The following is a 71,134-nucleotide window of genomic DNA, read 5'->3' as shown; positions in this document are numbered from 1 at the left end:
TTTTGGTCTCTTTACAAAACTACCTACAGTGAAAGGGCAAGTGACAAATTTCCTAATTCCTGTATGTCTTAGTGTCATGATTTCTGGACCCAGGCACAGTCACCGCTCTGTGGTGTAAGTCTTGCAAGTCCTTGGGACACAATCTTACAGCCACAGGGAAAGGGACCCTCCCCTCAAACAGCCATACCAGCAATTTTTGTGGTGCAGGTGGCCCTCTCATCTTTGTCCCCATTGCTTCAGAGCATTCACTAATTTTGCAGAAATGGCACACCTTGCTTTGTCCCACTCCGTTATTCTTTGTTCCTTAGGCTGGAAACCTTGGGCTAAGTAAGGGAATCCCCAGGCAGTTCTGCTGCCTTATGCAAACCAGGGCCTAAGCAGGGGACCCAGCTCTTTCCGAGGGGATCTAGGAGAGGGCGTCTTCCATTCCGCGAGCACAGAGCTCTCGCAGGCAGGCCTGCCTGGGCTCAGGCTTTCCTGGGGGTGAGGATACACAGCGAGGGAGGAATAAAGGGAACTGAAACTCCATTCGCAACCTGGTGCGAGAAGCCTGCCCCAGCGCTGCCCTTCCTTCCTCCCTTCCCTCCTTCTCCTCCGCCCCCCGGCACGCTTCCCTACTCTCCTGACGCGCTGGGGAGGGGGCGGGGGTGATGTCGGGATGAGCCTTAGCCGATGAGTGGAGAATTTTTGCAGCGTTTTTCAGCTTCCTCTGCCTCCGATGCTGACCTACCGCCGCTAGGGAGGGAGGGGATCCCCGCCAGGGGGCGGCGCGCGGGGCGGGGGATGTCCATGTTTGGGAGGCGGGCGCGTCACTCCCCTTATTTGGGCAGTGTCGTCACGGCCCGGCCTCCCATTCATATAAATGCCCGGCGGCGCCGGCCGGGATTCCCTGCCCGGGCTCGGTACGGCCCCGCGGTGCCTCTGTTCGTCCCGTCCCGTCCCGTCCCGTCCCATCGCCGCCGGCTCCGCGCTAGCGCCGGGCACCCTCCTGCCGCTTTCTCCGCTCCTGCCCCGGCTGCGGCGGGGCGCGACCCTCGGCCGGCATGAAAGTCACGTCCCTCGACTGCCGGCAGCTGCGGAAGCTGCTGCGGAAGGAGCCCTCCCGCTGCCTGGTGCTGGACTGCCGGCCCTACCTGTCCTACTCGGCCTCCTGCCTCCGCGGCTCGCTCAACGTCAACCTGAACTCGGTGGTGATGCGGCGGGCCCGCGGCGGGGCCGTGCCGCTGCACTTCGTGGTGCCCGACGCGGCCGCCCGAGCGCGGCTGCTGCTGGGGGGCGAGGGGGCGGCGGGGACCGCCCGCCTGGCGGCCGTGGTGGTGCTGGACCAGGACACGGGCCACTGGCAGAAGCTGAAGAAGGACAGCACAGCCCAGATCGTCCTCAATGCCCTGCTCTCCAGCCTGCCGGAGGCCGGGGCCAGGGTCTGCTTCCTGAAAGGTGAGAGGGATCGCGGGGACCCGAGGGGCAGGGGCTGGGGGAGAGCGGCGCGATCGACCCTCAAAGCCGCCTTGGTTGGCGGCGGCCCCGAGGTGCTCCCTTTCCTTCGCCCTGCAGTGAACCTGATTATTGGTGGAGGGCAGGGAGGTAACACCGGGATTTTGTTTCTTTTCCACCTACTGAAAATAAATCCCGGATAGACTCTGCGGGCTGAGCCGAAATGCCTTTCCGCTCACCCCCGCCACACGTTTAAGAGGCTGAGGGGAAAGCTGAGTAAAGAACAGCAAAAGTTGCAGATTAATAAAGGGGGAGAGATATCGGCGCTGCGTGGGAAACAAAATGAGCCCTGCGGATATGAGGAGAGACGAGGCCGCCGCTGCTCGCTCTCCGCCCGGTGACACGGGGACACCCGTGTTGGGCGCCCGAAACTCTAAGACCGATGCCCGCCCCTCCACCGAGCGCGGAGAGGTTTCTCTCCGTCGGGCACATCGACCCGGCAGGGGAAACCTCGAGCCGAAACTCCAGGGCTCGTCAGGGGACAGAAATACCTCCTCCCCTCACGTGTATTACAGCCCTTCGCTTGCGGTTCTTTGTTTTCCTTCCGTGCAACCGGGGCTAATAAAACGATAAATAGCATAGCGAGCATAGCAGCCCGCCCTTTGCCTGTCCTCTCGCCTCTGCCTCCCCCCCCACTCCTGGCAGCGCCTTTGTCCTTCTGCCCTCTCGGTGTTCTCGGCTCAGCCCCATCCGCTCTCGGAGCGAGGCCGTGCCCGGGCGGGGCCGCTCCGCCCGAAGCTCCGCACTCGCGGCGGCCGCGGGGCTCCCGCAGCGGCACCACGCCGAGACGGGAGTTTCCAAAAACCCCCTTGCCATACCATGAGGCCATAAAAGGGAGGGGAAAACAAGGCGTTGTTTCTTGAATAAAGCCTGCCTCTGTGTTCTAATGGGCCGGAGTTAATTCGCTTTTAATAAGCCTTTTGTCACTAGTTTTTATCCTGATGTACCCGGTTTCTGCCTTTTGTAACGACCTCCCGCTGGGGTAGAGGCATCTTCAGCCTGTGTATTGCCTGGTACCGAGGTTGGGGGATGCTCCCCGACTGTTTTCCACCACCCTGGTTCTGTCCAGTCACTGTCAGCCTTTGCTGGATCTAGCAGTCACCACAAACGCACAAATTCTGCTGCCGGAGGGTAGAAATACTGGCACTGTGTCATTCAGATCCTTAGGGACCACACTAAACTAGAAGTGAAGAAATATCTTCAGGGTCATGGTGGAAAGTCTGTGGTAAACTAGGGGCCGAATTAAGCTCTGCTGACCCTCCAACTGCTTGTTTGGCCACACGATCATCTTTTGATCATCCTTTCCTCCTCGTGTACCAGCCCCACACTTTGGCGTGGTGACTGTGGCTGTGGGCAGTTTATCGGGGATGAGGGGTTAATGTAGGCTCTGCTTTCTACAACTTGTCAGTTGTGAAGTGTCTCATCTTGAAAGCCTGTCGATTGGAGGCTAAAGACATTTCCTCTCAGTGTATGAGAAAGTTTCCTGCTTTTCCTGCTGCAGTTTCCTTTGGCTTTGCTGGAAGTGCTCGGGGCTGTATGTTCAGGCCCATGACTCAGTGGGCAGCACTAATGATTCACTGGGGCCACAGACCCCCAGGAAGCTGTTGTGGCCTGGGGGAAGTTCCTTGGCACATTGGGGATATAAATCACCCTGGAACACTGAGTTCTGAGCAGGAGAAAGGGTCCTTTGGAGGACTCTGCTACCACCTTTGCAAATAATAGGCTGTAAAAACACCAGGAAAAATCCTCCTTGATGTTTCCCCTGGTATTTCTGCTCTCCCTAGGCATGGAGAGCTGGGGCGAGGTGTTGGCTACTTAAATGCTTAGGGGGTCTCGTGGCAGTAAGATATAAGGAAGTCATCAAGAGCATCAGGTCATCGAGATCCTGAGGATCTGGTCCCTGAGAGAGCATCTGGAACTGAGTCACTGCATGCCAGGCCCTGTTCCCTCTGTTGCTTTATGGCTTGCAGGGTCGCATCTTTCATCTGTGTAGGTGCAGTTTCACTCTGGGTGAGCTCAGCCCCAGCACGGTGAGAGTGGTTGTGTGTCAGGGGAAAAGGAAGATAAAATAACGGATCCTCCCCCGGCGCTGATAACGATTCTATTACTTATTGATTAAACGGAAGTGCAGCTCAGCTCTCCATGATGAGCAACTGAGTATTTGCAGAAATGACCTCAGGGAAGGTAGGTTGAGTGAGGAGGGGGAAGAGAGGAGATTGCTGGAGGATGGGATGAGCAGATGACTCACTGTAAGAATGGCCTGCAAATATCCTGATCCCCAAGGCTTGTAATTAACCATTCAGCAGCTGCATGTGTTAGCTGCCCCAAGAGACTAGAGACATGCATGCCTGTTTGGCTCGAGCAGATTTCTGTGTTCATTCAAGAGTAAAAACAACAACAAAGGGCATAAATTGAGATCATGGCTATTTATATAAACTGAACATATTTTTCTTATGCGATGGCAGTGGCTGGGGGGTTGGGGGAATATCAGGTCAGCTATGCAAAACAAGAGGATTTAAAAGTTCACCCCATGAAGGGCAGTTGGAGATCAGGGAACTCTGTAGAGCTTCACGTGTTTGTTATTTCACACTGTGAGTTGCTAGGGATATCATTTTTTCAACCCAGTTGTTGCAGATATCATTTTATCAAACACCTCCCACCACCACCATGGTCTCCACGGTCACTCGACTGCTTTGACCACTGCCTCATGCTGTGAGCTCTGCGATGAGCTGGCAGAATGTGGCTGGGGTAGGAGGAAAGGTGCAGGTGCTGGTTGCCCATTTACTGCAAAGTCGCTCTCCAGCCCTCTGTCATGGAAAACAGACTTACATCACAATCAGCGGGCTTTGGATCACGCTGGCCGCTTGCAACACGAGGACCCCATGGCAGGAATGAGTAGGCGACAGTAGCATGTCATGAATCTGAGCACACATCTGCTCAAACATTGCAAACAGATGAGACACCGGCATTGTGGGGCTGCAGTGTCAGAGGTGGCTGTACCACCCAGCCTGGCAGTGAGGGTCCTGCCACTGCTCTGATCTTCAGCGCTTCCCTTGTTTCAAAATCCGTCCTTGCACCCTGGCACCCACACTGACAGAGCTTATCAGGCTGAAACAGTCGCAGGTGAATGAATCACAACCGGAGCCTTTGCCTTCCAAGCCTTGTTTACTTGAGGGCCACACTGAAGGATTATTGAATGTAGCTGCTCATGAGCCATTCATTTCTGCTCTGAAAAAGCACAGGTGGCAGACATGTGGCACGCCACTGACGTTTCCAGGCTGCTTCTGCTACCTGACTTATCCAGGTTCATTTTGGAGATGATGTGCTTCCAGGCAGAATATTCCCAGCCTAGAAACAGGCAGCCATTTAGCTGACGACAAACTTTGAGTAACAATGTAGTAATAGGATTAATTCCCTTTCATTAGCAGCACACTGAATGAAATGAACGCAGTACTTAACCATGCAGAATAGCTCATATGGGGCTATTCAGTTGTCAAATGCTGTCACAGGATTTCATTAAGTTTTATAGCTGTTATTTAATAGATTGGTTTCAGTGGGACCATCTTCATTACTTCACTGTCTCGTGCATTGTGGTGATTAATGAGACAGATGCAAGCATCCCCCTCTTGTGTTTATGTCCATTTAAAAATGCAAATAAAATATATTGTGTGCTGTCACAGTGTATATATTAATGACAAGTTTAGAAAAGATTACTCCTGAATACAGAAATCTCTGCCTCAAATGCTGGTATTAGCACTCATGTATAAAACCTGGAGGGGGGGAGGAATTTAGTCCCCACTGTACAGGAGTTAATGGTTGCTAGACTTACAGAATTACGTTTGCTAACAGCTTTAGTCTGAATTCACTGGGTTTTAGCAAGTTAATAATTATCAGTGGTATTGGTTTTTCCTTGGGTGCCCAAAGTCTTTTAAGCAAATCTGTTTTCCCAGAGGAGCACTATCCTTCGTGACCCTCCCCTGGAGCTCATTGCTGGACACTGCTACCTCACTGCACTGCAAGTGCTGGAGCTTCATTTGCCCTTCAGTTGAATTAAGCCTTGGGAGGGTAAATATTCATATCCTTCTTTTTGTTGTTTCCCCAGGGGGATACGAAACCTTTAACTCTCAATATCCTGAGTGCTGCGTGAATGGAAAACTCATTTCCCCAGAGAGGATGGAGGCAGAGAGAAACCTCGCCAGCCACTGTGAGAAGCAGAGTGCCAACCACAAACCTGCTTACGACCAGGTGTGTGTCACAGCTGTGGTGGGTGACTCTCCCCTCGGGACTTCTCCCTGCTCCCACCAGGCTCTGTGGGAGGCTGGCAGGGTGTCAGTGGCCCTGGTGCTGCTGTGGGCTGTCAGTAAGTTGTCACAGTCCAGGCTGACAGCCTGTGTGCTGAATTAGTGGCCCTTGTGTGCTTCTGGTCAGCATCACCTCTGCCTGGCTTCAAAATTACATGACAGAAGGTGGTGAAACATCTATCCCCAAAACTGTATTTATGAACTCTCTTATCACACACCAGACAGCATGAGCCATCAGCTGCTCTCACCTCCACAGGAGACTGAGAATGGGCAGGGGAGAGGCAGCCAGGAGTGTCACTTTCCCAGCAGACAAAGGAGCACTTTTTGCCCATGACTCCTGTGAGATCCCAGGAGGAATTTGAGGCTGGCAAAGGGCCAGTGCCTCTGAGAAGCCAGACCCACCATTGGACTGGGGAAGTGGGGTTTCCACAGAGGAAGTCATGGTGTGCCCACCCAGCCCGGGGATTGTGTGCTCTCCGAGATGTCACCCTGCGGTCAGGACGCTTCCGCCAGGGCGTGCATTTCCTGCTGCTCAGGGGAGTCCCCCTGTGATGCCTCTCTGCTCTCCTGAGAGAACCTCCCACACCAGGCATCCTCCTGCCACCCTGGCTGGCTGCCAGCTGTCCCCCATGCATGGGAACCCACCGTGTGGGCTGTTCAGGGGGAGTGGAAAGGCAGTTTCTTGCAGCTGGGGGATGGCAGCAGCTCCTGTGCATCATGGAAAGTTACCTGCCAGCTCAGAAAGCGGTGTCAGACAGTGTTTTTTCTTTCACCCTCTCATCATCCAGCCTCTGCTTGTGCTGAGGAAGGAGGAACTGAGATGATGTCTTGGGGTGGGTGACACAGCAGGGGCTGTGCTCCAGAGTGGTGTGGGGTGAAGGGCAATGGGGAGCCTATGTCCATTTTTTTCTTTGTTTCACTTCTGGAGATGTGATCAGAGGGGCTGAGCCCTGGCTGAGCCAAAGCAGCCTCTTCCTCTGCCCTAATCTTCCTCCCTGCCTTGCCCGTATTTCAGTAAAGCCTCAGTGCGAATGGGCACCCCAGATGAAAGCACTTGGCATGCACTGCGAGGGGCAGCACTTTAAAGAAAGCCACAAACATCCTGCACACCAGTGGGTTGGATCTGACTTTTCACCTTGCAGATGTGGACAAGAAAATTAAAACATTTTTCATGTGTGGGCTTTGCCATGGGACTGATTCATTGGCCAGCAGCACTGGGGTCCAAAAAAGCCAGAGAGGGAGGGAGCAGACACCCTCATGGGCTCCCTTGGTCACTCCTGGGTCTGACCACTTTTGAAAAAAGAATTACATGTTTCTGCTCCTTCTCTTCCAGGGTGGTCCAGTCGAAATCCTGCCTTTTCTCTACCTTGGTAGTGCCTATCATGCTTCCAAGTGCGAGTTTCTCGCCAACCTGCACATCACAGCCCTGCTAAATGTCTCCAGGAAAAGCTCAGAGTCCTTCAAAGACCAGTATTGCTACAAGTGGATCCCAGTGGAGGACAGTCACACAGCAGACATCAGCTCTCACTTCCAGGAAGCCATAGACTTCATTGGTAGGTACAACTGAACAAATTTTCAGATCTTGTAAAATCAATTAAAAATTAATTTAATTAATTTTAAAATAAAATACACATTGAAGTCTACTGAATTTTGTGAAGGAAAAAATCCCAGTTCAACCAGGTGAAGCAGAGTCATCTTATTGCCTTACTGTGCTGAGATATCCCAAAGGTGGGGTCTTAAAAATCCATTGTCCCTCTTATCACAGAGCTCTTTCTATTCCTCCTTTTGATCACACTGGTATCTCACTCTTTAATCAAATACCCCAATGCAAACAAATGAGGAGGCTTTAGAAAAGTTTGTGCTATTTAGTTTCAAATGTTCCTGCATCCGGCTGAGTGGGTGAGCGAACATGAGCTGTGCCAGGGACCACAGGAGGGAGGATTCTCCCTGAGAAGCACAGGATGGTTTGGTGGGGTGGAGAAGCCTGAGCCTGGGTGGAGATCATGTTGAAATGTGCTGCTGCTCTCCAGGAATAGTCAAGAGAGAAAGAGAATAAAACACAGTTACAGACTTGCTGGGCTCGTTGCTCAGCTGAGTTTGAGTCCTTCAAGGGTGCAGGCAGAGTTACAAAAACCTGACCTGAGGGTGCTCTCTGAGTCCTTCCCCTTCCCAGCAAGGGATATCTCACACCTTTGAGGGAAATAATAATTTATGGCACCTTTCTGTCGTATTCTCAACCCCTTCTGATAGATGTTGAGTTGCTTGGAAATTTCCCAGATTTTGAGGACGACTTTAATTTTCACTTTCTTTTAAAATTGCGTGTGTGGTGTAGATGCTGGGGGTGACTCAAATCCATGTCTTCCTTATTTTGTGCAGTAGCTAAATATAACTGGTCGTGGTGGCAGTCCCCTGGCAGACAATTGGAGTCAGGCAAATGATAACTTCCTCAGCTCTGTGTGCTTCCCTGAGCACTACACTCACAGTTATCCATAAATTGGAGCTTGAACACGTTGCTCAAGGCAATAGAGCAGAGAAAAGTCTATTTTTTGAACAGTGTTTTTGTGTGGAAAGGGCTTATTTTAAGCACATTCTCTTTAATCTAATAACAATCATTGTGTTGTGTGAGTAACCACAGTGGCTCCTGTTGTGTAAAAAGGGTGCTTTGCATAAGCCATTTATATCCTGACTTAAGTCCAAGCATCCTTTAACCAGGCTGTAATTAGCAACTGCCTACCAGTGCCTGTGTGCTTTGTGGTGAGGCCCCAGGGATTGAGCTCAGCCTCTCCACCCAAGGGAACCTCCTGGTACTGCTGTTTGCTGCCAACTGGCCAAGCAGGCACTTAGGTTTTTGAAGAAAAATACTGTTGTTTTAGCAAAGATGATGAGAGCCCCTGCAGTTTTTGAGTGACCAGGTAGTGGAAGCCTGGCCAGGCTGAGCTTTGCACAACATTTGAGCTGCAGGCAGAGAAATGCAGGTACAGCACTGCCTGCATCACCATGTTCTTCAATGTCAGTTGTTCCAAAAGAATAGTAGGCACAAGGAAGGAGACAGGGATGGACTTTCCTAAAAAATGCAAAAAGAACCAAATTGAGATCCACAGATTCTGAAACCCAGCTCAGGTCTGCCACAAGCTAGGTTTTGTCCTACTTGTCTTTTGATCTCCATGTCACCCTTAGTGCCTGTCCTTGCTGGCAGACTGGCTGTGCCCCCCCAGCACTGGGTGTGTCACAGCATCCTCTCCATCCCCAACAACAGCTGATGTCTGCAATGGTTTTCCCCCCAGACTACGTCAGGCGAGCAGGCGGCAAGATCCTGGTGCACTGCGAGGCGGGGATCTCGCGCTCCCCCACCATCTGCATGGCCTATCTCATGAAGACAAAGAAGCTGCGCCTGGACGAAGCCTTCGATTACATCAAGCAGCGCCGGAGCCTGATCTCACCAAACTTTGGTTTCATGGGCCAGTTGCTACAATACGAGTCAGAGATCTTGTCTTCCACCCCCAGCCCCCCCGTCACCTCATGCAAAAGAGAAGCTGCGTCTTTCTTTGCGGAGGAACTGACTTTAGGTAAAAACTTTGAGGGCTCATGCTTTGCCTTTCCTACCTCAGTGTTGAGTTCTGTGCCCATCCACTCTCCTGTCCACCAGCTGAAGCTCAGCCCAATGACGGCATCTTCGTCCTGCTGAACACCGTGGGGAGCTGGAGCTGGAGTGGTCCTGATCCAAACTGTGATCCCCAACAAGAACATTTCATGAATGTGCAATAGAGAAACTTCATCCACTTACTCTGAGATGGAGTGGTTGTCATGGGTCATACTTCCCATATGCTGTAAGATGCAAGTGGTCTAAGCATGGCAAGTTTTCTGAACTTTTATTGTCCTTTTTTTAAAAAAAATACAAAGTGCTTTTTTAGGTTTTTAACCACACAACGTGCACCCACTACTGTATTTCCAGATTCCTGGGGAAAAATGAGAAATCCGTTTAGTATGTTCTCAGTTCCCATCTCCTTCCAATTTTATTTTTGAAAAGACCCTTATTTAAAGTTTCAAGCAATAAACAGCAGCAGCAGGGAAGCAAGCAAAACAAAAAGCACTCCCTTTGCAACCACAGAGGTGGTGGGAGTGAATATTTGTTCAAATATTTCTCTGGCTTTCCTCCTCCTCTCTCCTGTGTTATGTTTCAGGTAGCAAAAGGCTGGAGTGGGGAGAGGGAGCGCCTTTCCCAGGACACTGTTGCACAACCAGGTCGAAATCCCTTCTCTGCTCCAGCCTCTGAAGTGTCAGGTATTGTCCACAGTGTAACTAGATACCAACCCCAACCACTGGGTCCATTCAGGTGTGGCATTTCCTGTACTTCTATATTTGCCTTTGTACTGGATGTGCTTTTAAGTAGAGCAGGGACTTAACATCTATCAGCTACCCTGCTGAGCTATTATCCTCCCATCTGTTATTTAAGAACAGCCCTAGAATACTTGAATGTCTCCACAATCCTCATCACATCCTCATCCCATCAGATAACACTGTAAAACACTGTAACTGCTGGACTTCACACCAAAAAAACCTGACAAGCTTTCAGCTCCAAGACAACTTTTTCTCCATCCCTTCCCAAGTGTTCCCATTTGTGTACCGTGTGTGGTCAAGTGGTCTTTTTCAGTGTTATGTGACTTGCTTAGAGTGTGTGGTCACTTCTAGTCAGCCTTTGTCCAGAAAAAATTATTTCTGTCTTGCTCTCATTGGCTTTTGTGTCCACAAGGAGTTCAGAATGAGTGTCTATGTCTGTTGACCTTTTTATTATTTTTTAATATGTAATATGTATGGGAAATGGCAATAATTTCCAAGAGATCTCGTGAATGTGAAAGAAAACCTGCAATGGTTTTTATGATGTGTAAAAAATAATAAAGGAAAAAATGCCAGGAAAATAAAGCTGCTTGTTGTACTTGGAGTGATCTGTGAGAGTGCTTTGGGAGAGCTTGGTGGCAGGAAAGGTCACCTAAGAAAAACACTATGGTGTAAAAGTGGTGTGAGAAGGTAGAAGAGATGGGAAAGTATCACTGTGCTGTGTGCTGAAAAGCCACCAAGGTGCATCACTACAGAGGGGAGAAGGTGAGGGGGAGGATTGTTTTAAACAGAATGACATGAGTCACAGTGGCGTCACTTCCCAGCAGCCAGGCAGGCACTTCTGTTTTGATTCATGCATGTTTTATATAAGATTTACCATCTTGCTGAGATGAAAATCTGAACTAGGCACAGCCCCCACTTCCTTCCAACCCATGACAAGAGATGCTACATGCCCTGGTCCTTAGAGTGAAGCTTGTTGTGACACACAGCACCTCTGGGTGCCAGGAGCTAGGGCATGAGGGTAATACTCACATTTTCACTTTTTTATGTACAAAAAAAGATTAAGTTAGATGTCTGATGCATTTCATGCCTCTCTTCATCTTGAATTTTCTAGGCTTTTTCTGGCTCATCACTGCAGCACATTTATTATCTGCAATTCCAAATTATCAAGTTGAAAAATCTATGGCAAATATCTGGGTTACACAGCATGTGTGCACATACGCATCCGTTTGTAACTTCTTATCCCCAGGGAAGCAAATCTGACAGATGCCTTGGATTTCTTCCCCAGTGTCAGAGGGATGTGTCAGCAGCCCTGCCTGGGCTCTGGGAAACCTGAACATGGGAACCAGCAGCCAGGGAGATAAGGCAGATGATACAGTAAGAGCAGAACAATTAATTTTCTGGAAGACCTAATTGGTCCCCTTGGGGAGCTCTGGAAAAGGTTGTCTGCCTCTCAGCCCACACAAACACCCAAGCAGGAAGGCTGTTGAGCTTAGTGAGAGTGCCCATGTCCACAGTATACTGAGACCTACAACCTGGACAGAAACAGAGCAGCCAACAGTTCTCATTAAAACTGCACTAAACCCTTCTGGGTGGACAACCGGATGTTTCTTAAGGATGAGAAGGCTGAAACCCTCTGCAGAGCCAATGATGGAATACTTGCAGTTCATAAGGCAGTGGGCTGAAGGGGTTAACAGAGAGACTGCTGACCTTGACAGGTTTGACCAAGGTAGCTGGAAAAGATCAGAGACCGGGTGGAGGAGCCAGGCAGAGAGGGGAGGGAGCTGCTTTGTGTTTGGAAGGGAGCTCTCATCCTGGGCTTTAAGCACAGTGTGTTGGTGGACAGTGTTAGCAGGGGGAGATGCTCAGCTGTGATTCAGCAAGAATAGAAGGCCACAGCCCTGTGGGAGCCTGAAGAGGAGTTATTGTCATGCCTGGACACAGGAGACCCACATTTATGCTCCTGCTCAGGTCAGAGGTCCCCCTCTTCTTGGCTGGTCTCAATTCATGCTCCTTCTGGCAGAAGGAAGTTCCAGCATCCAAGTCAGAGTAGGATGCAAATGATGCCTCCCAGAGGGTTGTGTCCCCATGCTCATGCTGGTCCCTGCTCTACTACTTCAGTGTTAGTGTGAGACCTCTGCCCCCAGCTCAGAGCCTCTTGGGGCCTGTTCCAGATACTGGGGCACTGAACATGGCTGGTGCCATGTAGCTTTTGGTCCCTTGCTTTTAGGCTTGCAAGGAGCAGTTATGTTGCAAGCACGGGAGCAGTTGCTCAGCCTGTGGCTCTGCTTTGTACATGCTGCCTTTCCTTTCTGTCTCCAAGGGAAAAAAAAGCATTCAAGAAACTGCCACCAAAAAAATTCTTATTTTTACATCATTGCAATTCTGATTGTGAAGAAATCTAGGGTGGAGTTGGATGAGTGGGTGCTGTCCTTAAGTGTCCCTAAGTGTCTATTTAGTCCATACATTTGCTGGTGTGATTTGCAGCCTACTCTGGTTACAAAGCACAGGCTTTCTCCAGCTTTTTCTTTCTGCCTAAAGAGCTTTCCAAGAGGTAGAAATTGCACCCTTACCAGTAAAACACGGTAAAACTGACCTGCTCCATGGTGAGCTGGTCCTGAGGTGCCCATCCCCAGGCCCTGAGCACCACAAGGTAGGCAGCTCTTCTTAGCTTATTGCCTTCTGGTGAGAACTTCTTGTTTTGGGAGACAAAGCATGAATAAAGAAGGTATTCTGCAGGCGTTGTCATTTGTATGCTAAAAACAACACTTGCCTTGCAGGGAAGTCAAAGTCCAAATGTGTCAGTAACATGGAAAAAAAAAAAAACGTGTGAGGCCCCAGGTATGGTGAATTTGACCCTCCATCTTTACTTTTCACAGCTTCATGTTAATTGGAGAGTAGACACACTGCCAGCTCACTCTCTGGGGAGAAAAAGGCAGGAACCAATTTGCAGAGCCACATAAATATGGAAGTAGGATTTTTTTTTACGTGGGAGGTGTTACCAGTACCACACATTACGGTTTCTTGGCTTTATCACATCGTAGGCTTTTACTGAGACATGAGTAAGTTTGCTAAATAAGGAATATGAAAATAGCTTGTGAAATAGGTTGAGTCATCAGAGAAAATCAAACGGAGTTCTGACACCAGGGTCTCAGTTGTAAAGTCCTACTTTATTCTGCTACTGCATTAGAAACTTTGGGGTCATTTCAATCTTTTTATTTCAGCTTCGAAATTCAAGGTACTCTGACATCTAAGTAAAGCTTACCAAATTCATTCATGTTTTCCATCAGCAGTGGTGACGCAGCCCTATGTGTCCTGCCTGTGAACACTTGCAGGGAATGTAAAGGTTACCAAGACAAATGGCTTCTGCAGTAACAGCTGAAATGCTCAGCACTTCTTCCATCATTGAGGAGTATGGCCCCTAGATATCCCATTCAGGTACTAGCCTGATCCATCGAAGCCACTGGCTGTTATTTGTAGCTTCTGGGAATCCCAGCAGGACACCAAACAAACCCATGAAGGCAGTAACTCAAGATCAGGAGAGATCATGGTAGATAGAAAGGGGGAAAGAACTTTAAAGGGCCTCAGTGAGAGCATTGCCTGAGGACTCCCATATTTCTGTCAGGGATTGCTCTCATATCCCAGAATATGATCTGTGCTGGGGGAGTTCATGAGTGGAAAGCATCGCTAGGACACAAACTTGCATGGGATCCATGGGACCCATAAGACATGCTGTGCATGAAGAGAAGTGGGAAAGACCTTTAGCATAAATCCTGCCCCAGCCTTAGCCCATGCTTGCTGCAGTCACGACTAGGATTCAGAACAGACACCACATAAAGGTTTCTGCTCTGCTGGGGCTGTTAGAGGCTCGGAAATGAAAAGCAAATTGATAAAGGCCTCAATTCAAACTTCAAACCCCCTCAGCATAACCGTTTTTCCAGATTTGGTTTTCTGATCTAATCATGTTAGTAAATTTAAACATTTGAATGAGTGTTAATTTGACCAGGTTTGTGTCTCCCAAGTGAAATGACAATATAGTTTTTATGGCTTATTTTTTTTTTTTGGAAGGGTGAGGGGATGGTCTGTGTGTGAATAGTGTTTTATTTCTGTCACAGTGATACTCCATTTCTGAGATTCCTTTGTAAAGCAGACAGTGGGTGAGTCATCTCTCGTTATTAAATTGCCCATACATTGTGAGCTGCCTCCAGGCCCTGAACCAAAGCCTATTGCCTTGGTGGGGAGAGGGGCCCTGAACACAATGGGATTCTGCCCAGGCCCTGGATTAATCTTTCCATTAAATCTTTATTTTAAGGAACCATTTGTTCTAACTGGAACTAAAACTTGCTTCTGCATTGAAATGACAATTGAGGCCTACAGAACTCAACTGGAACAACGGGTATATCCTCTCTGCTCTAATGCCTCCAATCATGTTAAGTCAAGTTAACTGGAAAATCAATTGACACGAATTTCAGCATGACCATTCACTTCCATCTGGCTGGGCCTCGAGCGGCTGGCCAGGGTGAAGCAGATTCCTAAGAGGGATGAAGCAGAGCTGTGCTCATCTCCTGGACATGCTTTCAGCCTGAGGTCTCCCCAGCAATGCCCACATTGCCCCGAGTAATTACTGTGGCTAACAGAGAGCCCGGGGGTCAGGCAGTCTGGGACCAATTGTGGGCTCTGCCTGTGGATTTCCAGGTCAGGCAATGCAGCTGCTCCTGCTGGCACAGCCACATTTGTCAAAAGCATAAAGGAAGTGAATGAGACCTGGATTGACCAAGCTGACCAAACGGGTCCCTTGAGTATATAGAAAAGGACTATAGCAGCAAAACTGTGTTTTCCATAGGACAGCTCACTTCTGCAGAGGATATTTCTGCTCTGTTGGTAAAACAGAGCTTTGCTGATGTGGCTTTGCTCATGGGAGAAGCATTTTGGCACTAGAGTGAACCTGAATTTCTTTCTGATTGTTTCTCATAGGCTTATATATATGTCTCTGCATGCTGTCTTGCATCAGGGATAATGATATCAATCTCATTCCGAGAAAGGCATAAAGCTTCTTTTATATGTTTGCAATGCATATAAGACCATGACAAAGACTATCCTAAGCACAAAATCTTGTTACCATGATGAATTTATTGTACTGTGCTTGTGAGTCCATATGTTCCTTATTAGAAGAGAGAGATTGTTGTGGGGTTTTGATTTTGGGTGTTTTTGGTGAGTTTTTTTGTTCTTTTCCCCCAGGATATAATGTATTACTTAGTTAAAAACAAAACCAATTGTGGAGCACTTTCAAACAGCCTCACAGCCACTCTGCCAGGCAATGGGAGCCCTGGGTGGGTGGCAAGAAATCTGTGTGCTACTGAGTGCTAAAGCACTGACATGGTTCAGTTTACTGAATCCAGCTGTGAAGAGCAGCTGGTTTTCTGGCAGTCAGCATGACAGACGCAGGCGGATATGCTCGAGAGAATTGATCAGGGACCACCAGTGGAGAGAAGGGAGGGTAAGTTGTTCCCTGAGCTACTAAGTGTTAAAGTGGCTCCTGGCAGTTCTGATTACTAAGCCCAGCTGAGGGGTGTTTTTCTGGACTTGTCTGTGAGATGTGATGGGGATATGCTTCAGCCATGAAGAAAGGAGAAGCAGAAGATTTCTGCATAGCCAGCTACTGCCATACTCAGTACTGTGGCTTGTGGGATCCTGGGGAAAGGTTGTCAGGACACATGGGAAATGTCTGCAGACAGCAGGGGAGGCTGCCAAGAGGCTTCAGTGTTCCCATCTTGGTTTCTCATTTCCTCCTCCATCCTCCCTCTGTGAGGGAGCTGGGGGTGCAAGAAGAGGCAGCCGGCACAGCAGGCCAGGGCTAGGAGAGATAATGTAGAATAAACAGCAAGACACTTCCTTGGAGGGCTGGAAAAGATAATAAAGATGCCTGTTATCCGAAGGGTGAAAATTGCACCGGTGAAGCCTGCCAGCTTGGGTGTGATAGGACAATGTCCTGCTGTCCCTGGGCTGCACCAGGGAAGAGCCTGAGAAATGCCAAGCGCTAATGGGGAGTGAGGCCCAAGATAGTCCCTGGGGCAGTGGTTTTAGCTTCCATGACAAAACTGGAAGTTATCTTTGCTTTCCTTTGATCTTCAAAGCACAGGGGGAAATTTCACACTTACGGGAGGCCACCCGGTGTCAGGTGAAGTTGCTGCAGCTTGTTAAAGTGAATCAGATGCCATAAGGTCGGCAACTCACCTGCCTTCATGTGAAAATGCCTTGCAGAAAGAAGGCTGCCTTTTCCTGGGGCTTGCTTTGGTGCTCAAGTTTAAAAATCACATTTGTCTGTGGATCCTGAGGCTGTAGACAGATGGCTTAAAGAGGGATTGTTCAGGCAGTGTGATTCTGATCAGTTTAGATAGGTATTACTTTGTTGAGTGGATGTGGTTAGCCTAAATAACTATTTTTCGTCTAATCTAATTAAAAATTTACTGCAGCCACCTCCTTCCAGGGTGCTAACTAGAAGCAGAAGCAAGGGAAAAGAGTTTTGCATTTTAGGATGCTCTGTGGAAGTCAGATATCCAGTCTGGCGTCTCTGTAAAACATAATTTTGTTTGTACTGACCACAAAGACTGAAAAAGCTGCCCCAAAATGAGGCAGTCCGGGTCACAGACCTATACAGGCTCTTTCTGCTTCTTCCCACTGTCTGGCTCATCACATGTGCTGAGTGCAGACATTCAGAGACTTCTCTCCATCCAGCTGCCAATTTCTCCAAGGAGTCCCCATGGCCATCAGTCAGTCTGTGTCCTGCCGCTGCTGGGAACAGATTGCAAAATATCCCTTTGGTCAGTTAAGTCATCAAACCAGCAACACCTCCAGGGCCAAGGCAGGCACTGCTGCTTCCCCTTGGTTCCTAACTCCCTCTTGTGTAAGAGCAGGAGTCAGTCTTCCTGCAGACACACCTTCAGAGCAAGCAGTCCTGCAGATGGGGGACATGTATTTATGTGTGGCTCTCCTACAGTCGGGATTGCATTCACCATTTACTGCTCGCTTTAACATTAGGAGAGTTTTTTGGAAGTAAAATTGACTACTTTTAATTCACCTGCCAATTTCCTAGTCTTGCACTGCTGTCCGAGCCGGTGATCTTTCACCTGGAGCTTGGGGATTAAACATGTCTTCAGATTTCTACCTTTGCTTATGATTTATTTTGATAAGAACCAGTTGATCCTGTCCTCTGTGGGCTGTCCCTGAGCCCTACTCATGGGTGGGAAGGTGCTGGCCTCTGGAATGTCATATGGTCCCTGAAAGAAGCCATCCCCTTGCCCTGATGCCTGTGAGCTGCTGCTGACCCAGGCTCCCTTCAGGGCAGCCCCTGCTGGAGCCAAGGGATGCTGTGGGCTGTCACCATCACTGCTAGGGTAACTACTGGGTGCAATGGTTTGATCCATCCAAAAACAGGTCTGGAGTTTCATCTATGTGTGCCCTCCAGCACAGCTGACCCCATAAACACCTCAATGCAGCTCCCTTCCCTTCTCCGGGGTTTAAAATAGAAAAAACAGAGAGCAGCGCTTTCTTTCACAAAATTTCCAAACGCAGCACAGCTTTTTGCTGCATGGCAGCGAAGGAAAGCACGGCCGGTGCTCCCCTCGGGCAGGATGTGACCCAGGCGGCCCCGGAGCGGAGCCACCTGCCGGCAGCGCTCCCGCGTGTGCACAATGCCTTCATTCATGGAACTGGGGAAGCCGGGGAAATTCATTCAACCACATTTTACCCACAGAGAGGCTCGTCTGAAAGATGATGAGCAAAACAACTGTTTTCCTTAGTAAACCTGCGGCAGATTAATTTGTAATAACCTACGCGCTTTTCAGAAAGGAGCCTTTCTCTTTTGCTCATTTTATGGCAGTTTTACCCTGCCACTCTCTTCTGACAAACCTGTTAGCTTTCTTAAAATGTTTTTGGATTAAAGGGTTTATGGATGAATACTTAACAGTCAACAAAAATTATTTAACTTTACACATTCAAAGGATCATAGCGATCAAGAGAAACGTTTTTGTTGGTTTTTTTTATTTTTTGAAAAGAAGCTGTCTGACTGTTTTGAGTTGTTTAAAGTGACTAGAAACTCAGTCAGAAAAGGAGAAGCAAAAAAAACCCCTCTGCTGCTTTTCATGTATATTTTTTGTACAGATGCCTCCCAGCCAATTCCCCCCGGTACAGGGCACCACCCTGGCACCCTTGGGGCACACCATGGTAGAGGCAGGGAGCAGGAGACAAAAAAGAGCAAGAAAAGGGTTTGTAGGTGGTGGAAACAGGTACCCACCATGGAACAGAGATGTCACTGGCTAATGCTGTGCAGCCTGCATCTGAACCTGTAATTGCATCCACCCCTTATCAAAACCCAGATTCTTTTAAGGCTCCTGCAGGCTTAGGGCTCCCTCTTTTAAGTTTTGTAGCAAGGCAGTTGCTCACTGTCAAAATTACAGACATTTCTGCAGGTTCTGGTGAGGGGTCAGACTTTGCATTGCAAGGCATGGGTCACTACAGGGTTTGAGAGCAATAGAGCTCAGTAATTTGTTCAAGACAAAAATCAATTGTTGGAAAAGAAGCCCATGTGTGGTTTGCTTGCATTTGTTTCACCATAAGTGCTCCTTGTCCCTCAAAAGCTTGGTGGGTTGTCTGCATTGAGATGGATGCATGTGCCGAGGTCTGTCAAGAAAGCACTGGTTTCTCTCACTCTGGCTGCTAGAATCTCCAATGAGTTCAAAGGTGAGAGGAAGATGCATTTCAGCCCTGCTGCCTCAGGATTCAGGCTTGAGTGGTCTAGGAGGAGAGGTATTCTTGGCTGTCCCACTGTTACCCTGCTTGACCTTGGGCAAGATACTTTCTCACTGCCTTTGTTTCCCCGCCTGGAAGTATAATATCAGAATATCTGTTTGTGAGTTCAAAGTGCTATTGGACACTGGTTTCTACAAGGTCTAATCAAAGTGTCGACCAAAATCCAAGTTCCCTGGTTTGATCCTGAGATTCTGCTGCAACACCAGCACTAAGAAAACTGTCTTGAGAAGTTCTGCCTCCCCTAATGATTTCAAGCGATGGAGCACAAGGGATTGATGTTGCAGTGAACCTACTGATTTGTACAGGCATTTGAAAAAGGCAGTAAATACCTCAGTGATTGCAGCCATTCATGAATGAAAGTCGTCTATACACGTGTTGGTTCACAATTGAAAGTGGTAATAGAAGAGGTTAATAACACTTAAAGTGTTTTGTCCCTCCCCACAATTGGTTTAACATGTTTTTTTTCTAAGGGAAATTCTACTATTTAGGAAGAGAGAAAAAAATTCTACAGAACTGAAATCCCATCTATATGCTCCCATTAAGTTTCATGAAAGAAATGCTTGACGTATTTTTATGCTGATGAAGCCTAGATGAATTAAAGCAGTGTTCCCACTTCCTCACTTCTGATGCTAATGTCTAATTCTAGCATATTTATACAAAAACACTGCTTATAAAGCAGGGCCATGGAAAAAATCTCTGCAGCACCTACAGAAGCAAGGTGAACTCTGATTATATGTTTGCAGGTTCTGAATATAGAGAGCTGTTTTACAAGCTGCCAGCTTTGTGCACTCCTACAGCCACAGCAGCTTGACAGAATTAAAATGACACGCATCACACTTGGGTTGGGAGCATATTTTCAGCAAGTACTACAGAACTGAAAGAATAACAGAAAATATAATACCTACCCCACCACTCCACTCCTTCAAGTACAATCTCTAAAAGCTGCATGGCAAAACCTGTGTGCAGTGCAGTGGCCTGATTTGAGCATTTGAAACACTCTTTGAACCAGACAATCATTTGCCACTTAATCCTTAATGAATACAGTTGCTATTTTTGCAAGCACGTCACACTGGAGAGTATTTGATGATGGAGTATCAGTGGGATGTGATTTTATTCCTATGAATAAATATAATGTGGTGCCTGTGCACATTTTTATGAGCACAAGCCCTCTCCAAACTGCTGGAGTGTGCTGTATTTACAAAGTCCTCGAGAGAGAATGAACACCTGGGGATGAAAGAGATCCCAGGTCCTTGTTTGTGCTTGTTCATAATAGAGTGATGCACTTCTTGGTGCACCTCAACAACAGGAAACTGTCTGGAGCACCAGATGTGGGTTGTTTGGCTTGAGACAGGGTTTTCAAGAAGACTTGGTGCATTCAGGCACAACAATGTCACACAGCAGTCAAGAGAAAAGGCAAATTTTCCTCAGCTGGTTTCTTTGAACCTCCTTCTTTAGGGCAGGAAGATTAACTCCTTGCTCTGGGAGTCTATGATTCAGTGAAAATAAGCTTCTGAGCCACAAAGGAAATCTCTAAAATGTGACTCAAGGCATCCTGCACCTCTAAAAGTAGAAGACGAAGAGGAATGAACTTTAGAACCTGATAATTTAAGAACATTTCTATGCCTATTACTGCCCTGAGAAACAGGAATGGTCCAGCCACATCACCTGTGTCTTTAGCAGAAGATTGTTAGTGAGGAGACATCCTGGCTGTTTGTTGGGACAAAACCCTCATGTGTGTCAGCAGAGGTTGGACTGCACTGCTCGCTGTGGAGTGCCAACAAAGTCTCAAATTCCTGTGTAAAATGTATTTCTGTTTTCTCCCATCTGAGTGCCTTCACGTGGTTTTGAAAATTCCAATTTTATTTAGAATGTGTAATTTTGTGTAATCTAGGTTGTGTAAATGCATACAATTGATTTACGTGAAAATGTTAACACAAAAATAGATATAAATAATTCTTTTAACCAGATACAAGATTGTTCAATTGTGTTGTAAGGAAAAGTGGAAAATCAGTCTTTTGTTTCTGTTCTTAAACCCTCTTCTGCCCACTGCCAGGAGTCTCCTTGGATGGGCCAGGCATCTGGGACCTGAACTACCAGCACCCCTAACTTCACCCCAGAAAAAGAAGAGTAAATTTAGCATCACAAACTAATCCCAGAAAGATGCTGTGAGACTTGAGGATTTAAAATTCCCTGAAATACTAAGATGAGAGGGATTTTGAAAATACAAATAGAGAAAATATTTTTTACTTCAACTAAATTATTTAAAAGCCAAATAAGACAGACAGGAAATTTTCATTTTGAATTTGTTTGTGGAGCAACCATTAAACGCTTTAGTTTTTTAAAACCCTAAGTATTCTGAAGAAACAATGGATCATTTCTTTATAGGTGCTGGTAAAATCTGTTACAATAGCCTCTTGAAGGGCTGTTAGTAAAACCATTTAATTACATGGTACTTAAGAATGTCTGGGACTGGGGAGATTTTCCCATTAGGGAAGAGAAGTAATTCATCCATCTATTATTCTAGGAGAGGCAGAAACTAGGCCTTTCTGTTTAAATCTAATTTTTATTAGTGTTAAGAGGCTCAGTGGAGGAATTCTATTGCACGTCTATTGACAGTTCTAAAGGAGCACTGTCAAATTAAAAATTGCATTTTCTCTGAGATGTCGTACCCCGACTGTTGTCACAACAACACCTGAAATCACCGTAAGTGGAAAAGATCAGGTGAAAATTAATATTTCTCTCCCACCATTTTGCTTGTTTTTGTGTGTTTGACAGCTCCTCCTGGGAGCTGGATGGTGGCTGAGCGAGGTGACGGGACGGGCAGGGCTCCAGCCAAGCTGTTCTCCTGGGGATGTGCCCAACCATCGCTGTCTGCCCAGACATCCCGGGCACATATTTGGCTTTAACCGGACGTTTTCCCTGTGGATGAGGAGCCCGGCTCCCAGCCCTACACAGCCAGGAGGAGGTGGCTGACGGAATGGGTGCGCTGAGGCAAGGGGCGAGTCAACGCAAGCCCTAAGGCTGCTGATGCCTATATTTTATTATCATTTTTATTTTTTAAAATTATTTTTAGATCCTCGAACGGAAGCCGGGACTTCAGACCGAGCCTTTATTCGAGCTCCCGCGCAAGCGGCCCCTCAGCGCGCCCCCGACAGCGCCCCCTAGAGGCGCGCCCCGCCGCTCGCTCCGCTCGCCTCAACTTGCCTTTGGCGCCCAATCCGCCCCTCGATGGGCGAAACCACTTCTCCCAACTCCCTGGGGGGATCCTGGCGCCCGGGAGGCAGAGTGGCCTGCCTTCCCCGCTAGACAGCGCCCTCCAAAAGACCACCGAGCCACTTCAGAGGATCGGAAAAAGGAAACTCCCGCTTTTCCACGTGGTGTCATTTCTTTGGCAGACAAGAACGCGTTCTCTGCTCCGCAGCTCTCCCTCCAAGTGGTGCTGAATGGTTCGCGCCAGGACGGGACGGGGAGGGTCTGCCGCCATTTTGTTTGCGTGAGGGGTGAGCGGGCCCTGTGCGGGAAGCGGGGGGCGGCTGAGGGGGCGGGAAGCCGCGGCGGAGACCCGCGGTCAAGCCGAGCGCTCGGACCGGAAAGAGACGGCGAGGGCGGGCTCAACGACAGCGTGGCGGGCCTACCCCATCCTCGGCAAATATGTACATCAAGCAGGTGAGCCGGCGGGATTCGTGCCGCCCGCAGTGTGCGGTGCGGCCTGGGCCTGGCCGAGGGGGTTGGCCCAGCCCGCCCCGCCCCGGGGCTGGGGGCTCTGCAGTTTCACATCTGCCCGGCCTGCAGCAGGGGGCCCGCGCACTTGCGGCGGGCTCGGAGGCCTTTACTTCGATCTTTTCTGTCCCGGGGGGCGGATCGAGCTCCCGGCTGAGAGAGGCGCCCCCGGCCCGGCCACAGGTCAGGTCGTACCGCCTGTTGGGCTGGCGGCGCTTTCTCTCCTTCTCTGCTCCCCTTTCATTCATTGCAGGTGTGAAGAGGCGCTGGGGGCTCTCTTTCACGGACCCGAGACCTGCTCGCCGCCCCCCTTTGTACGCCAGCCCCGGTGTCCCGGCCGGGGAAGGCTCGTACCCAAACAAAGGGTTCTGCTCAGCTGTCAGAGGCATCTTTCACCTGTTCAGCTTGTGGGGTCTCTTCTTTGCTCTGGGCTGCTGTCTCAGGCACCCGGGCATGCAACATTTCACCTGTTATGCTTCACCCTTGCCAAACGATCTATGGCTGGTGCTCGGTTAATAGATCCTGGTATATACCTTTTCACACAGCTTTTGAGGTCATCATTATATTACTTCTGCAGTTTCCCTGCAGCTTTAGCAGCAGATTTTTAGTCCTGCTTTCGTGTTCCTGCATATGTGTGTTCATACAAAGCCTATCAGGATTCTCATTTCCCGGTGGACTCGAAATTCGCTTGTTTTTGACACCCTGCGGGTGTACTTCTTGAGCGGAATACTTTATTGACTTTGAAAGTGCGTGTTGTACATAAATATCAGGATTTCATCTACTGTTTGGCTGATTGGGCAGTGTTTCAAACGCCTTTTATCGTGCTTTTGTAAATCACTCTTAATAGGTGGGCACGTTGCTTTAAAGACTTTGAATAAGAGCTTTTGTTCTCTAGATTCTATAGAATAAGTCCAAATTAACTCAGAGCAGGGGAAACATTTCATTTTGAGGAAACAAGATGGAAATTTGGGGGATCAGTAGCCAATAGGAGCTATAAAAGGAAGTGTAACAACGTGTGGATGTGAGAATAAGATGAAGAATTAATTTTATTCTATCAGTATCCCCTATTTTGTTGCTTTCCAGAAGTTGTTCCTGGAGTTTAGACGTTAAAGTCTTAATCTGAGTCGATAGAAGGCAAGGAAAAAGTCAGGAGGTTTCAGAATATGTAGGCTGAATGAAGTGCTAGACCATCTAGAGAAAAGATTTGGGGAGAAGATGATGGTGTTCAGAGTCTGCCTGTATCACACACTCCTGTGGTGCCCAGGTGTGTGGGTTGTAAAAGTTTGTGCTTCTATAGCAATATTCAAGACATAATAATTGATTGGTTTTATCATTTTGTGGAGACTTTCAGGTTCTTATGAGAATGAAGTAAATTAATTGTTCCAACTCAGATGTTCTTTATATATTATGTAAAAAAAGAAAAGCAGTAGTGACCAGCTTTTTTCCCATTGTTTTAACTTCTCTCCTTCCCTTTGAAATTTAGTGAGTGTGAAAGCAGTAGTGTCTCCAAATGTTTGCATTTCTAAAAATATTTTTTATTAAATATGTTGAAGTGAATGAACATAGTTGCTGTAGCCTGGGGTGAGTGGTTAAGATTAAGATACTCTGTTGCCGCTTTTCCTTTGACAGCTGCTGGCACTGAGCTTGCTGCACAAGTCTCCATCTGGCAGATGAGGCAGAATGGATTTTTAGGGGAGATTGGGTGTTGGTGTTCACAGCCACAGTGCCTGGGTAGTCTTCAGTCCATACATTGTCTTAAACCTGCTTTCTGTAGTGTGGTCTGTTAAATTCTGAAATCCTTGATTGCTTCCAGGGCAGTTGATCTGAATACAGTGCAGGTGGTTAAAGAAAACTGTCTGGCCTAAGGAGAGGGAGCACAGACCATTGCAGTTCAGAAGAGGTTTAGGTAGTATTGAAGGAGGCTGGTTTAGAATGCTGTTCCTTTTCCAAAATATCCTTTTCCATCTGCTTTGGTCTGGTGTTTGATGGCCAGGGATTAGTAATTTGCTGCCTACCTGTATTCTTAGTTTCAGATTCCAGTAATGAAATAATTTTGCAAAGAGAATTTGACAAAGAAAACCTTAGTTTCTGGGAAGAGAAGGACTCTCTTGAGTTCCGACTAAAAGTTAGTTAATGCCTGAAAGTTATATTTCATTTTGATTTTTATAAATTCCAGTGTTTGATTTGCTGTCTGACATGGCATTTTCATTCAGTATTAGTGAGATGCTTTTAATCCATTAGTACAAACAGATGATAAGAGGCATTTTCCACAGCAGTACTTGGTAGTGGCCTATCACATACTGGACATCACCCTTGACATGAATAAATATGGGCATTTTCTTCTCCCAGTCTTTTGTCCAGTACTTTTTGTGGGAAGGATTTTTTTCCCCACTGTTTGTTTAACACTACCAGAATTTGACAGCATATGAATGTGGTTCTGAAGGTAGCTGTTTCTTGAGGTGCTGGGGTATACTCTTAATAGAGTGGAGTATTTCCTCATAGCAGTGAGGAAAGACTTGCTTAAATGTTTGAAATACTACTTCTAGGCTTTTTGCTGAAGTTTTGTATGTGCTTCTTGAAAAAAAAGGTATTATGCTCATTTTCTGGAATATGGAGTACTTTAATACTTGAAGATGTGAGAGAAGAATGACACGTTCAGAGAAGTAGCAAATGATGATGAGACCATAAACCTTGCAAACAAAAACAAAGTATTTTCGTATGTTAAGCTTTGGCAATAATAATATTGAGAAGTATCTTGCAAGCTGTTTTTGTGTCTTAAGAAGTAATTTTTAGTGTATTGTAGCTGTCACGGTGAAACACTACCTCTGTTTTAACTGTATCCTGTTTCTGTTGGGAAAGAGCTGGGCAAAGACAGCTATTAAATGGTCACCATAGTCCCGTTTTAAGTGTTCTTGCTGAAAGATGTGCAAATGTCAAACCTTCAGGTGGCTGCTGCCTTTGTGGTGGTACTGAGCAGAGCAAAGCTGCTGTGCTTTCAGCACAGCTTTGATGTATGGAACAGGTTGCTTGGTGTTGGAAGTTGGATCAGTTTTGTTGCTATGCAGAGCTGAACTTTTAGGATATTGTAACTGTACCTTGGCAAACCTCAAAATGCTGCTGAAATTAAATAGTTGAAGTTAGATGTGCTGCTTCCAGATGACTCTTTGCTGCATAATTCTTGAAGTTATTTGTGTACATTTCTATTTGTCCTGTTAGGCTGTGAATTGGAGCCAAGACAAGCTTGCTTTTTTATGTTTCCTTTTAGTTTGCACAGTAAAATGAGACTATGGCATGTGAAATAGGCAGTCTAGTACAGTTTTTGCAGCCTGCAGTTACACTGCTTGGAGAATTTTCTACTAAAATTCTCATGTTTTAAGGCGATTGCCTGATAAAAATTAAATATAAGCACTTGTTATACTGAGGTTTCTTTCTTGTATATGATACTTTAGGCAAATACATGTTTTTGTCTAGTTTGTAACAAAAAAACCAACCTCTCGGAACTCTCTTGCTTGCCATGTTTGGCCTGCACAAGCACTAGCACCTCTTGCTAGCGGAGAAATCTGTCCCTAAATCAATGCTTACTTAGGTACGTGGCAAGTTTGGTCTGAGTTTCTGATCTTGACCTGGAAAGTTGAGCGTGTGCAGGATGGGCAGGTAAATTAAATTGTAATTGATACAAATATTCTGCCAAACATTATAGTAGAGAAACTGTTGAAGAACAGAGAAAACTTTGTTAAAATAACTCCCTCTTCCCACCAGGTAATCATTCAGGGCTTTCGAAGCTACAGGGACCAAACCATTGTGGACCCATTCAGCTCCAAACACAATGTCATTGGTAAGTTCTGATACTTGCCTTTCATCATTAGTTAAAATAGCAGATTTTATTTCAGATTATATTCATATTAATATTATTTCAGATGATATTCATGTTAGTCCCCTTTATAGTTTTTATAGTCTGGTTACGTTTGATGATGTTATTTTCTGTTTTGGGAACTTCTGTACAGCTGTGTGTAATGTACCACAGGGTGTGTGCCACTTACAGCAAACAACTACCAGCATTCGGTTTTGTTGGGACAGGAGCCGAGTCTTCAGAAGCTGAGTGAGGTTCATAAATTCCTTCCTAGGTGCACATCTCTGTATCAGCCAGAGCTCCTTTAAAGGTTGTCCTTGCAGGAACAGCAGCAGAGAATTTGTATGGGATTCTTATTTCTTTTTTCTGTGCAAGTGTCATCATTTTTATAAATAAGCACACCAGAAATTATAAACTTGTACAGAGAAAGAAGATTGTCTTTTTTCCAGTTTTAACGAAATTCATTTCCAGACTGTAGACTGTCAAAAAGTGTAAGTTTTAAAGTGCAATTTCATGAATAATTCCCATTTTAATAGCATGTTGTTGTCCACCATTCTCACATCTCTTCTATTTCTGCCTGTGGGTGCCTGGCCCTACCTTTTTGTTTTGCATTGACTTTAGTGATTGTGCAGCAACTTTTGAGACTGATGACCCAACAGCAAAGTCAATTTTCGACATAAAATCTTAGTACACAGGATTTAACTCTGGCACTAGAAAAAGAACCATGCATATGACATGAACAGATGTCTTGCTTAGTAATGTTATTTCTGCAGGAGCTAAAACTTTATCCAGATATTAATGCTTTTAAAAGACACTAAAAAAAAAACTTTCACTGGGAGGTTTTTGCTTTTTTTAAATACTTCATAGTAATCCCAAGTAGTTTTTGGAATGAGGTGAATCTGGATGCTGTGTATGCAGGCAGGGACGAAAAGCCTGGGATGTTCATTGCTGCTGGAAGAAAAGTGGGTTTGAAACTGATACAGGTGATGTAAATCTAAAGATCTTAAAGAGAAGACGCTGGGCCTTACTTAAACACTGTGGTATAAACATTGAGGTTATATTGGGACAGTGCTGTGTTCTTTATGTTTCTATATAGAAATAGTACTTATTCGAGTCTTTTATGATTAACAAGTGGAGTCTTAAGAAGTTAATGTGCCACATGAAGCTCATACAGTTAGCCTGAATGTGTAGGCAGGTGGTTTCCTCTGGATAAATGTTTCTGGAGCCAGGAGAATTTTACTTAGGTTTGCGTTGTTATCCATCAGAATAGCAGTATAAGAACCAAAAAGATGACAATAAATAGGATTGGTGCAACTGTTATTCTCACCGTGGAATAGTTTTGAAGTTTGTAGGTCAAGGTAATGTGTTTGTGTGGGCAAAGGGCTACTGTCTTGTACTCAGTGGCTAAGTGATCCATCTATCAGTTCACCTCATTCCCTTGAGGTTTTATTTGGCTGTGTTATATTTGGGTTCTGGTCTTGAATATTTTTGTGTAGTGTTTAAGGTACATTGCACTGTTGACCTGTGTCAACTGTAACTTATGTCGTACTTTGTGTTTTAATTTTCAGTGGGAAGAAATGGATCTGGAAAAAGCAACTTCTTTTATGGTAAGCATGGATTTATTGTTAGCCAAGGGATGCTGAAGATACCGGGTTTCTTTGCTTGTTTTTGCTAGAAATTGATTTAACAAATGATCCTCCTCAATAAGGAGTGGCAGATTGGAAATGACTTGACAGTAATGAAAGTCGGATCTTAATGCACTTGTTTAATTCTTAGTCCAGGTTTTTCCCTAGAATTCAGCTTCTCTTACTAAGGGCCTTCTAAGACTTTCAGCTGGCAAAAGTATTTACAGGAGGAAACTGATTCTAAAAATTCTCTGCCATGAAAGATGATTATGATATTTGCAGTGGTTTTAAACATCCTTAGTGGTTAAATTCTACTAAATATCAATTTGGCACAGCTTAAACATTCTTTTAATATAAGGTTATGAGGGAGATTTTGTGGGGTGGGAGCATTAATGGAGGAGCAGAGATGCTAATTAAAGGTATTAGTAGGCTTTGTGACAGTTGTGTTAATAAGTTGTCTAATGCTTAGTGTTTTAGCAATATTTTTAGCCTAGCCTGTGTGCTTTGTATATGTAAAAGGAAGCTCATGAATCTCGAATTGTTCAGCATTGTTAATGATTATGGCAGTGAACCAGTAATGTGGCAACAATGGCTTCGTCAGATAAATCCTACTGTACAGCAGGTTGAGTGATAAAGATCCAGCAGATTAAGGTTTTTAATGAATAATATTGTGAGATTTAGCAACAGCATGATTGTATTATACAACAATAAACCAGTGTGTTTTGAGTTAATGAAACTGCTGCATAGCTCCCTGAAGGAAAGAATAAATTTTCTGTTTCTTTACTATTTTATTACAGCAATTCAGTTTGTCCTCAGTGATGAGTTTAGTCATCTTCGCCCAGAGCAGAGACTGGCTTTGTTGCATGTAAGTGAAGGTGTATAGATAGCAACAAAACTAAATAAACTAATGCATTTGAATGGTACAACAAAAATGTTAAATTGCTGGGCTGTGAATATTTTCAGCCAATTATTTTGAAAATAACTTTCTTTGTTCCTATTGGCAAAAGGGAATTTATTACACAGTAGTACATTATGTTGATAATGTGCACCGGTGAATGAGTAGCCAAGATTGAGAAATAAAAATATGTGTGCTGAATCTTATGTAGAAGCTCTTGCATCTCAAGTCCTTGAAAGGAAAGGGGAAGTGGGGTCATTTGGGAAAAGAGGAAAAGAATGAGTTCAGAATCTTTTCTAAGGTCGCAGCTGTCTAACCAAAACATCTCCTTTCTTAGGAAGGTACCGGTCCTCGTGTTATTTCGGCATTTGTGGAGATTATATTTGACAATTCTGACAACAGGTTACCGGTAAGTTTAGTGAACTGCTTTGGACATAGATTATAATTTCTGACTCAAGTGATCTCAGCCTTGTGGAAGGCTTCAGCATGGTACCTGCTTTTGAGTCATTTCTAATAAAAAGTGCCGTAAACTTTCTGGGTTGGTTACAACTGCTTGCAGTAGATATGTGTATTTACTGGGTTTTGTTTTCTTAAGATTGATAAAGAGGAAGTTTCGCTTCGCAGAGTCATTGGAGCCAAGAAGGACCAATATTTCTTAGACAAGAAAATGGTGACGTAGGTACTTCTTTTCCTTATCTGAATGAGAGCAGTAACATTTCTGTAAAATTCTAGAGGCAAACTCAACGCTTGCATCCCTAGCATGAAATAATTTATTTCATTTGTGTAATACTGCGTACCACTAGTTTGACAGCTGGAACATCAGTCCCTGTGCAGTAGATACAGACTTTGAATTTGCAGTTTAGTCCATCCATTGATGAGTGCATAACTGCTTGCATAGTATTTCTTTCAGGTTTGTTTTTAAATAGAAGAGTAACCACACTCTCAGTGGTTTTATATCCTTCCTTGTGATATGTTTGCCTGTATTTCCCTCCTCTGTGTTTTGAGGTACTTATTTCTTAACCACTTTCCAATTCTATGGTATTTTAGATATTTTCCATTTTTATTCTCTCATTTGATTTTAGAATTAGCCATTTTCAAATAAAGAATTTTGTTCAAACAGACCATGATGACCATGCACACAGTGATTATAATATGTGGTGTATAGTTGTGATACTTTTACTGCATTTTTACAGCTGTCTCTTTTATTGTAAGTTTTTAATGGATTCATAATAACATTTCAGGAAAAATGATGTCATGAATCTTCTTGAAAGTGCTGGATTTTCTCGCAGTAATCCCTACTATATTGTCAAACAAGGGAAGGTAAGATTCTTTTTCACAAAGTAAAGGAATCCATGTCAAGCGTATCGTGTTTCCTGGATGCCAAACTTAGTTCAGTTATTTCAGAAGTAAAGCAAAACCTAATTCTACCTCAGGTTGAAATAGTTCTTGTGTATACACGCTGCTTTGGCAGATACTATTGTTTTAGTAGTTTATGTTGGTTTTAAAGAAAAAAAATTATGTCTGTAAATGTTGGTATGTAGCAGAGGGTTTTTATCATGGTGGTCTTTACAGATTTTTTTTCCATATACTTAAATACAAACCCGACTTGATTCCTGTGATTATTTCAGAGTAAATTCAAAGATTTTTGGACCTATAGATGAGGCAGCAAAGTAATGGTAGGGAATTTTAAGAGGTTGAAAATACTGTCAATGGAGAATGAATGGAAAATGCCAAGTACCAAAAGTGAACACTTGTCAGGAAAAGGGCTCGTGGCATGGGCTGTCCTAACTGGTCTTCAAGACCCAAGCAGCTTTCTAGAGCTTTCAAAGGACACTCACATCTGCAGATAAAGCACAGACAAATTGTAATGGCTCACAGGATGGATCATCAAGGGGACTGGGAACTGTCACCTCCAAAGGTTACTGGAAGGCATTCTTGGAGAGGAATGCAGGAGAAGACTTGAGAAGTATTTGATGTTGGGAATGCTAACCCATAGTACAGTCTGTTAGATGTTTATCAGAATAAATTTTCCTGTACGGTTGAATGTGTGTATTTGAAAGAAACAGCTTGAGCAGGAAAGTCACTCGTAGTGATTGGTGCATGCTACTTAACAGCAAAAATACATGTACTGGTTTTAGTATAAGACAAATTAGAAACAGTTACCTTCTTAGAAAAGCATGCAGCCACTGAAATTCTATTGAAAGGAAGTGAGTTTTATGTTGGGTGTAATTGTAGGACTGATTTGATGTCATATTAGTGAGTATTTCATGATCTGAATTACTCTTAAGATTTATAACCCCTGCATTTTAGTGTGGTTTTATGGAGGCATTTAAACTATTTGATTTAGCACCAGGACTTAAAAGCCCAAACTTGAGTTTCTCTAAACATGATTTTGAGTCGTTTATGATTTCTTCAGTATACATAGTATTTGAATCCTGAGTTTTAGCAACAAATGGTAACCTTTGAAAAGCAACAAATTTCATTACAAGCAGAATGCTTGCTGTCCTGAAGTAGTTGTCTCAAAAGGGAAGCAGTGTGGTATATGCTGTGTATCTGAATCTTCCTGCCAAAACCTCAGGCAAGCAGGCAGAGCAAAAGAGTGCAATCTTTGCTTTGTTGTGGTTAGCCATACATCCAGAGCAGGTTATTGAAATCATAGGTCTTGAATTTTTAGATCAACCAGATGGCCACAGCTCCTGACTCTCAAAGATTGAAGTTATTAAGAGAAGTAGCTGGTACCAGAGTATACGATGAACGTAAAGAGGAGAGTATTTCACTAATGAAAGAAACAGGTAAAACCTTAAGAAATCATTACTTTATGCCACAGTAATTCAATTGACTCTAAAACTTCAGGCTTTTTCAGTAAAGTTGGATAGATGTTACTTGTAGTATGTTAAACAATGCAGAGCTTGTCATATTTCTTGCTTGAATTTCCAATATCTCAAAAAGTTTAATAATTTACTTTCTGTGTACTTTTAATAATAAAACATTTTAGCTAAGCTAATATGGATAAATTTACTGTTCTGAATACATGACTGATGTCTACTGGCAGTGATCCAAAAATCAGGATCCCTACTACTGTGCAAACACTAAAGTAAATGTTGTACAATCTGTATTAAGTGTGTGAGCCAAGAGTACCTGCATGTGTTGCCTTACATAACAAATAATAGTTCTGCTGTTGGGATTTTTTTTTTTTTTGAGGACTTCTGGACATGGGGTGTTCTTACATTTCAGAAATGTATGTTCACAAATTGTGAATAACTGGAGTAGATTCAGTGGCTGTAGGGATGTGGGGTTATATTACCATGTTTAACTGAATCTCAATCTTGTCATGTTTTCTAAAGAGGGGAAACGAGAGAAGATCAACGAGTTGTTGAAATACATTGAAGAACGACTGCATACTCTGGAAGAGGAGAAAGAAGAGCTGGCACAATACCAGAAATGGGATAAAATGAGGAGAGCATTAGAATACACCATTTATAATCAGGAACTTAATGAAACACGAGCTAAGCTTGATGAGGTAAAATATCTTGACTAGTACAAAATGTAATGAGCTGTTGGTTTGTTTTTGCTACCATCTCCTTGTGGCCCTTAATAGAATCCTGACAGTGTTAAGGAACCTTTCCTGTCCAGCCATCCATCCTGGCAGCCAGAACTGCACGACCTGAGCTAGGACTGAAACACCTTCCCAGCACAGGTGCCTTGCCCAGCTCCCTGCACCACACTTACAGTCAGACCAGATTTCCCATAGCAGAGTCTTGCATGTCTTGATCCTTAAAATAATTTAATCTTGGTGCAATAACTAAATAACAAAGGAACAGCTCAGTATGGTGCCTCCGAGGAGGAATCCCCAGCAAAGAAAACTATCCCATCACAATAGAAACAGGGGGTTCCTGCTGTGTCTCTGAGTGCTACAGGTTCCTGTGCCTTTTATTATGCAAAGCAGTATTAATTCTCTTGCCTGTGGCTTCCACCATGCAGAGCTTAATCTGCAGTTGCACACCGAACTACCTGCACTGTATGTATTCCTCAGCATCACTGTTCTTCACTAAATAAATTATTTTATTTCTGGAACCACAACTAAAGCAGAATCTGGCTACTTAAGCTATTGGTGATATTTCCATACAGCTTTCTGCTAAACGAGAAACAAGTGGAGAAAAATCGAGGCAGCTGAGAGATGCACAGCAAGATGCAAGAGATAAAATGGAGGTAAAAATACTTTTAAAAGGTCTCTCCAAAGGTGTGTTTTGTTTTGTGGTTTTGGGGATTTTTTTACAGGAGATTAATATTTAATCTATATTAAATTCTGTTGCATACTTTCATCCTGTTTGGAAACTTGGGATTTTTCACACATCTAGTGTATTGTGATCTATGGAATAATGATCTTGTGAGTTTTGATAAATAGTGAAATGTTCATTGAGTCTTTAAGACACTGCATACTTACATTTGCATAGGAAATAGAACGGCAAGTTCGAGAACTGAAGACAAAGATTTCTGCAATGAAAGAAGAGAAGGAGCAACTTAGTGCTGAAAGACAGGAGCAGATTAAACAGAGGACTAAATTGGAGCTGAAGGCTAAAGATCTACAGGATGAATTAGCTGGCAACAGTGAGCAAAGGGTATGTAACACCAGTGAAGTCTTAAAATGTCACTGGCACAAGGAAATGTTCATGTACACTGAAGTTTTGGTTTTAGACTGGAGCCTGTCACTGTTTTGTAAGGTTTGTTAGATTAGTTTAAATACTAACTTTAAATATTGCTTTGTTTGACTTTCAGAAAAGACTGCTAAAAGAGAGGCAAAAACTTCTTGAGAAAATTGAGGAGAAGCAGAAAGAATTGGCAGAAACAGAGCCAAAATTTAACAGCGTAAAAGAAAAAGAAGAGAGGGGAATTGCTAGGTCTGTGGCATTCTATGCAAATTTTATCAATGCTGTCCATCTGCAGTTAACAAAAACTTGCACTTGTTGCTTGACAGTGGGGTAGCTACATGTGCTTGGAGATGGTCTGTAAAAAGTGTGCTTTATTGTTGGGGTGTGAACAGTGCTTGGCAAAATGGTTTTCTAAGCTTAACCACTTCTTGTGAATGATTTTATTTTTTATAATATGATGCTTTTCTTTTTGTTACTGATTTGGTGCTTGAATTTTAGAGCCTGGTTTGACACTTGTGGAAAATTCTAATAGTAATTCTTAATGCTTGCTATTAATAAATTCAAGATTTCTTTATAATACAACGTGTCTTTCTCTTCTCAAAACAGACTTGCACAGGCTACACAAGAAAGAACAGATCTTTATGCAAAGCAAGGTCGAGGGAGCCAGTTTACTTCCAAAGAGGAAAGGGATAAATGGATAAAGAAAGAACTGAAGTCTTTAGATCAAGCCATCAATGACAAGAAGCGGCAGATTGCAGCTATACACAAGGATTTAGAGGATACAGAGGCAAACAAGGAGAAAAACTTGGAACAATACAGTGTAAGTTTTCAGTTTACTCCGTCTGTTTGAGAAAAGGGTTAAATACTCAATCTTGGACAGTCAGACTTCAATGCCTGAAAAAATGCTTATTGAAAACATCTGCAGGTAAACTTTAAACTCCTTTTAGCATTGCACTATCTTCACTTTGTGTGTTGGCTTTGCCTTCTGGTACTTTCCCCAATGTGTTTGGCCTGAGTTATCAGGAAGAGGCTTCTATTTGCCTTGGTCTTGTCTACATTAAACATAGCCATGTCGTAGAAAACAACTTGTTACGTTGTTGTAGAAGTAGAAGTATTGGTTGTTTTCACATCCCTCATTTTTCCCAAGCAACAGGGTCTATGAAGCAGGCACTGCACCCTTGTACTATGGATGCAGCTGGTTAGAAGTTAGATTCCTAGGCGTATTAGAAGATTGATCTGTTACCTGCATAACTTAGATTTTAATTACCATTCAGAAACAGCTCTTACAGTGCAAATACAGGAAAAAAATCCAAAGATGACATTTCTGCTAGGAGCTCCAGCAATGAAAACCCTGCTTTTATATTGAGAGAGTGCCAATGCTTATGGTCTTCTTGGTCTCTGTATAATATACCTACTGAAATTGAGGGTCAGTCTGACACCGTGCAGGAGTGTAGTTGTACAAAGATGATAGTATTCTGCTAAAGTACTGCTAAAATATTGGGACCCTTACTAACAAAATTGTGATTCTCTGGGTTGGTGAATGAAGAAAGTAGCATTTGCATCTGGCTGACTGCAGTTGTACTGTATGTTGTTGTGCTCAATGGTAATTCTGTAGAAGGGTTAAATTTGTTGTGGGTTTTGATTCCTTTTTATAAATGCATCTTGGTTTCCTTTTCCTCCTCAAGGAAGGTTGATTTATGCTTAGGTGAAGAGTTTTTTGTTTAAAGTCATCTTGGGTGAATGTGATTTGGGAGCTTGCAGGGTTAGTTTGGGACAAGCTGACTATGTTTTTAGAACACAGTTACTCCCTGTACACATATAAATATGTAAACACTACGGAGTGCTAGCCCTGAACTGCTTTGAAAATGGCAGGTGTTAAGTGAGCAAAGGGGGGATGTCTGTGCATTGGCTTAAACAGCACACTGTTGACAGCAGCTGTCTTGAAAGTCTAGTACTGCTGGAGAGCAGGCTAAGGCTTTTGACTAATAGCAGGTTGACATGGCAGACAAGATTAGTTGTACTTATCACAAATGTCATTTCCGAGTATGATTGCACAGAAGTTGTAAGTACGTTAGTTGCTGTTTTGATTCCAGTTCTTTCTGTGACTTACAGGGATCCATTTCACTTTAATGCCCAGAGGCACAGTTGAACTCAGTGCCTGCCTTGCCATCTGTGTGGCACCTACACCTTGGGACTGCTTCTTTACAAAGCTGTCTTTATTCTTAGTGCTTTTGCAGTTTGTTGTAAGTTGGTTAAAAGGTGGGAATTTTCTGAATTTTTAGTAGCTCAGTTTTGAATAATATTTTTTAAACAGAGAGCTGTAATTTCATATTGTTCTTTTCTTTGTGTTAGAAACTGGACCAGGATCTTAATGAAGTGAAGGCTCGTGTTGAAGAATTGGACAGAAAATACTATGAAGTGAAAAATAAAAAGGATGAACTACAGAGTGAAAGAAAGTTAGTAATTAATTGAAATATGTCTCAGTCTCACTTAATGTGAAGGACCCCAACTGTGTAGTTGTTAACATGGCATGTAGGTATGTTTTTGAAATATGGCCATGTATGAACTTCTGCACTTTGTCTTCCCATTAGATTAGCTGTCTTTAAGAAAATAATAATAAAACGTTGAGATTGCATTCACACTTACAAAATTTTACTGGTTTTGTTCTGTAGTTATCTGTGGAGAGAAGAGAATGCAGAACAACAAGCTCTTGCCGCAAAGAGAGAGGATCTAGAAAAGAAACAGCAGCTTCTCAGAGCAGCAACAGGAAAGGTAAGATAACCACACTCTTGATAATTCCTTGTGGGATCTCATTCTCAAAGGACAAGTCAGTTTTGTATGAAAGATATGATTGTTATTTTTTAAATTATAGTCTTTCTGCCATAATCAAGATGGACAAATTATATTCTGGGCTGAATTTTTCAAATGTGTATAGCTGTAGCACTACTTGAAAATGAGTTTTTTAAGCTCAAGGTAGTTGATGTGAGGAGATTAGGCAGAAATTGAATGTTTAAAAAATTTCCTAGTATCTTTTTGGTTAAAAGAAACCCCAAACAAAACTGAAAAGTAATGGACCCTTATTTAGATATCTTCTGTTAGAGCTGTAGGTTAGTTAACAGGAATTTGGCAAAAAAGGAGGTTACACCTGTCACAAAGTTAAAGCTAGAATGAATATGCCCACACATTTTAACTGCAATGCAATAATTAACTGTATTTAACAGGCCATTTTGAATGGTATAGACAGCATAAACAAAGTTCTGGAGCACTTCCGTCGAAAAGGCATAAACCAGCATGTTCTAAATGGCTATCATGGAATCGTGATGAACAACTTTGAATGTGAACCAGCATTCTACACCTGTGTTGAAGTCACTGCAGGGAACAGGTAATTTTGTGCTGTTTAGTGCAGTGTCACAATTTAGTTGTTGTTGCAAGCTGCTACTGAAATTCTGTTCCTTTGAACTTGAAGTCTTACCTTTTTTTGTCAAAGTGCATTCTATATAGTGTGATCAAACTGCTGTCCCTTTGAGAAGGAACTGAGATGAATTCTGCCTATTTAAATATTAATCCTAGCTGCTCCTGACTTTGTCTAAAAAAATCTAAAACAAAACCAGAGAAGGAAAAAAAAAAAACTATCAAAACGGCCCCAGACCCACACTGCTGACACTTGCCAGGGGGATTGGTGGTGAGACTGAATTATTGAATATTGAATTGGATAAAATGGACAGCATCTTCCAGTGTGGAGAATTCTACAGTAAGAAAGGCTGATGTTTCAATAATAGTAAAAATTATTTCACATGCACTAGAAAATCTCATGGTTGAGAATGGTCTCTAAATCGTCAAAAACTGCTTTTTGAAAGTCATCTGAAAAGATGTTGAGTGTTAGTGAATCCGTTTAAAATGTTTTCTAGAAGAAGTAAATGCCTTCTGATCCACCACTTGCTGCAACATCTGACACCTCAAATTAATTTAAATTGTCTTTTTGTGTGATCAGTCCCTGTTCCAACTTTGAGAGTCATAAAAGTTCTTGTTCTAATGAAGTGTAGATAGTGGCATAAGAGCAGGAAGGAGGACAGAGGTGACATGATCTTGCGAAGTGTCACATACAAATGTTGATGCTACTATGATTAGAAATACAGTCTCTTCTGAATCTTGTCATTGTGAACAAGGCTGTCTTCTCCCAGCACTTCACAGTTCTCTCTGAATCCTGTTCTGCCCCATAGTTTGGAAGAAGCTGTGACAAGCAAGCTGTAGCTCACTTTGCAAAGGCAGAATAGCTTATTTCAGTCCCTGTGGCTCCAGTCCTCATAGTGCACAAGGGAGATGGATGGATGAGGTCTCTGTGTGTCGTGTATAGAGGCAGCAGAGACAAGCTCTGGAGATCCAGCAGGGAGTGGGTGTGAATGTTGTGTAATGGGAATGCACGACAGAGGTGTGGACACAGCGGCACTGTATGTGTATTGAGCTGCTCCTGGCTGGATGGGGGAATGTAAAGTTGTTGGCTAATCTAATTTTAACCAAAGTTAAAAGAGTTTCCACTTGCTTTTTGTAAGGCATGGAATTGGAAGTGCAATGCAGCTTAATAGTGATGGGTTACTTAATGATATCAGCATGAATACTGTCTGTATACAAATGTTTGTCCTTTTAGCACAGTAAAGTTTTGCCTACTTGTTTGGCTTGTTAAACAGGTTGTTCTATCACATTGTGGATTCTGATGAAGTCAGTACAAAGATCCTAATGGAATTTAACAAAATGAACCTTCCTGGAGAAGTTACTTTCCTCCCTCTGAACAAGCTGGATGTTAGAGATACTGCTTATCCTGAGACTAATGTGAGTTAGAATTACTTTTGAACCTACCTCTGCTTCGTAACTACAAACCTCATGTTTTGAACGTGTGCATTGCTTATTGTCCATCACTTGCTTTTCTGTTTGCAGTTAAATACTGCTTCTGATGTATACTTCTGAACATAAAAAAACTGTTTTAGAAAAACACTTTCCTGCAAGGTATCTGCTCTTCATTAACTGCACTTTACAAGTAAAAAGACAATACCAATAAGTAGAGTTTTATTGTAACCTGATAGTCAAGAATTATTTTAATTGCTGAATTGTAATTCTGTCACTTCAGGATGCTATTCCTATGATCAGTAAACTGAGGTACAATCCAAGATTTGATAAAGCTTTCAAACATGTTTTTGGGAAGACTTTAATTTGTCGTAGCATGGAAGTGTCTACCCAGCTGGCCAGAGCTTTCACAATGGATTGTATCACTCTGGAAGGTAAATACTGCAATTGTATAAGTTATTTATTGTAAAAATAGGATTTCTGGGAACATGGGGCTCATAAAATGGTCTGTTTAGTGTTGTTGCAATAAGATTATTAAAAGTAACAGTGTACTTGGCTGAGATGTATGTACAAGGTTGCACTTGGTTAAGTACAGTACTTAAAAATGCAGGATTACTTAGCAAGGTATGGAATTTTCTTGTGATCTAAATGTTTCTCCATCCCAAGAATTGCAAAGCAGATTAGGTTTTGCATTCATCCAGGTTTTTTATCCAATTTAACAGGCATTTGTTTTCCTAGAGCGTTTCTGGTGTTTTCCCCAAGCTCAAACCAGTGTTTAGAATGTGAATGAATAGTGTTAATTCCTTATAAAGGCAATGTAAATTCTTCTGTGCAACAGAGATGTTTACATGTTATGTTCTCTGAAATAATCTATATCTCTTGTTGATTGCCTGTTTTAAAGAGGGCAGATTCCCTGCAGGCTTATTGCTGTCATTTTCTGTCTTAAAGTCAATTTTAAAAATTCCTAAGGGTGTTTGAGGAGGAAATTATTAATCTTTCAGTTTCAGCATACTCTGCAAGCCACAGATGCTGCTAATTACTTCATCTCTTTATTTCCTCATAGAAGATTTAAGACTTTTTTTCAAAATGGTAGTGCTAGGCATTTGCATTTTCTCCTTAATAGAATTATTTTTTTTCTTCAAGATGCACAGTTTCAGAAGTTAATTAAAACCAAACAAAAATAAGCCAATGCTTAAAGGAGAGCCTAGCAGTCTGTGATGATCTTGAGAAAGGGAATAGCACTTAAATTGAATACAGCAATAAACATTTCCCTAATTACTGTAAACATACATGATTGCTGATACATTCAGTGCTTTTGTAGCTTAGTTAAAATTTCTGGTTAACCTGCTAAGTTGCACTGCAGAAACTGTGCTGGACTTTCTGGCAAGCATGTAGTGTACATTTATATCTCACTCTGTTCTGCTCTTAGGTGATCAAGTCAGCCATCGAGGTGCTTTGACTGGAGGTTATTATGACACCAGGAAGTCTCGGCTTGAATTGCAAAAAGATGTTAGAAAAGCAGAAGAAGAACTTGGTGAACTCGAAGCAAAGCTCAATGAAAACTTACGAAGAAACATTGAAAATATCCTTTGTTGTTAATGGGGAAGGTTGTGTGATGACAAAGGTTTTGTTTTGTGTTTACAGTAATAGATGGAAAGCAAGAGACTGACTTGTTATATATTAACTGTGGCATTTGTTTTGACTGTTTTGTGTGCAGCCTGGTTGTCTGTGTTGCTGTATTTGATACTGATCTTTAAAGCTTAGAGGTGAGGTTAAACTCTAAATTATGAGGATTTCTATTCATTTTAGAGTCTGTTGTAGTAACTGCCAAAACCAGATATTCTTGTTATCTGTGTTAATCTTCACTGCTTCTTCTGACTCAGGCTGTATTTTTAGTATTGTGTCCTGAATTGATGTGTTACATAGCCCACTTACGCTGTGGGGGGGAGGTGGGAGAGCGTTGTGTTGTAATACGCTCTGAGTTGCTTGAGAGTTTTGTCTTTCCAGTCTCTTTGCACAGTGTCCTTTTGAGATCCAGTATCTACAATTTAGGGCTAAGGGAGGTTTGTATGTTTTTCTTATACATCACCCAGGTCATTCTGTCCTCCAACTGAACTCCTTTGCTTTTGACTTGCATCAATGCATTAGAGACATCCGTTCTGTATTTTGTAAGATCTGAGCTTTCCTTGCATGTTCAAATGTATCCCTGTGTTCTTCTGAATGTCATGTTGTAAAATAAGCAAGGAAAGCTTCATTTTGCTTAGTTCCTGGTACTCATAAGTTACTTGATAAGTTGATAAGTTGCTCAGGTTATTTTTATTTATAATTCTTGGTTTTTCCTCTACAAGTGGTTTGGTTGGTGGAGTTTTGGTTTGTTTCCTAGTTTGATGAAAGATGAATATGTCATATAGAAAAAAATCGAAGGTAGTAGTAGGAATAAAATGCTTTTTAAAACAAGAACAGAATTTTCCTTAGCCCACAGTATGGATTAATAATGAGATTGACCAGCTAATGAACCAAATGCAGCAAATTGAAACACAGCAGAGAAAGTTCAAGGCCTCTCGAGACAGTATTTTGTCAGAGATGAAAATGCTGAAGGAGAAAAGGCAGCAGTCTGAAAAGACATTTATGCCTAAGGTTGGTATGGGGATATTGAAAGCTATTACTTGGCTTATTTTAATTGTTTCATTAATATTGCTGATAAACTTGCATTCCTTTCTAGTTAACATCATAGTACAAAATAGGAAGAGATAACTAGAGATATGTCACAAAAATTATGAACAGGTGATATTTGTATAAATCTACAGATTGCTTTGAGGAATGATTCTGTCTAATATCTGTCCCACAGCAACGTAGCTTGCAGAGCCTGGAGGCAAGTTTACATGCTATGGAGTCAACTAGAGAATCATTGAAAGCAGAACTGGGGACAGATTTGTTGTCTCAGCTCAGTCTTGAAGATCAGAAACGTGTGGATGCTCTTAATGATGAAATTCGACAACTGCAGCAAGTAAGAAAATGAAAATACCTTGCCATTAAATGTGGTACCTTTCTTAGCAATAAGCTTTTGTCCTTTTGTATGAAAAGTCACTTATGAATATAGTGTCACTAAATTAGTGCTTCATTAGTAGTGGGTAGGTGTGTTTAAAGTTCTCTTATTTGCAAAGGATATTTGCAAGTTTCTCTTAAACACTGGGTGAATTTGGCCAGTTGATTGTGTGAGAGTTAAGGCTATTTGTGTTGGAATCATCACAATTTTCTTGTTCTTGCTATTGACATTCCAACAATAAATACAAATAGGTATCTTCTGAAGGGAGGATGCACAGTATGAGGAAGAAAAACAATTACTTTAAGTGCGTGGTAGGTGAGGCAAAACTAGGATTTTGGTTGACACACATGTTGCTGGAAAAATAATACTACTTAAATATGATCTCTAAAGCATTTCTGACTTTAAGAATTGGGTTCAGATACAAGTAAAGATTAATAAACTCACTGATCTGTGCATTGACTTTTACAGTAGACACCTTTTAGTTTTTCTTGTCAGTTAAAATTAGAGCAACAGTCCAGAGAATTGTGATATTTTAATACACATAATTATGTGAACAGGGTTTTTTGTTGTTGTATTAATTTTTTTAATAACAAGGGAAAAGTAGTCCTAGTCAGGTAAGGCAACTAATATACTTCTCTACATTTTTCAGGAAAACAGACAGCTTTTGAATGAGAGGATTAAATTGGAAGGCATTATCACAAGAGTTGAAACATATCTCAATGAGAATCTGAGAAAACGCTTAGACCAAGTGGAACAAGTAAGGATTTTCTTTTAAATGTACTTTTGCAGTCTGGGTTTGTTTTATAATCAATAAATCATAAATACTCATTCATTACATTGCATTGTCTGTGGTGGGGTTTGCTTCCTTATGTATAAGTTGAGTTTAGTGTTCATTTGAATTTCAGCACAGTAAGTTTTTGACCAAAACTGCTATGAATACGCAGCCTGTGTATCAGTAGGACTATTACAATGACAGATTTGCTTGAAAATCTAACTATTCTCTAGAACTTCACAAAGATATTGAATAGTATATCTATATAATAGTTATATTATAGTTACATGTAGAGTAGCAGAAGATAGCTTGTTTGTCTGGTTTATGTTCCCATTCATGCTGTATTGATGGCATTTATTTACCCCTTAGGAGCTGAATGAGCTTCGAGAAACAGAAGGTGGCACAGTTCTAACTGCCACAACATCAGAACTTGAGGCTATCAACAAACGCGTGAAGGATACGCTGGCACGCTCAGATGGTTGGTAACATCGTGTTTAGGGAGGAAAACTCTCCAGAGTTTTGAAAGTTCACACATACTAGATTTGATTTAGAAATAGACCATAATGTAATTAACTTGTGTTGGTCGTCATGGGTTCTTGTGAGGCTACCATTCTACAAGTATGATCTTGTATAGTGGTTCCTGAATTTTGTCTGAGTCATTTAAAACTCAGCTGCTGTCAAATAGGCTTTCACATCTGTTTGGCTTGAAACTTCCTTTGCTTTTCTTTCTAGACTCGAACAATATGACTGTAGTACGTTTGTTTTTTAAGCCATATACTCATGGGGAAGAAAAGAGGAATTTTTGGACTTTTGTCTGAAATTTAACCTTCTGTTCCTTAATAGATTTTCTTTAGTCTATCTTTTCATAAATACTTTATTGGCTAATTGCTGATCTTACGCAGGCATGTAAAACTTACATCTTTGGGTTTTGTGCTCTTGCTCAATATTGCAGATCTGGATAACTCTATTGACAAAACAGAAGCAGGAATTAAAGAACTTCAGAAAAGCATGGAACGCTGGAAGAACATGGAAAAAGAGCATATGGATGCCATTAACCATGATACAAAAGAACTTGAAAAAATGACAAACAGGCAAGGCATGCTTCTGAAGAAGAAAGAGGAGTGCATGAAGAAAATACGAGAGTTGGGTTCACTTCCCCAGGAGGCTTTTGAAAAGTATCAGACTTTAAGTTTAAAGCAGGTAAATAATATGCTTGGTTTCCTGTTTTATGACCTAAAACATTAGTGTCACCTGCATCTTGAGTGTCAGATGTAGCTAGAATTGCAAGTCACTTTGATGTGTTAATGTTTTCTGTTTACAGTTATTCCGCAAGCTGGAGCAGTGCAATACTGAACTGAAGAAATACAGTCATGTTAATAAAAAAGCTTTAGATCAGTTTGTAAATTTCTCAGAGCAGAAGGAAAAATTAATAAAAAGACAAGAGGAACTGGACAGGGGCTACAAATCCATCATGGAGCTGATGAATGTCCTTGAGCTCAGGAAATACGAGGCTATTCAGCTGACTTTCAAACAGGTAACAAAACAGGAGCAATTGTAAAGACACTGGTACTGAAATCAATTGAAGTTGTCCCATAGTGTAGCAGCAGTATGAGTAGAAGAGGATACTAAATAAATCTATATTAATAGAAGACAGTGTCATGTAACTTGAGGCTTGTGGGTTTTTTTTAATACTGAAATATAAATAAGGCTACCATTTTCAATGTATCTCAAATAGTGCTCTAGCTTTGCTATAAATTTCTGTTAAGTGAGTTCCAATGTACTATGTACAACCCTTTCTGGGAACTGTGGCAAAAAACTGCACCAAATCCATTCTCCAGATTTAGTGAAAGTAATTCTAATGTTAACAAAGAATCTTAACTACAAAATGTGTGAATTGTTCTCTAAAGGATTTTTGCTTAATTGAAGGTTACTAAATAAATCTTGTTTTTGCTACAGTTCTATGTTCTTGAAAAAAATTTCGAAAATTCTCATACTACAAAAACAGTTTTGGCTCTTGTTTTAAGTCAAGCTTTGTACAGCATACATTTCTCACTTCTGCTTAAGAACATGGATCTCTTCTTTGAAGAAGATAGTTTTTGTCTTCACTCAAAAACACTTGTCTGCATTTGATTTCCTGTAAAAATGAATGGGTTTATTGACGGTTTCTTTTTCAGGTGTCAAAAAATTTCAGTGAAGTATTCCAAAAGTTAGTGCCTGGTGGCAAGGCCACATTAGTGATGAAGAAAGGAGATGTGGAGGGCAGTCAGTCCCAGGATGAAGGTGAAGGCAGCACCGAGAGTGAAAGGGGATCTGGATCTCAGAGCAGTGTTCCATCTGTGGATCAGTTCACTGGAGTTGGCATAAGGGTAAAGAAAAATACTTGGTTTTAAGTCCTTTGAATGTTTGTTTAGGTTCTCTTCTAACTATATTTTTAAAAGCCAGCATTTAGTTGATCCTGTTTGTTTAATAGCAAGTGATGCTGTGGTTTAGTGTTTTGAAATCATCTTCTGTTGCATTGTTTTCTTAGGTATCGTTCACAGGCAAGCAGGGTGAAATGAGAGAAATGCAGCAACTTTCAGGTGGACAGAAATCTTTAGTGGCCCTGGCCCTAATATTTGCCATCCAGAAATGTGATCCAGCTCCATTTTATTTGTTTGATGAAATCGACCAAGCCTTGGATGCCCAGCATAGAAAAGCTGTGTCAGGTACTTGTCTTTCTTTTATAATCTTCATTGTGGTTGAAGTTAATAGTTTGTCTTCTCATCCCTGATGTTTCAGAGTAAAGCTTTTAATCATAAAAGCACATTTTTGAGAAACCCAATGTGTGTTTGGGGAAGTTTTCATGAATTTGGTTTTATGTAGAAGCTCTGTTCTGTTACTGCATCTAAAGGATCTCCGTACTGCACTTCAGTGTGTTGAAAAACAGTCCTGTTTTGAAGTCTAGTTTGATTTTAAAAATTAATGGAAAAGTGGTGGTACTGTTCTTCATCACAGAAGATTGATACCATACTAGGTTTGTTGTGTGGCTGGACTTGTCAGTTCATGCTGGAATTAATGAGAATATTTGTATGTATTATGTGGAAAATAAAGGTGGTATAGATACTTTCTTGATTTATGGGGTTTTTGCTTCATTAACCACAACCTCATTTTGAATCAGGCAAAGAGTCTGCTGTTCTTGTCTGTCTCACTTTGTCGAAAATATTAAATTAATAAAGAGTTTTTGTGTTCTTTTTTAGACATGATTATGGAACTGGCTGAACATGCTCAGTTTATTACAACAACTTTTAGGCCAGAACTGCTTGAGTCAGCTGACAAGTTCTATGGTGTAAAATTCAGAAACAAGGTACGTAGTGTGATAGGCTTCCTGGTAAACACATAATTAAGAGAAGTTGTGCATTTGAGACTTAGCAAGAGTTCAGAGTGAATCAGACTCACTTCAGCTGATAAATTTCTAGTTATGTCACGGTCTTCTATAAAGAGTTCTCTCATTCTTGAAAGAGAATTTAAATACCTGCAGATATCCCATGTCACATTCTTTAAAGAGAATTATAAATTAATCATAGACTGTTGCTGAGTCCTGGAGCCTTCAGAAATGTCTGTCTTATTCTGCAGGAGGTACTGTAAAAACCGAATGTTTCTTTGTTCCACCAGGTCAGTCATATTGATGTGATCACAGCAGAAATGGCCAAAGACTTCGTAGAAGATGACACCACACATGGTTGAAGGAGCTTGTAATTACTGCTTTTTTGGAAGATGTGTATAGTGCTGTTTATGCCAGGGACCTGTACATTTAAAATATGAATTATTTAGTCCTTGTTTAAAATAGTTTTTGAACACACATTTTAACCAAGATCCCAGAAGGCTTAGTTTCAAATGAGCTTGAGTATCCATTTTGTCTCTGTTGCTGTATTTTATAAGATAATTGTTAATGTTACCTTTATACAATACCTGTAGTATGGAAATTTTATTATCTTTCTTCAAATCTTTTGTAAAGTGTTGGTTGCTGTTTTAAAGCTTTTCCAAAAGTGCTAGCTATTTCTTCTTAAGTATAGTTTTATGATTTATATTGCCTCACATGTTTGTTTTTTTTTTTTTTAAGGCTTCAATTAAAATGGTTGGTTTTATGGCTGTAACTTGTATATTTTAAGTTTTTGGGTTATGTTGTCTTTCTGAAGAGGAATCCACTGAGATGGAGCAAGCACTCTGGTCATATTGGAGTGGCATATTTCAGAATATGAGACAAAGCAATTCTCACAAACTCCTCTTCCTTTTTCCCTCTTCTGCAAATTGCCAGTGCCAGAAAAAAATTGCCCCAAATCTATGCTTGTCCAAATTCATAGTGTTTTGGTTATTGAACTGAAAAAAGGTAAGTATCAGAGAATCCTGAGAAGTCTGAGAAGACCCTAAAACTGTGTCAAAACAAACCACAGCCCCTTCTTTTTCCTGCACATTGTTCTGTGTAACAAGTTCTCCATTACATCCCTTCAGCCTGAAAGACTGGCAAAACTTGAGCCAAGTAACAGTCCCCAGTCAAAAAGTGAAACATTTTCCTGCTGTCTAGGGTTTTGGTGTGTTCTTCTGAAACACAGGGACTTAGCACAAACCATTAATTTCATAGTAACAAAGCCATTGTAAAAAGAGAATCCATTGATGTTAAAATAGTACATTTTATAAAAACATAACCTTAAGAATGCCTTATGTGACTTTCAGTAGTACAGTGAGAAACAGTGAATTTGTATGTTGCATTTATTCTGTGTAGGGCACATTCAACAAAGCAGAAGAATAAAGCTCTCTGATAGGTTTTGATCTGCACCCACCCTTGCTCCCCACTGAGAACTTCAGGAAATGCAGGAAAGGAGAGCATGAACTGATGGCTGGGCTCAGGAGTGCTTATCCTTGCATCACAAGGCACGATGATAGAAGAGTACTGAAGCTGATAGGGAGCAACTTCCTCAGGTAGTGATAGGCATGTGGGAAATTACTACCTGCAGTAAGTCTTAAGCTGGGAGGAGGAAGATGTTGTGACATAAAGCTTTCTATAGTTCCAGGGACTCACTAGCTGCAGAGAAGACTTCTCTTAGTGAAGAGAGAAGTACAACATGTGAAACAAAGTGTCCCAAATGTCTCCAAAATTTCTAGCATGGAAACAGACTATATTTGAGAACCTGAAGAAGTTGAAATGTGTCTTCTTCATCCAGAGCTGTGAACATGCACTTAGGGGGGCTGCTGCAGATCAGTGTTCCTGAATTACTTGCAGATGAAGCCAGTGCATTCAGAGAGGCACCCAAAGAATTGCAGCTGCAGGTTAACACCTCAGGTTACTGATTTGGTGCCTTTGTGTGCAGTGTGTGTTAGGACACACTTGAGGTGTCTGTAATCCATGACCACCAGATACATAACTTGCTGTGTTAGTAGCAGGCTCTGCTCTCAAGAGGCTTGCTAGTTGCTAGGATATCATCATGATAGTTTGAATTTTGGAAGAGGGAAGTAGTTCACAGGCCATGGAGCTAATTACTGTGCTTTTTAAGAAGTGTCCTACTAAATCCACCTAAGACTGATGCTAAATTTTATCACATAATCTCATTAATAAGTGGAAGTAGATTAGAGCAAGGGGTTTTGTTTTGGTGATTTTTCCTACAGTGCTCTGCATAATGAAGCCTAAATACAGCTGAATAACTGGAACAACTTCAGCTCCGTTAGGAAATCTCTGGGTTGAGTGTAGCATTAAGTTGGGTTAAGCACAGTAGGAAAATGGGTAAGCAGCAGTCAGGTGGATACAACTGATGGCTATGTTGGTAACAGCACAGAGGAAGAGTAGGCAGGCCTTTAGCTATCCTTCAGTTTCTCATCTGCTAAAGAATAAGGTTTAGAACTACTTGTACAAAATTTAGGAAATTTATCAAGATTTTCATAATCCCTCTTCAAGGTAAGTTTAGAGGGATGGTGATTTTTTTTGTTGTTGTTGTTGTTTAATTGCTGCTAAACTTCATTCTGTCCTTGAGAAGGCATTTTTAGAGAGGCCACTTTCTAAGTTGACACTGTTGCCCTGTGAGCATACTCCTTCCCACATGCTGCTCCTTAAAGCTGTGCTGCTTCTCTGTTGTGTAGCCAGTGGGAAAAAACATAATGGCACCAGTTATTTCATCTGGTGTACTGAGTGTGTTGTAGTAATGTTGGTACACGTGGGGCTGGAATGGGAAAGGATGGAATAACAGCACCTCCTCAAGATGTCAAAGTACAGCCTCTGAAGTGCTGTGAATGCCCTGCAGTGAGCTTGGGTTGCTAAGCCAGAAGCTACGGTTAGAATTCAAGAGGGCCTCAAACAGGGATGAAGTCAGGCAGACAATGTAGTAAAATCCATACCAGCCCGCTGTATTGAAAATTTATTTGCATGGGAGAGAGCTGCATGAAAGCAGGAAACATAGAACCTCATTTGTTGCTGAATTTTTTCAAGGAAAGTCCTCATACAAAGGTGGAAGTATTGTGAAAAAAATACCAGTAATTATTACTTAGAAGCAGCTTTTTCCCCTAGTCTGTTAAGGTCAGGAGTAGCAGAGAAGTTTTCTTTGCTGTTTGCTTCACATTGCTACAGAATGCAGTAATTGGTGTAGTGTTTCCAAGATGGATGGTCTTATGTTCTCTTTGTGATGGTTCATATCTGGTCCATACAACATCAGAATTTACAAGCTGCCTTTTCAGTCTGTCTGTGTTTCCTAGAGTCTTAAAAATAAGCTTTGTTGAGAGTTACTGTATCCTTGAGTTTCTTCAGTGTCCTGATTTTTCTACCTGTAGTTTTTAAGGCAGAATTCAGTGAAAGTACATACTTGCTTTGAAATGTAGGACATCCCAGAGTACCACTGCTTTCACCAATATAGGTGTTCAGTTGTTCTTTTTCTTAATAATCAATACGCAAAACTTAACACCTGAGTCACTGATCACTTCTAATATCTTAGGAGAGTTTTCATTTCTAGCAAACATTCTTCAAATACTTTGTAAGATTAACACCTTTGAGGTTCATATTTTTAGGCTTTCTAAATGTTACCATATGTAGTTTGTAACTTTGAGCAGGAGATGGAGCCAAACTGGACTAAATGCAAAATGGAAGTTTGCTTTATTGTTAAAGTTGAGGATTAAATCAAAACTTTTCTGTGAGGTTTTGTGGAGTTCCAGTGATTCTTGCAGTTGCTGTGAGGATCCTGAACAAATGGAGAAATACTAGTTATAGATAGTTTGACACGGATGTGAATGTAAGTAAACGGAAATAATTTATAATTTTTGTTTAAAAAAATTATAAAAGCCTTTAAGATTTTAATAATTTGCTAAAATGTTCCTATTGGGTAGAGCTTTGCCAATCTAGAAAAATGTATAAATTTATGTAAAAATAAACATTGTTCAAATAAAGTAAAAATTGGAAAAAAAATAACACAAAGATACATGATTTTGGTTCCTCTATGAGAAATTACTAATAATTCTTTCTAGTAGATGAGATCCTTGTTCTCTTTGTGCAGATGAACTTGTGGATGTGGGAGGTGATGATTCTCAAGGCAGTGATGATCAGAGAGGGTGGGTTGCTCCTGTTAATGTTCTCAGATTCGAGGTATGAAGTGAGTTACCCTGACTGTTGAAGTCAGTAACTGCTGGGATCTTCTCAGCTGCTCCTATTTGAGTGTATTTTTCCATAGGCACACAAGAGCACTGCCAAAGAACAGCTGCTCTTTGCTTGAAGCACCACCAGGTTCTGATGGATAACAGTTCTTCATCTGGGGGGGAAATAGCTGCTGATCTTGCAAGCTGAGAGTCTTCAGACATTGATCCTTATTTCCAGCATCTGCTTTCTTTCTTCCTTGGACACAATGGATGCTTTTACAGTGTCCCTAATAGCCAATAAAAGCATTCCCAGTAACAAAATGAAAATCTTTTCATATGTGTGCTAAAGTTCACTTCACCAGTGATAGCATTTTAACTTCCAGGAGGGTTATGAGAGAGGGAGTTTTGTTTTGCAGAAAAGCAAATATGTAGCCACTTCCTCCTACTGCAATTATAAATGTATTTGGGGTCTATTTTAGTTGGAAGTATTTCTCACCTCAGTCCTGGCATTGCATCCCTCTTCTATCTCTTACAGTCAGCTGAAGTGTAGAGGGAAGCCAGTTAGGCTGAGATCCTTATTTCTAGTTACACTGTTTTTCTCCTCCTTTATTGTCATTTTTACTCTTCTTGATCTCTTTAGTTCCCCATCTTTTGGCTGTGGTCACAAGAGGACGCTTCTTGGGTTTGGTCACCTTGCTTGCCTTGAGTTCAGCATTTTGATTTTAGTTTTCTGCCTATATATTTTTGTCTCAGGCAAATTTTTCTTATATAATGCAGCAATAGTGATGGACAAAAATCATTATTCAGTCGTTCCTGACATTATTTTTACGTATTTATTAAGTACCTCAAACTTCTGTTTGCTAATGCAGATAAGAGCTTGTAATTTCTTACTGTAGTCATGGCATGCATTTGGGATGGCTTAATTCCTCTGTGGGGAAATGTAATGATGAGAAATGACATGCAGGTTCTCAGGTTCTGATGCCTGACAGTTCCCACCATTCTAGAAATGAGATTTACATCGGGTGGGATGAGCATTTAGGCCTCACTTCTGCAGCTATGCCTATTAGATGTTTGTTGGGTTACGGGATGTCAATGATATAGAATCTGCGTGTACTGGGCTTTAAATAGGAGGCATTCCAGACAGAGCATGTGTTTGAGTCAGAAGTGCATCTAATTGCTGTTGGTATCATTAAAGGTTGTAGACATATGCTGCTGGAGCTTTGAGCACAATGAAAATCAGCCTCTGTTCCTTCACAGGTTTTTCTGCTTACATTTTGAAGGATAAAAATGCATCCGTGACCTTCAGTGTTCAAATCACTCACACAGCATCTGGCCAGCTGGATGCAGGCCCTCAGTACAGAGGAAAACACCCCCTTGCTTAAACTGGGGGAAGTCAGCTTGTGAATGAATTTCTGGCCAGTTTTAGAATTCACACTTGTAAATATTGAGTAGCTTGGATCTCTCAAGTACAGCTGTAGTTTGCAGCACTGATTACTTGGGAATAAATTGCATTCCCACTGCTTTGTAATTGCATTCAATCTGACAGTACAGATACCAAAAACTGTGCTGGGGTTACTCTGTGTTGCTAAGAGGGATTTCTAAATTTTAGACTATATATATTATTAAAAATGTAATATTGAATGGTATAAATATGTAATATATTAAAAAAATCTAGAATATATAAAGACATATTAAGGAAATATCGTATTCAAATTTTTGTCTGAATTGGGACTGGACAGCATAGGGTTTTCTTGCTTAGATGGTAAAAGCACTGTAATGCAGGGGAGGCATTCACACCGTTCTTGCAATGCACAGTAGTGATAGCTATGACCTACTTTAAAAAACACGTTTTATTTAAGAAGTCTCAAAAAGACATGTGCCATGTCAGTTTTGGGTTTGAACATTTCTTTCCCAGTTGTGCTTGCCTACAAGCACAACTAATACAACTGGAGTTGTATTAGTGTGAGGCACCTGAATCCAAAATGACCCATTTGGTGTTGTCTCCTGTGAAGACACCTTCATCTGCTAGCTAGGGTTCAAGCTATAAGAGAACCGTTCTTAGATTAGATGTTAAGGTTGATATGAAGGCTAAAGCAGAGACCACAAACTGGATGGAGAAGGAGGATTTGTTTTCATGATGGAATAATCTGGTGGAGAGCTAGAGTAAGAGGGAAAACTGGACAATAATTACCTGCTTTCTGTCTTGTAGTTCCTCCTCACTCTTCCTCAGGAGGCTGGGGTACTTTGTGGATGTAGAGCAGTTCTTCAGTGAATAAAATATTCCTTTGTCAGAATGGGATCAGCTGGTGATATTCATTCAGCACAGTACACTTGGGCTTCATTGTCTAATTCCTCTATTTGAGTTGCTGAGCAATGTAGCTTGGGGTTTGTTTCTGGAATGTGCAGTGAGACAAGGGAAAAGCATGGATGCATACAGCTGGTGTGATAAAAGGAGACAGCCAGGTTGTCAGGGTGGTTTTTATCTTGACTGTGTGACAGCTCAGAAGTGTCCATGGTGTCCCTGAGGTAGCAAGGGTTGTGTTGTGCTGGCTCTCTGACACAGCACCAGCTTCTGGGAGACCAACCCAGAACCACAAACTTGGAGGCTGGCAGTCAGCTAGGGATACCTGAATTGTCAAATGCATTTGCTTGTTGAACATACTTGTACAGAAAATAGTTCCTTCTCCTGTCTGATCCCTCCAAGGTCACCTGACAGCAAAAGGAAAGGCTGCTCTGTGGGTTGCAGTTTCAGATTAGTGACAAGAATTTGCAGTTATCCATAGCATGTGCTCCTGAGGAACCCCTGAATGGTCCCCTTAGCTGTACGTGTGGGTTTTTACACTGGCTGATTGTGGAGGTTGTGTTAATAACTCTGTTGTGTAGAACATAGATGTTGGCCTGTGTAGAAAGAGAGCTAAAGGGCTGAATGGAGGCCATGGTCAAACTCTCTGGCACTTGCTTTGTGATATTCAGTAACTCAATGGCTGCTGTTGTCCTTGTAGGAAAGCTGTGCTTACAAAACCACTTTGAGCACTCAGTCTGTGCAACAAACACCATTACTGACATCACTCTATTTCCTTCTCTCTGTGGATTTCTAGATGCCAAAAACTGAAAGGCAGCATCTAGGATGCTCTATTGCACTTTCTGCAGAGAAACCAAAATACACGGTCTGGGGGAAGTCTGTTTGGTTTGCATTTCATACTCCCAAAGTGGCATCACCAGCCTTGCCAGTTCCTTCTGAGGTACTCTGCTTGGTGACAAGAGAACTTTATTTAGCAGGACATACGATCAAATAGCTCCAACTGGGAAACTATTAAGAGAAAAAAAAATTAAAAATTGAAAGGAGCTTATTAGGTATAAAATACCTAGCATCACATCCACAGACAGCTTAAGCATTGTGTAAGTGCATTGTTTATAAATAACCTGTATTATCACATCACATCATTTAACTTCTGCATGCTGTTTTTCCACTAGGGCTTGGATGATCATTTTATGAACCAATTTCCTGAGGTCTCAGCACCCTTCATGCTTTGTAGTTTTTCCTGAGCTCACCTTTCAGGAGCTATACCCAGTGACTGCAGTATGGGTATGTGTATAATGGCTTGGCAGGTCTCCACAGTTGTGGAATTTACAACCATTGCTGTGCGTGTAAAGCTTACAGCTTTTTTTTTATTTATTTATTTCTGGTGTATGATGAATTAGGCCATCTGTCTCCAATGTCTGCTGACCCTTCTCCTCCACTCTCCTCTTGCCTGGTATGTTGGCAGTGTCACACAGTCAGCCAAGGTCAAGGTCTGGAGGCTGGGTCTGTGACCTTCGCTGGTGAGCCCTCGAGGGCTCAGTCCTCAGTTTCCCAGGGTAATTCTCCAGTATGTTATGCACCCACTGGCCTGAGATGCCATGCAAGGAGCAAGGATCTGTTTACAGTAACATTAAGAATGCGATAATAGGAACTTCCTTCATGCACAGAGCCAGTGCTTACAGAGTATTTTATTTAAGCCCAAAGTTGACAAGGGAACTAGTTTTTCAAATCATAAATGAGACACTTCCCGGTTTGCACCTAAAACAGCAGAGGACACTTGACCAAATGAACTGAACATAGGTCTGAAAATGTTAAATGCAGATGCACTTAGACACTACTGACACAGAGGCAAACTTTGATGAAGCAAAAATAGAAAGCCAAGTAAAATTGGTTTTGCTCATTCCATTGTGCTCCATTTTATGAAATAAAAATATATTATAGTGACGTAAATAGCAGCAGCCAAACAGGTAGAAACCCTTAGAAACTGGGCTAGTGCTACTAACTCTAGAAGGTGATCCAAAGATTTCTGAGATTTATGAGAATTTTTTAATGGCGTTTAATTGTGCTTTAGATTAAGTGTGTAGATTCAAAAGACTGTATGTAACAGTAAAATGTCTGCAAGCACTTGGGGAATCTTTTGGAAGCTTTCCTGTAAATAGCTAGATCTTTAGCATGAGTGTAAGACTGGAAAGTTTATTTACTGCTGTTGGCAGCCATCACAGGGATATACAAGTGCCTGGGCAGCTCCTCAGGGAAGTGACTTTTGTAGTAATGCCAGTGCTGTTACAAGATGATGAGTCAAGTATTTAAAAAAAAAAAGTGAGAGTGTATGGAAATGATGGGGCTTTGTTTTTAAATAGAAGGCTGTAAGTTCTTTTTGTTTGATGTTTCCCTTTTGACCTTTAAAGGTGCCTGCAAACCATATTTCAAAGAAGTTGTATATATACAAAAGGGCCAGAAACAACTTCCCAATCAGAACCTGAAATTGCCATGCTGTGATATGACTAAAAGATGGTACAGAGCATCATGGATTTATATTAACACCTCTTCCAGAGGTGATACTGAGCTAGCAGAGGGATTGGTGGAATGAGATTTAATGAACTTGCCCAGCAATGCGGAAGAGGAGGTAATTCCTACACGTAGAAAGTAGATGATAGAGCAGACGTAGTATGCCTGGAAAATAAATATCTCTTGTGTTATTCTAGATCAGGATTACCTCAGACAAGGAATAATGATGTGTAGTGCTATGCAAATTGTATGCACAATATAATTTAACTAAACAACTCCACAGGGTTGTTTAATTTTCAGCTCTCTTTTTTTTTTTCTTTCCTTTTTTTTTCCTTTCCTTTTTTTTTCCTCAACTTGACTACATGTTTTTGCACCTGTTTTGGCTGCAGTGTTCTGAGGTTTGTATTCTGTGTCCAAGCAGTCCTGTCTGGATGTGAAGCAGCTGAAGAGGCTGATGCTGAAGGCTGATAATTGCAAATGCAAATAGCTGTTCTCACCCCTTGAGAAGAATCCAGCCTCTTCTAAAGATCAGAGCCTGCCCAGACTCAGCTGTGGTTGTCTATTAATAGATGAGATTGCTGCTCTGAGATGAGGTCTGCTGCTGCTGCACTAAAAGGTTGGTCTTAGAGCAGTCACAGGTATGTGAAGCCACATGACTGCCTGCCCTGGCACACGAAGTTGGATGCTGTGCCACCCCCTCACACATGGCCCAGAGCGTACATTCACAGGCACTTGTTGGACCATGCTATAGAGAATTAGTAGATCTGCCATGAGGGAGCCTTGGACCTACTGTAACAGGCAGCACAGACATAGCCTGGAAATTAGCTAAAAAACCCCCCCAAACCTTAAGCCTCTCTCTGTGACTTTACTGGCAGTTATTATGGAGTGACCTAGACAAAGAGAAAATTAATCCACTGCATGTAACCTCAGTGTGAGGAAATGGGGGTTTGATGGTGGAGTGACTGATAAAAAGTTTAATGTGTTTTCCTGGTGGTTTTTTTAGTGTTTAAGTGTTAATGAGCCTTTGAGACAACTTTTGATCAGTTCTCAGTGTATACTCATAAGGGATCATAGTTTCTAGAGCAGAGATGGACTTACGAGTTGAAATGAAAATCAAACATTCCCTTCATTGTTGTTATAATAGTTCCTCTGCGCTAATAATCCCTCCAAGACCAAAGCAAGAAATGGTTTGCTCCTTGTAAGGGAGAAAAGTTCAGAACCATAAAATTCAGATTACTTTGAGACTTCTGTCTCTCTCTGACTTTACCAACTGGCAGAAAATTAGATGACATCAAAGAATTACTGGCAAAGAGCTTATTTAATTTTGAAATTAATTGGAAATTGTCATGTGTGGTTGTAATGCTAGCAGCTGTTTTTATGTCACTTTACTGCAAAAAGAGAGCAGCATTATGCCTGGATAAGGATATAGAAGATGAAGCTGTGAACTGTGATAGAGATATAAGTTGAACTTTCTAGGATGCACAATCAGGTAATTCTGATGTCTATACTGCACCTGTTGAGTGTTTTGTTAAGTTTTCTTCTGTCTGTTTTGGAGGTTTTTTAAAGAGTTAAGTGTTAAAATGAATTAAATTAATTCTTAAATTTAAATAAATAATTTTACTTCAAAACCATTCAAATGGAATATGGAAATAACAATCCTGTCCTAAAAAGGAGCTGGAAAAATATCTGGTTTTTTCATGTTTTTATAAGATGATGAAAATACCTCTATGGGGAGCTCAACCCTTCTGTAATTTCTTACACATTGATCTAGGTCATACATTTTTAGGAAGGGAACCAAAAGGGGAAGGTGATTGCAGTAAAAACATGAATGAGGCAAACATGAATGAGTTTTGCCAATGAAGTCTACTCCAGAGTGGTTTATTGGTCCTCTGCCACCTCTGATTAGTGTGGCTTACCACACAGCTATTGGCTGCCTTGAAAGATTTTTGGAAAGCAGACTGAGGAAGTATGTTTCTAATAAAGCAACATTTGATGCACAGTGTACATCAGAAGGATTATCAGAGGCCTTGGTTGTACAGTGAGATACAAACCTGTGGGCCAAGTGCTTTCAACACCTATCAATGTAGTAATTCATACAAAATGTGACTTTTTACCCATCCAACTGTAGAATTTGCAGGGAACTTAATAAAATCCAAAATAAAACTATGTAGAGTGTATTAATAGCAGGTGTGAAAAGCAAAATTATTTCCAAATTTGCATATCTGCTCTGACCTAAAAACCCAATTCCTTAAAAAGATACATTTAAAGCCAAATAAAACTTAAGGGGGCTAACAGTTCCTACAGCAAGACTTTAGCAGTATCCATGGTCCATTAATCATGTTCATTGGTGGGATCCCAATTACTGTTTCTGAGATGGCTTTCCTGGGTTTGGGACTTGTGTGTTCTGTTTGTTTTAACCTTCTTTCCACCAAAATTGACATCCTTATAACAGCACCACAAACTATGCTCTTATGAAAAATCTTATCAGAATCATTCAAAAAAGTTTTAAGGCTAGTTATTTGTTGCTCATTTAGAGGAGTCCCATTTATAGCAGCAAAAATCCTGTCTTGTAGCCCTTCAGCGGACTGGTGAGAGGAAAAGATCATTTACCCACTGCTAAGGCTGTCAGGAAAATAGTCTGGGTTGTGGGAGGAGAAATACAGATTGAGAGCAGCCTGGGGGAAGGCCTGCAGCCACACAGTGTGTTTGTCATTAGTGTGCAGCTCTGCCCATCTTGCTATTGTTAGTACTACGGTTTCCACTGGAGTGGAACACTCAGTGAAGATGCTGAGAAGAACTGCTTCATGAGTGTGTTATGCAATCTGTTATACAGAATTGGAGCTGAAACAGCCCATTCAGTGGGAATGGGTTTGTTTTATGTCATTCTTCCAGCACAGGTTTATCTTTGTGGACTGGAAATTACAAAATTAAATGCCCAGCATGGAAATTTTACTTGAGGATTATCTAACTTAAGTTTTCTCAGTGTACTGCAGTCTGAGCTTCCTGCTGGCACAGGAGCTTCCACTGCCAAAGTTTTCAAACACTAATGCCTAGAATTACAAAAGGAGGAATAACAGAAGAGAATGTTTTCTCTGTTTCACTCCTTCGGCATGACAATGACTATTAAAAACTTTTGCTCTTCTCTCACTTCCCTCAAGCAATTTCTTTTAAGCTTCCTAGCTGAAACAAAGCCATGGCATTTTTTCACCTGAGTAAAATTGCTCTGCTTTCTTAAATATAAAGGCATAAGCCTTGGACACCAAAAAGTTATACTCTTAATGCTGCTTTTATTTTCCCTTCTCCAGATATATGCATAAAATACATGTACACAGAAGACTTGAGGTGTTTCAGATACTGAGTGTATCAGCTTCCTCTCCTGAGCTGAGCCAAGGATGGTTATGTGCAAATGAAGGTAGAGTTTGAGTTGCTTGCTTTTGCCACTTCTCTTTTGCTGGGTGCAGCTTGGCACATTCCAAGTCAGCCTTTCTCATTCTCGCAGTGCACACATATGGTTGTGAGCACTTGCATCTGATTCCTCTAGGGCTGAGATCTGTCCAGGGGTGTTACATGTCTAATCTTAAAATAGATCCACCAGATGTTTAGCACACACCAGTAGTGCAGTGTGATATTATTTAGTGAGGATTGTATTTCTTTGAATTTTAAACAGCAATGCAATTGTGCTGTATTTTTAATTATGTGTTCATTTCAGTGAGTGCAGCTGGTGCTGCAGTGGTGGAAGGCAGTGTTCTTGAATCCATGTGATGCATCACCACCACGTGCTTGGTGCCTTGCTACTGGCTTGGTCTTGTGAGGTGTTCATCACAGTCCAAAAATAAAACTTGCTCACAATGTGATGTATGGAATAGTCTTACAGGGGAAGGTAAGAGAGACTTTTATTGCTTGTATCACTTGACATTGGGACTGAATGAAAACTGGAAAATATTATGCCACAGCAGTAGCCTTTCAAATTGCCTCTGAGTTTGCAATAAGCAGTTAATAACCTATTTATAACCTATTATATAGCTTTCTTTTCTTCATTCCATTAGCTTAGTTCCATAGAATTTCTTCTTTTGGTGAATGTCAAGTAATCCCAAAGGGTAAAGGATTTTGTTGGAAAAGCTGTTGCTCGCATTTGTATCTAATTCTGATGTTCTGTAAAAGGGTTATATTAATAAACAAATGAAAATCCAGCATCTAACTACACAGACGCAGCATTTCACTGCAATCAGTTTGAGCTACAGCTAGGCCTTTTCAGTCTCCCTTGCCTGAGGCTGCAATGCTCTCACTATAAAGCAATTGGTCACACCTCATTATTGAGGTTATTTGCAATAGTGTGCAGAGGACCAAGTAACAGATGTTTTGAAATGGCTAATCAATTTTTATAGATTTAATTAGGTTTATTCCTGCACGTATTTCCAACGTGCTTTTTCACCAAAGCTAGGGAAATAATCTTAATGACAAATTCAGTCAAGCCTCTGTGAGGCTCAGGCTCCAATGTTAGAGCATAAATATTACTTGCATGCTCTTGCAATATTCTATTTTGGCCACTTACACTGGAGATTCTTGTCTCTGAACTTCACTCTTAGAAAGTTACATTTGGACTTAGATGTATGACACTTGTTGTTTGGAGTGACACACACAAATCCCCATATACCAGAATGAAAATTCAGCCCTAATCATCAAAGGGAAGTGAGGACTAAATGAATGTGTCATGCGTATCCAATTTCTCCACTGATCATCCAGAGAAAATAAATCACAGTGGATGTCCTTCCATTTCTTCTTTGTTTCAAAAGCTAGAAGGAGTTCTCTGTTAAAGTCACCCTGGGTTTCCCCAGGGAATACTAAAATAAATTAATATTGTCTGATTGAATGCTTTGACCCATATTTAAACCACTGGAAAATGATAGGCTATTTTATCATGGCAGCAGGCCAGCCTTTTTTTTGTGTGTGTGTGCCACTGGAATCAGAGGATAAAACTGGAGGATCACATCTTAACTGAACTAATAACCAATTTCATTCATTTTTAATAATTTTTTTTTTTTAACTGTACTTTTTCAGATAGATTTCTGATGTATCAATCTCTCAGGGATGTCTAATGTCCATCTGTGCTGAGATCTCCTATCATCTTCCTATTATGCATCAGAAAAGACTGCAAAAGTGATCCACAGAAAAGAAAAGAGATAAAAATGGCAAAAGGCTTTGCAGGAAGGTCTGGCTTGATTAAGTGGAAAATTTTAAATGGCACACATTGCAGATAGGTATCCAAGTCACATTGATTTCAATGGGAATAAGATAGCTTACAGTCCCTCATGTCTCCAAAATGTTCCCTTGCACCCTAAGGCAATTTAATTTGGAAAGAAATGTTGGAAGAAATATGATAGGTGTATAAAATGAGCAGTATAAAAAGCATGCTGCCACAGCAAGGGCAGTGCCCTGAGACTCAGAAACTGCTCAGAACTTAATTGAAGTCAATTGGAAAGACTTCTGTTGACTTTAATAAGCTCTGGATCAGCCCTTGTGAGAGCTACTTTCAACACCCAGGTCTACCACAAATTTTTGAATGGCTCAAGGCAAGTCATTCAGAGCCATATCCAGAAAGAGGGCCAGATATTGTAATGGGGTTGCTCCAAGTGAAGAGAGTGTGAAAGGTTCTCTGTGCAGCCTGACAGTAGCCTCCCACTCTTTTCAGAAAAGTGTTATGAGCTACTAATGTAAAACAAATAATGATTCGTATTTAACTTTTGGTGCTTACAGTTGCAGGATGCTGTCAAGACAGTTTTAAAACATTAAAAATATTAGGATTAGGCATTTAGGATTTTAAAAACAGCATCTGTAGTCAGATTAGCTTTGATAAAATGTCACAGGCCACAAATCCTCATGTTTCTCAGCATAAATTCACCACCAGCTGGAATAATGAAGATACCTCAAAGGAAGGGTATGTTATTGTTAAGCAATCCAGCTTTTATGTGGATGGAAAGGGGGTCTGATCTCCCTGCCTGGGGAATGGCAGAACTGTCTGTAACTTGTGTAACTGGGGCCATTCCCTTGAGGTGATGGAGGGTCCTGGTGAGTGCTGCACCCTTCAGACCCAGTGGGCTGGGTCTTTCTGGCTGCTCTAACACCTCACAAGCTCTAGCAGTGTTTTTGGTGCCGTCAAGAAGGCTCTGCAAGAGAAGCTCTGTGGGATGGAGTCTCAGTCATCTGAAATAAGATCAGCTCAGATGGTCAGAGCATGGTGTTAATAACACCAAGGTTGTGGATTCAATCCCTGTATGGGCCATTCACTTAAGAGCTGGATTTTCGATACTTTGCCCTCTAATCACATGCTAGGAAAGGACACACAATTTAGCTGGACATGCTAGAAAAGCTATCTGGAAGCAAACATTTCAGCCGATTAGCTGCTTCTGATCATTGTTCCAAAATTCCACTTTGTTTGAGTTTAACCCAAACCAACTTTTATGTGACTATTTTGAGAATTGAAGGAATTTGTTTTATGTTTACATGTTCACTCCAAAAAAAAAAAAAAAAAAAAAAACCACAAAAAAAAAAAACCAAAGAAAAATGATCACTGATACTGTGAAGGCTTCACCAGAGTCAGACTAAGGGAAAGGTAAAACTGAATTCCTGCTGCTTTGCTGCTTATATATTTATATTAGCTAAAGTGGTTTCAGTACAGAAGGAAGAGACCAATCCCAGAAACTCAGAAGACTGGAAATTAAGGTAACTTTGGAGAGATGGGAAAATGCAGTTCAACTTCATCATCTGAAAAGGCAGAGGAATTTGAACTTTCCTGACATTTCACTTTACTAAAAATTTATTTTCAATTACTTAGAATTTTACTGAATTGGAACTATTTAGGTGTAATTTCTCCCTTTGAATTCTGTCTTACCTTCCACCTTCCTCCTGCCTGTCCTTATGAATGGGCTTTTATTTTTTTTTTAAATCTTGAGTGTCCTGAGAAATTTTCTTGCTTCTTTCAAGCATGTGACCTCACTTGTAATGTTTGTGACTCTGCTTACAGTTTTAGTGTCTCTTGAAACTGAGAAGGTAAGGACACAACTGTGCAGTGAGAAAAATCAAGACAAATGATAAAATTCTTTCAAGAGTATTACCTTTCTCCTGGGCTGAGTTCAGCATGAGCTGATTGACAAAGTTTTCCTGAGGCTACACAGCTTTTGGCAATTGATCAGCTTACTGGAAAAAACAATGACATGTCAAGTTCTCTGTGAAGGAAGCATGTGGAAAGGGGAAAAACAGAAGAGGAAATGTATGATTTTAAAAGCTTATTTTTCTTTTTTATAGGTTTTTGTCCTGAAAGTGCCCTGTTAAAGAAAAAAATAAATTGAATAGTCCATATATTGTAACTACAACCTAATTGATTTCTCTGTGAATTATGAAAGGTAAGGGAGCTTTCAGTGCTTAAGATGGATTATGTGTTCTTTGGTTCAAGGAGACCACTGTGAGGTTTCTAGAAATGAGCATTTCCAAAAATCAGAATTAATTTCATATGTGATTTTAGGTAGACTTTAGGCTTTAGCCTTTTCCTGGCTGAAGGCTGTTTTTGTTTTTCCTTGTATCCTGAGCATGAAGTATCCAAATGGCTTTGCTTTGGTTGGTTTGCAGACTGCGTGGTAGTCCTTGCATTCTGGATTGTATGTGTGTAATGTTTGGAAGATTAGTAATAATGTGTTATCACAGCCAAGGGCAGTCCAAGTAAAAGCTTTTGGACTGTGACTGATGGGTTGGGTTTATGCCACTTCTTTCACCCTGGGATTGCTAGCCACAGTCTCATCACACATCTTTTTTTAACAGTGGAGGGAAAACGGGCTGCATTTATGAGGGGATTATAGTATCTGACTTTTCAGACAGGATTCTTTAAGTGCAAAGTATCCTGATATGACCATATTTATTTTATATTTTGTATGTAGAGACATATCTTCTTCAAGACTCTCATTTGAACTGCCTGTTAGCCAGCCAAAATATTTAATAACTTGGATTTTAACAAGCATCAGTTAAACTAAGATTTCCTTAGGCTCCGGTTCAGTTTCCTGGATAGGACTGAATTTAAGGTACACTCCACATGTAAAATCTTATTTTCTATTTAGGGCCTGTGTTTGCAATGGCTTCTGTGTCTGGGAGAGTGATGGATTCCTTAGAGACACTGTATGACTTCCCTTCTCACTGGGTATAAATACAAACATTTAAAATGTTTGTGTGATCTCTGCTTCTGTCTCTCTCCCAAAGAAAACAGCCTTTTCTTCTTCCCTACTTTGACTGTGTCACTGTCAAGATCCTCTTTAGATGCATGGTCATGCCTTTTATTAATATAAATTGTTGGCCATCTTCAAGCCACCTGAACCATGGAGCCGTAAGGACTGTGAAGACTTACAGGACCTGCAAACTATGTAAGTTATATCAACTTTTGTGCTTCTTGCTTTCCAATGGATTTTTCATTTTTCATTGCCATTCCGGAGTTAGCTTGCTCCAATAATCATGGATAATGGGACATGTAGGAGTATCTAATCCTTCCTCTTGCCTCTAAGTTGGATCATGTTTAACTCATTCCTGTCAGATGTTTTGTGCAACCTATTTCTAGAACTGCTATGGCATCAAAATTTGACATATTCACTCATTTGTGATTAGCAAGTTTAATCTGAACTTTTCTTGCTGTGAGTAAAGTCCACTTTCCTCTATATTCTTCACCCTGGGGATCAAAACCAATCTATTCCATTCTCTTTAAAGGTTATTTTCTGCTTTCAATCTTTTCATTTCTAGACTGGACAATGCTCTTTCCATCATCCTTTTTTTTTTTTTTTTTGTGGCTCCTCTTTTGTAGGCTTTTGCTTAGTCCTATCCTTTCTTCTGAATTTTTCAATTCATTTCCTAGTGGAAGTACCACTGCCAGAGTGGATGTAGTGTTCTTACTGAGGCCTTATCACCACCAAGAAAAGTAAGAGAATTACGTCAGACAAAACTCCTATTTATATAGCTTAGGTAGACGGATGCCTTCCTTGCATGATATTGTTGACTCATGTTCAGCTGTGATCCTCTGTAATACTCTTCAAGTTCTGTTCAGAACAACTGTTTCCTCTCTAGTCATTTCCCATCCTGTACTTTCCCAGACAATATTTTCCCTTCCTAAGTACAGGACTTAACACCTGTCCCTCCTCAGCTGAATCCTGTGTTTTTCACAGTTTCTCTGATCTCTCCAAATCGTTCTGAAAACTCTTTCTCTGCTCCAATTTGCCTACAGCACTTTACCCCACATGCACATTTCAGACGTGTGATCTGTTCTGTTACCCAGACCATTGAATAACAGTATAGGAAAAGGAATTAACCCTTCCAGATTTCCAAATTATACGCCTTTCTAGTTTGACAGCAGACTACTCATACCAGCTGTAAGTGAAGGTTTCCAAGAAGCTATGAATTCATCTTTTTGTAGCCTCGTCTACACTATACTACTAGTTCTCTTTTAAGATTATTTTCTGTGATGGTGGAGCTTTTGCTGTGTTACTTGTGACCATGAGTTATTGCTCTTTAATTCATGTTTCTTTTTACACCAATATTTATTTTTGCTGTTTGTTTTCTATGCCCTTTCTCACAAGATGATGATAAAAAGGTAAACTACTAAGGTGGGAAGTAATAAAGGAGAAGATCTTCAGAGCTCGAGTCAAAATGTTTTTTATTCTTATTATGTCCCTATCCTAGATGGCCTAGATTTAAATAAACTAATTTGACATCACAGTAATAACAGTTACATTTTTTCCCCTCCCTGGTTACAATAACATTTTGGGGTTTTTTTTCCCTCCATAACTGTCTTTCAATACTGCCATTTCGTTTTTCAGTCCCTAGGATAATTATTTACAAAATTTATTTTACAATCCTATATATTGTATATTCTTTAGCTTCCCAATAGGGAAATTGCTTTAAAAGTCCTTGTAGATTTTCTAAGGGGAAGGAGCAGGTGAAAGGTTAGCAGCTGTGGTAGTTCAGTGCAACAAGCAAGAACTGTAGGTTCGAAACTGAAAGGCTAATTTTAGAAGATGACCTCAACAGGTGAGCAGATCATTTCAGGTAACTTCAGAGTCCTTTGCTTCTCTGCATTAACTGTCGGTGTGCATTTCTCTGTTGACTGTTACCCTGAATATATAGATTGCAGGAGCTGAGTTAGATTCCAAATCAGCAAGATCATGTTTTCCACTGGAAGTATTCCAGATGATGATAAACATCATCAAATAACTTTGGGCTCACCATGAATGTTGATGAAAGCATATCTCAGACTTCAGGGACACATAGTCTCACCTACCTTATCTAAATGCCATGAGAGTTGTTTGAAATCACTGTAGTATCTATGCAGTAAATGCTGGATGGATTTGGCACACTCTTGCAAGACTTCTTTTCTTTCAGCTGTGGAGCTGGCCTCGCTGCTCTAGACTGCCTATGGTTACATGGCTGCAGGTCAGAATGTCAGTGGATTCCCCACTCTTGTTCACTCAGGGCCCACGGTTCCCTCAAGAAGGTTGTCTCAATGTAATGGCTCAGTGCCACTGTCTGGCATGCAGAACATTCCTGGTTTGTCTCCGGAGATCCGCACTGCAAGTGCTGACATGTAACACCACAGCTGTGCAATTTGTCAGCGGACAAGGGGGAAGGAGCCCTGCCTCGCTCCGTCAGGAGGCACTGCAGCTCTGGCTTGGCTCTGTAAGCTCCGCAGCCTCCCCGAGCCAGGGCACCTCGGCAGCTCCCGCCAGCAGACGGGGCTCGCACAAGTGGCCTGTCAAAAACCCAGTCCTGCAGAACATCTTTGACAAGTGAGAGGAATGGATCTGGGAGTGGATCTGTTTGCCGTAGACCAGATCGCTGTGTCCTCAATATAACCAAACGTCATTTATAGGGGCATAAATTGTGCAGTCTTTGGTGCTGTTCTACTTAGGCAGATTTCCAGAAATTGCTTGTCTTCATATAAAATATTAAAAGACCCTACTTTGTAATCTAATTTATGCCCAGTTTGTCCTTGTGTGTCTGTAGTATTTATCGCTATCAAATGGTACTCAGCATTTATGCAAAAATCAGTGTTTTACCATGGGTAAAAAACCATTAAGTTTAGACTTTGCCTCCAGCTATGCATATATCCTTAGAGCTTATATGCACATAAAGAATTAGTATTTAAAGGATTGACATATTAAACTTTTAAAAGGCTGGATATTACTTCTAATATAGTATCTTTAAAATTAAAGATTACTGAAGTAAAATCAGTGTTAAGTGTATTAATTATGGGTATTTTTATTAATAGTGAAGATGTAGTAGTTATTACCTACAATTTTGGCAATGCGAGGAAAACCTCCCCACTCATACATTAGAAAGGAGTGGGGTAAACAAATAAATAAGCAATTATTGTTAATTCTCTTGTGCTTACAGTGCCATGAAGGATGAGAAACAGAAGTGAGGATGACTGGAAGCAGACCAGTTACACCTTGATATGAATGGAAGTATGTAATAGTGAAGGCATGGAAAGATAATTCAAGTTATTAACATGAATATTTCAGTTATCTAAAGAGCTGAGAGTAACATAAAGGATTTTTTAAAGGCCATTTTTTTCTCAGAGTAGTTCATTTTTTACTGTTGCCATTAGGTTTTCTTTGATTGCATTCTGCTGTTCTTTAAATAAAGTTGGGTAATATAGTTAAAAGGGTAAACATTTGCCATTTCTGCAGCTAAAAAAGAGCATGATACAAGCCATTAATGACATAAGCCAGTATTCTGGGATCAAAGAGTGTGCATACCTCCTAGGTAGGATTAGTTGCACATTCCAATATTTTCTAAATTTATGATATGTGAATTGAGGATTATATTGTCACTGGCTCAAGGTGCTGAGGGAGTACACAGCTTCTCACAGTACCTGCAAAAAGACATCATTAGTTTGTTCCACACTGTTCTGCATCAGGCTTAAAATTCTGCAGTTTTTGTCTCTCCTTAGCTGGCTGTCCCAGCATATTTGAAAGTCTCAGCTATCCATGGTTGAGTGTCTGATAGCTTATCACCAAAAGTTATCCTTTTGCATCTTGATCTGCTTGACTCTTGAAAGCACATGATCTGTACACTGAAGCAGTCAGTCCAGCTCCTGAGTTTTGTTTTTTTTCACCCTTCAGAGGTCTGGAACCAGGCTGTATCTCTTGTTGAATCATTCATAAGCTTCATTTTCTGGTTATTCATGGGGTGATTATTTTGCTCCTAACCTAATGGGTTTAGTTAAATTCTTCAGGTGATTCTCTTCTCCTATAAAAACATCTGCTCTATAATCAACTAATTCTAAAGGACTAGATCTCCCCAGTATTTTCCTTTCAAACTATTGGGAAACTTTCTGCTTTCAAATGTCAGAAAATTTTGTTTACTTAAAAAGCAACTTGCAGGCTTGCTAAATTTTACCTGGTCCTTTGTAAATGTAGCCTGAGTATTTCTAAGCAACACCACTTCAACGACATGCAGTCATGAGCAGCAGAGCCCACACAGGTGCAGGAAAATGTAAAGCCAAAGCAACTGCAAAAGAACCTACCAGTTGTGGCCACCTGTTGTCATTCACATCCACTGAAAAGAAAATCACTGAAAAGAAAAAAGTCAAAAGTGGTGCTGATGAAATATTTTTCAGGAGAAGCTGATAGAAGTACATAGAGACTTACCCAGAAGACAGATTTCACATACAGGCACTGGGAGCTTTGGCTTCAGTCTTCAGCTTCTCTATCCAACAATGATCAGAGAGAGCAAGAAAACATTTACAGCAAGCTCCAGAAACAGGGTTCAGTGTAACTTGGGAAAACCTAATACATTGATAACCATAAACTGACTGGACTAAAAAGTTTTGCATTTTTTTCTCTTGAATTTTCCTTCATTAGGTTTGGAAGTTGAGTAGGAGAGTGCTTTCCTGCCTCTCTCCACAGTCTGTTAAGGAGTACGATGTTGCCATTCTTCCCACATGAAGTCTTTTATTCCTGCAACTGGATACTTATGTTACTTCAGTCCTATTTCGGAGATGACATCTCATTCTACATGAAATCATATTTGTATTTTAATGACTATTGCTGCTGCAGAACCCTCACAATACTATCTAGATAACACTTTATAAATATGAATTAAAGTACCTGGGCGCAGTAGTAACAGTAAAAATCAGAGTTTATTCTCCATTGTGTCTGGCTGCCTTACCCACTTCAGGAATAAACCATCTTAGACATGCAGTGGTACCTAAACTGGTGCTGCTCACTGCAGCTTAAGTGAGCAGGACATTTACACCAGCACACAACATGTAGGGCTGGGCCAACCCTGGCCCTGAGGTACTCATGTTATCTATATTTTCCATCTTTCATTTTTTTCCAACTGCTTCTTTTCCCTGATAATGAAGAGTTGATTGTATATTAATTATCAGAAGATTACAATTAAGGCAATTAATTCTCCAAGGTTTAAATTTCAGGTCACAGAATACCAGACTGAGGCACAAGACAATGAAAGGCCTTAATCAGACCAATAGACAGATTGACATCTTTTATTCTTAGATGTGTTTCCTTGCTACTGTGAAACTCTATGGTTAAATAAGCTCTTCAAGCATTGTTGTTTTTGTTATTTGATGTTGAACTATTTGGGAACACAGTATCCTGTGTGTGCCTTGCTCCATCACATTCCTACTTTATGATCTTTTTTTTTACCAGGTTCTGCCTGTGCCTTTCTTGATCTGCTCCTAAAAATGGAATATTCTGAGTGTGAGTTCATTTACACCAGAGAGCTGCTTCTGATTTATCCTCATGCAAGTTAGAACAGCAGCTAGATCAAGATTTCAGTTTTAGCATGCAGGCTGTTACAACTGGAAACTCCAAAAAGGCATTGTAAGAGGTGGGGATCATTTAATTGTATTAGGAGAAGCAGTGAGCATGTTAATCTCTGCTGAAATTCCTAGCCCAGAAGTGTTTTTTGCATGAGCTGTCATTAATACCCATGGCATAGATACATTTAAAAAAATTAACATGTTACATCTAAAATCATAGATATTTAATACATATGAAGTCAGCAACAGGAAAGTCAGTGTTTTAATAATATTTTTAACAAAATCTCTATTAGTTGACAGTTACACAAACACAGAATATGTCTCTAGCCAAGGGGGAAAAAACCTACAGATCTGATTTCTCCATGTGCACAACTATGTTCCATATTCGGAGAATAGGAACTTGTATAGCTGTTAGCACTTGTTCAGTTCTACTGCAAAACTCAGACCCTAAAACTGTGTTTTTTGGACCAGCCCCTGTTGTTTCTCTCTTATGGCAGTGCTCCAGAAATACTGTGAGGGTTGGCCAGAAAACTGCTTATATTGATTTTTTGAATAAGGGAGTCCTTGAACATCGGTCAGTCTGTGCAGGCTCACACCCACCTACTAATTTCTCTGTAGGACAACCTCTGAGTGAGCCTTTGCTAGTGCCTTGTGGTAAGGCAAGGAACAGCTGGTGGTGAGGGGTCAATGCTTTTGCCACACCAGATCATGCCAAGCCAAACACAGGGATATGACAGAAAAAAAAAAAAACCAAGCAACCTTGACAAGAAGCAGACATAGGGATGAGAACTGTTAAAATGAATGAAGAAAATCTTTGCAGAGTTTTAGGACCCCATGCTGAGACTGAATGCCAAGTTGTACAGTGGATATATTAAGTGCAGAAATAGTAGTGCCTAGTAAAACACACTTGATCCATTATTACAAGTGATGTAATATGTCTGTGTGAAGTAACACATTCTTGTGACTATCCACCTCCTAATCCAGGGCTGTGCATTAGTGTCATAGCTGTGCTCCTGCTGCCCTCTGAGCCATGAGTCACCATCTTTCACTTCCTCAAATAATTACAGGCAGCAGTGGCTGTTGCTTGGTCTCAAGGGCTTTTCCCTGCTACTCAGGAAATTCACACAAAGCCACTTTTCTGTGGATGATCAGTGGACACCTGGGATTTGCATTAAATTTTGGGCAGAGATGGTCCCACATGTTAAACCTTTTTTCCCATGAGTTGCCTCACCTGTCTACCAGACCTTATCTTTCCTTTGCTGGAAGATCAGGCATCTTGTAGCTACACAGTGCTGACCACCCCTTGGCCCTCACTGAAACAGAAAACACATATTTGTAAAATTTCTTTTCCTTATGGGAAAGGATGTGAAGCTCCATTTTTTGTATTTCTCAGAATACAGTGTAAGTCAATGAGTCTAAACAAGTATTGATAGCTACTCATTTTTAGAAGGTGCATTTGGTGTTACATTACCACTAAGTAACTGTGCAACTGAAATCCGGCCCAATTCTCCACTGCCCTGCACCTGGCTGGCGCTCTCCATCTGCAAAGTGTAAAGTACGTGATTAATGCAACTAACTTAAAATTTTCCAGTCACCGGAGGTGGCATTTTGTTCCCATTTAGAAGGCAACATACTTACTTGTAAATGACTGTGCCAGGTGCAGGGGGGGGAGAACCTGACCCCTTCAAAATTCGTCTTTCCCCTGAATTAGGATTAATTTTTCAAAGGAACCAGGATGTTTCTGCTTTCCTCGGGGTGTGTGTGTGCTGGGGGGAGGGTGTGTGGCAAGCAGAGGTACTGCAGGAACAACTATTGAAATGGTCTTTGACCCGTCTCTCTAATAAAAACAGCACATTAAAAGGGATCAAGAGCTAGAAGAAACATTTTCAGTGTTACTTGTATAATGCAAGAGTGCAACTTCTGATCCATCGGTCATCTGATTTTTTTTCCCAAAACTTGTGCAGGTAAAACTTTTTTGGTCAAATTGCATCATCAGGCAGCAATTTCACTCCTTAGTCCTGTATTATAACAGTGGCAGGTAAAGCCTTCCTGAGTAGGTCTTGATCGTGCTAATGCATGTGTTTAGAAGCAGGGAGCCCAGGATCGACATCCTTTATTAAAAGCCCATCGTGGCTGGGCCCAGACGAGGGGATTCTTATAGAGATGACTTGCTACCCGAGAAGGTTCATTAATTGCCTGGGATACACTCTCCTCTCCCGTTTTGTATCAGCCGACATAGCCTATGTCTGATAAATGACTGATAACATTTCTTTAGAGGTGCTACCAGCGACGGATTAGAACAGTACACACGCTTTTCCTCTTGCCCTTGGCGTTTGATGATTGTAGACGCTTGCCGGTGTGTGAAGGGGCCGGTGCTGCTCGCTCTTTGCTGTACAGCCCGTCCTTTGCCACGCACGGCCCCCGGGACCATCCCGGGCAGGGCCAGGTGCGCCCCAGCCACCCTGCCCCGAGCAGGTGCGCCCGAGCCCCCCTGCTCCGGCCAGGACACAGGGCAGAGCCCCGGGCTGCCGCGGGGCGTGGGTCCCTCCCGTCGGGCAGGTGCGGGCGGAGGAGGGAGGGAACGGGCCCGGCG

General features: G+C 41.8%; 2 protein-coding genes across 2 annotated transcripts; both read left to right on the top strand.

Annotated features, from left to right (window-relative positions):
• Positions 1-944: 944 nt before the first annotated feature.
• Positions 945-10,728, top strand: DUSP5 (dual specificity phosphatase 5). Its single transcript, XM_033066801.2, has 4 exons — positions 945-1,437; positions 5,597-5,739; positions 7,129-7,348; positions 9,080-10,728. Exons 1-4 carry the CDS (start codon positions 1,044-1,046, stop codon positions 9,478-9,480), a joined length of 1,158 nt encoding a protein of 385 aa, XP_032922692.1. The 5' UTR covers positions 945-1,043; the 3' UTR covers positions 9,481-10,728.
• An 11,695-nt stretch (positions 10,729-22,423) lies between these two features.
• On the top strand, positions 22,424-49,764 carry SMC3 (structural maintenance of chromosomes 3). Its single transcript, XM_033066188.1, has 29 exons — positions 22,424-22,604; positions 26,418-26,493; positions 28,077-28,115; positions 28,931-28,998; positions 29,366-29,437; positions 29,624-29,703; positions 30,270-30,348; positions 31,703-31,820; positions 32,373-32,548; positions 33,157-33,237; positions 33,483-33,647; positions 33,805-33,926; positions 34,284-34,497; positions 36,030-36,133; positions 36,350-36,449; positions 36,899-37,059; positions 38,363-38,504; positions 38,800-38,950; positions 39,946-40,098; positions 41,002-41,153; positions 41,365-41,523; positions 42,212-42,319; positions 42,704-42,812; positions 43,287-43,534; positions 43,656-43,868; positions 44,509-44,700; positions 44,862-45,039; positions 45,571-45,677; positions 45,986-49,764. The coding sequence occupies exons 1-29, from the start codon at positions 22,590-22,592 to the stop codon at positions 46,055-46,057; spliced, it is 3,654 nt and encodes a 1,217-aa protein (XP_032922079.1). The 5' UTR covers positions 22,424-22,589; the 3' UTR covers positions 46,058-49,764.
• Positions 49,765-71,134: the final 21,370 nt, after the last annotated feature.

Source organism: Catharus ustulatus, chromosome 8, assembly GCF_009819885.2.
Source record: "Catharus ustulatus isolate bCatUst1 chromosome 8, bCatUst1.pri.v2, whole genome shotgun sequence".
NCBI classification, from domain to species: Eukaryota; Metazoa; Chordata; class Aves; order Passeriformes; family Turdidae; genus Catharus; species Catharus ustulatus.
The sequence above is the reverse complement of the archived record's forward strand: the minus strand, read 5'-3'. Positions and strand labels throughout refer to the sequence as shown.

Bases quoted from the DNA above. Each gene is read 5' to 3' on its own strand.
- DUSP5 (XM_033066801.2), top strand. From the start codon at position 1,044: ATGAAAGTCACGTCCCTCGACTGCCGGCAGCTGCGGAAGCTGCTGCGG. The intron at 5,740-7,128 runs GTGTGTGTCACA...CTTCTCTTCCAG, and splicing joins ACAAACCTGCTTACGACCAG to GGTGGTCCAGTCGAAATCCT. The intron at 7,349-9,079 runs GTAGGTACAACT...TTTTCCCCCCAG, and splicing joins GGAAGCCATAGACTTCATTG to ACTACGTCAGGCGAGCAGGC.
- SMC3 (XM_033066188.1), top strand. The intron at 29,438-29,623 runs GTAAGTTTAGTG...TGTTTTCTTAAG, and splicing joins ATTCTGACAACAGGTTACCG to ATTGATAAAGAGGAAGTTTC. The intron at 30,349-31,702 runs GTAAGATTCTTT...TTGAATTTTTAG, and splicing joins ATATTGTCAAACAAGGGAAG to ATCAACCAGATGGCCACAGC.